Genomic DNA, 64924 nt, shown 5'->3' on the forward strand with positions numbered 1-64924 from the left:
CAGCTCAGCACTGCATGTGGGCTAATGAGCACTAAGGCAGAGGGAATAGCATCTTCCTTATATTTGGGTAATAAATCCTTTCTCCTTTTTGCAACTACAAACCTGTTCTTTCTCCCCTATGCTCTTTTAGCCCTTCCAATACTTTTGTTATCCATTCTCTGAATTAAATCCCTCTTTGATATAAATCACAAAGTCTTTTGTACTGAATCAGACACTCTCTGATGCAGTTACTTGCTTCCATTCATTCATTCATTCTTTTGTTAATTTAGCAAACACTTATTGACTACCTACTAATAATATGGGTATTTTGGAAACAATGATTAACAAGATAGACAAAGTCCCTACTCTCATGAAGACTGTAGACTACTGGGAAGACAGATAATAAATAAGTAGTTACACAGGATGATTTCAGATTGTGATAAGTCTATAAAAATAGAAGTGGGTTAAACAATAAATGTCTCTCTTGTATAAATGAACTCAAGAGGTAAAGACAGGTAGCTCAAGAACGTATGATTGCTCCAAGTAATTGTCTCCTTTTATCTCAGTAATTGATTTTGTCTAGAGTGTGACCCTCTTCCTGTGGTTCAATATGGCAGGAAACACAACCAAGTTCCATACAGCTGGATGGAGGAAGGGATTAAGAAGGGGCAAAGAAAGTGTACTAGCTCTCTTTTAAGGGTCATTTTTAGGAAGCTATCATGCAATACTTTGATGATATTTTATTGGCCTGAACTCCACCACCTGGCTCCCCTTAGTTGCAAGAGAGCCTGGGAAATGTAGCCACATGCCCAGTTATAAATGGGGGCTAGGAGCTCTACTACAAAAAAGAAGGGGAGCATAGTTACTGGCATAGACAACTACTAGTCTTTACCAAAGGAACTAAACAAGGTGATCTGATCGCAAATAACCAGAGGTGTGTTTATGGATACTTATTTTAAATAGTTCTTTATAATCTTTCTCCACCACCAGATAGGTTTCTTCGTGGCAGAGACTTGATCTACCTTTGAATTTCCAGTCCTGCAATACCTCAGATTTGATTGATATTAAATATTTTTGGAAGTGAATATGATGTAATCTTAAAACAACCCAGGAAACCATGTTTAGCAGACACTGCAGAGCAATACATGTGATCACAATTTCTCTCACTAGGCTGAGTTTCTTTAGAGTCAGTAAATCACTGAATCTGTCTTTCTAGAGTACTGAATGTGGTATGTAATTGAGTATTAAAAGGTGTTAGCAATATGCCTCCAGGGAGCTCACTGGGGCCTAATGCAATCAGAGAAGGATTCATTAAGTGGGACTTAGGTTGGTGAAAAGCCTTTTTTAACTCACTGGCAGGAAATTAATGACAACCAATATTTGTACAGCATTTTATTACATATTCACAACATCCTAGGATGCCATCTTCATTTTTATCCTAATTTTATAGATGAAAAAACGGAGGCTCAGGGAGGGTCAAGATATTCCACTTAGCAAGTTGGCAGAGTTGGAACTAGAAAGCAGATTTTATGAAACCAAATGCAGCTACAGGGAAAGAGATTTTTTCATTTCAGTAAAATTAGTACTTTTGTGGACACGACCACAACATGCTTTGATTTCTCTTTAAGGCGGTCGATAAAGTAAGACAGGTAGAAATGAAGGCAAATCATCTTGCCAGGTCTTCCTAATTACAGAATTCTGATCAATCAACACTGAGTAATAGAGGCTTTATAAAAGACTACGATTCCCAGCATGCCACAAGGAGCGTCCGGGAAGACTTCGATTCCCAGCATGCTGTACACTGTAACTCCGAGTCCCAGAATGCAACGCTTCTCCTTTCTTCCAGAGGGTCGTCGAGACTTCAATTCCCAGCATGCAGCGCCGCCCCCAATTTCTGGCGCCTGGGTGGACCCTGCTTCGGAGAGACCTTTTGGACTCCAGAGGGAGGACCCTGGAGTCTCAGCACCCTTTGGGGGTCGGGTCTGCGGGGCAATTCCGGCCCTTTGGGCCTGTCCAGACGAAACCCCGAAGGAATGTGTTGGGGCCTAGGCCGGGCTTCGCTCAGGCAGCGTTTGAGGCAGCCCCAATGGGGGCCTTCGGGGGCCTTCCTCCCTTTGAACTGCGGTGGCGGGCGGGCTCACTGTATCCTGCACCCCTCAGAGTAGGGGCCGCCATCAGCATGGCCACGGCTGCGAGTCGGCCCTGCGCCAGCGGGTCGCGGGACATCTTGTGGCGCGTGAGTGCTGTGTGCACTATTGAAGGCGCTCGGCTGCTGCGGGGGTCAGGCTGGGCTGGCGGGCGTTGGTCGCGCGTGCGCGCCGGGCGGGGGAGGGGCGGGCTCGAATGTAGCGTGGGGAACTCGTGGAGTGAGACTGGTTTCAGGGTTGTGGGGGGCACCCTGAATGGAAGCTGGTTACAGGGTGTGGATGTGCCAAAAGTCTCAAGTACAGATTTGTTACGGCGTGAGAGAGGGGTCCTGAGTGGAAGCTGGTCCAAGCGGGAGGGATGACCTGCACGGGAATTGGGGCAGGGAATGGGGAAGAGTTGTATGCAAAGATGGTGTACCTCCTAGTTGCAAAGTTTATAATAACTTGTTGATTACTTGGGCTAAGAAGCGGGAAAGAGTGTCCAGAGTCGGAAAGAATGGCATGGCCTTAGCAGAGACTGGACTCGGGGACTAGGTAAGCAGGACAGGTACTTTGTCAAGTTAGAGAATTGTATGCACTGTGGGACTGAGATGAGGTACTTCCTTGTTGAAGTTCAGTCAGCAGTTCTGCATCCATTCGTTGGACGGCAGAGAGAAATAGGAGTAAGATCTTTCTTAAGACAGTGCTTCTACCGCAGCGGCACTGCCATCTACCTGTATCCCAAGTTACTTAAGTCTTACCTGTGCTTTACCACCTGTATTATCAGTCATCGATGTCCTGTAGATTGTATCTCAGAAATGTGGCTGCATTTTTTTTTAACTTTCTCATTGCCACTGCCTTCATTTAAACACTGACTATAATGTTTGGCTTGAGCAGTCGAGATGGACTGCTTCCTGTTTGTCTCCTTTCTGGGTCTTGTCCCTTCTGATCCATCTTCATCATAGCCACCTTACAACCACAAGGGTGTTTTATCTCCCAAAATATAAATCTAATTGTCACTTTCGTGCTCTAATCCCCTCAGAATCTCTTCTTGAATCACTTATTCAACAGTAAATCTTGTGCCTCTTATATAGTAGGCACTGGTGATTCTGGCATGAATACAACGCAGTAGTGGCCCAATAAACAGTGCATATCTAATAATTGTAAACACAATTAGAGTATACAGATGTTTCCCATAGAATGTATAGCGCTTTCAGATTTTGACATATCAATCAAACCTAGAGAGACAAGTGTAAGTGCTGTGAAATACAGTTGTAAAACTAAGTAGACCTCCCTCACCCCCCTAAAGTGTGATACTTAGTGTGACATCTGACTGAACTAATACAAGCATCAGTTCACTAATGTGACTAGATTCTGTACTGGTATGTAATGTTATTAATAGTAACCAGTGGAGTCTATATATAGCTTCATGGACTGTGTGATCTGGGTGTAAATATTAGTGATTAACATTCTGTATGAAAAGATAGGATTTGCATAACTGAAATAACTGAAATAGTTTAACTGACTTCATGATTGAGTGGTTTTGTTTAATTATAGGTTTTGGGCTGGAGGATAGTTACAAGTATTGTCTGGTCTGTGCTGCTTCTGCCCATCTGTACCACGGTATTTGTAATCTTCAGCAGCATTGATTTATTTCATCCTATACAGTGGCTGTCTGGTAAGTGGTATTCAGTTTGGGGAAAACAAATTTACAGGACACATTTCTCAACATAAAAATTGTGTTATGGTTTAAACAATTTATTTTAATTACTGTATTGACAACAGCAGGACATTCACTTTGAGGTGCTCTTAAGGCATTCCCTTCCTAACATAGAACTTTTCACTACACAATAAGATTAGTAAACTTGTCAGAGACTATATACAATCACATGAACAGAAAGATCATTAGGAGACCACATAAATGAGAACTTAATTTTGTTTATTTGTTTGTCTTTTCTTTTTAGCAGCTTCAGAAGACTGTCCTTTTAAGGAAGAGAAGTTCCTTTTTATCTCTTTAAAAATTGTAGATGGGTAGTGAGGGATAGCTCAGTGGTAGAGCACGTGCTTAGCATACATGAGGTCCTGGGTTCAGGCTTTTTAGAAAACCTGTCTACAATTAAGAATACTTCATTTTTATATTGTGGCTAATGAGAAAAAAATGAGAACAGAGAAAAGGAGGAGTGACTAAGGAACATGGAGTTAAGTTCAAAGATTGAAGAGGAGGAAAAGATTGGAGCAGGCTAACGTTTCTCAAAATCCTCGGAGACAAAATAAAATTAATAAATTCATTAAACTATAACTACCAATTATTGCTACTAGTTATTGCTACTACTGTGTGCCAGGCACCATGCTAAGCACTTAAGTATATTACTTCCTATCCTTCCTTCAACCTTGTGTAATAATGGGGAATTATCCCTACTTAAATGAGGAAACTGAGTCTTAGGTTGTAAGTCTGGGCAGAGACACAGCTAGTGACCAGGATTTGAACATTGGTCTCTGACATCAGAGCCTATGTTTTTCCACTCTGCCATACTAGACTTAAAAAAATAAAAAGAAATGTTCCCAGAGTAGGTTTTGAAGTCTTTAAAAGTCTTGCCTGAGGCTAAGAAGCACAAATACTCTTGAAAATTCTTTTTCTTCCCCCCTCTCAACAACAGTAACAGTAAATTTCTTTTGCTTTGGAAAGTGGAAAGTATGTTGTTAATTTAATTTTTCTGAAGAAAATGCCAGTTTTCAAGGAGTTAGATCTTAGGTCTTTGGAGAGAGGTTGCTGCTAGAGAATTAAAGTGATTTAAGTTTTTTGTTGAGACTTTGCAATCACTTCTTGGGTGTGTCCCACAGGTCAGGTGAAATTAAGCCATAAGCCAGCACCAGGATGGCAAGTATTTCTGTAACCACTTTGCTTATGCCTGCTTCACTCATATGATCTTTGCTGTCTAGTTGGAACCTCAGAATATTCAATCTAGAGCCATTACTAATTGTTCAGAATTGGCACTTGAGATAAAAACTGTATGCCATTTCATGGCCAAGGTTTCTTTAATCCTAGTAACACTTTCTCTCCAGGTTGAGCTTGATTTATGCCATTTTCTCATCAGATGTTACTTGTCCTCTTCAACTTTTGCTTCACTAGTCTTTACAGGGACATTGTAGTCTTTCCTTACTTATTTCGTCACATGAAAACAATTCTTTCACTCTTTTAGCTCAATATAATGCTTGAGTTTAACTGTGGATGCTCAATAAATATTTTTCAATAATTTTGGTCAGTGAATTAAAATTTTCAAAATACTTGGTTTTGTTATGTCAGTCTATTCAACAAGCATGTGTTATTATTTTTCTCTTGTTCATGTTTTTAGGCACATGTTTTAAACTTTGTCATATTTTTTAAATGGAATATTAATTGTTGAACCACTCTAAAATGTGAATATATTAATATTTCAGAAGGATATCATGATTTTTTTTGTTTTTTATTCAGCTTATTTGGATAATTTATGGATTATGCTATTTCTAGAAGTGTTAAGTTTTTTAGCTATAGGGACTAATTGCATTTATTAAGAAGAGATATGAAAAATATTTACATTTTAAAAAGAAACTTTGTTGGTATATTACTAAATGTGGTACTTCTCTGTTTCACATGATGAAGTATGTTTGCATATGGTGTTATTTTGTCTGATGTTAACATCTGGGTCATCTGAAAGAAATTCTAGTATAATTTTAAAGGACCTGGAGCTTAGAATAACTCACACTAGTTCTTGAGTTGATGCCCTATAGGACCTGTCAGCAGTCTAGAAGTAAATTCTTAAAGAAAAGATAACTTTTAAAATTAAAATAATAGTTGTAGTTCAAGCCCCTTTTCTATTGTGGCGTACTAAATTCGACTATATGACTGAATGAACTTACTAATTCATCTCTCTTGTGTTTTAGATTCCCTCAGTGATCTATATAGTTCCTATATAATCTTTTACCTTCTGCTGCTGTCAGTGGTAATAGTAATAATAAGTATTTTCAATGTGGAGTTCTATACAGGTGAGTTTTCAAATATTAACCATCTTCAAAATATCTGAATTTATTTTACTAAGGGCAGACTCAATGCATTTTGTATATGAGTATGTATATACTTTCTCTGTTTTTAAAAAATAATTGGAATTCTTAGGACAAATATTGTATGATTCCACTTATATTATGAGGTATCTAGAGTAGTCAAATTCATAGAGACACTAAGTAGAATGGTGTTTGCCGGGGGTGGAGGGAAGAGGGAACAGAGAATTGTTTAACGGGTCCAGGGGAAAATGGTAAAGTCTGGAGAAAGATGGTAGTGATGATTGCACAGCAGTGTGAGTGTACCTATGCCACAGAGCTATATACTTAAAATGGTTAAAATGGTAAACATTTTTAATGTGTATTTTATCATACACAAAAAATTGAGACATTTTAACAGTTCACGGCTGGTGTTAACTTTGTGATTCAGCAGATATAGTATAAAAATAACTACTTTATAGGATAGGAGACCAGGACCAGGTGGTTTCTAAGGTCCTTTTCAAATAGTACAGCCTGTAATCCTGTGATTTTCCAACAAAATTAAAATGATATGTTTTGCCTTGGGAGAATCACTTGTTAGATTTTAGAGCTTTTTATTTTTTTTTTCAGTTTCTCTCCTTACTCTTCCTGCCTTTTTGGATTCCTTGAGTCTGTCCTTAAGGTATAATAAGAAGCACTTTCTGTACTTCTTATTTTTACTATAACATCATTCCTCTTTTAAAGCTCTTTAGTAGTTCCTTATTAGGTATGGTATAAAATTTCAAATCATTCTCTGTTTTTTTTTAATACATCTTTTTTCTTTGCTTTCTTACTCCTGGGTGATGGGTCTCTTTTTCTGTTCAAGCTGTATACAGATCTCTTTGGTTTACAGCATGTCTTTTTTTCACACTGTCCAGTGTACCTGGGTCATCTGGATATAGATGCCAGACTAGGACTCTCCAGCTAGTCATTATTAACACCTGACTAGTCACTTTGGCTCATTCCTTCAACAAGCATTCTTTATAGATTACTATAATAATACACTGGATAGTATGGGAGTATATAGGAGCACCATTTACCCCAGCATGGGGAGCTTCCTGGAGATGATGCTTGAACCATGCCTTGAAGGATGAGTTGTATTAAATAGACGAAAAAGGAAAATGGTGTTCTAGGGAGAAGGTACAGCATATAAAAAGGCTTAACGACATGAGAAGGTTTGTTTGGTATGTTCAGAGTATAAGTCAGTTGTGCCATCAGTAGGCCTCGTGGGGATTTCTGGTGGGGAGAGAAAGGTGATAGCAGCCTCTTCCCCAAATTGTAAAGCTCCTGACCTCTTTCCCTTCATGCTTAATTTTCCACCTCCCCGCAGTCTCTTTACTTGGAGTGTATTAAAAGAATACATACATAGATAGGCCAGGGAACCCTGTGCCACCTGTTTCCAAAGGTCAACATGCCACACTTGCCACCCCAGCTCACTTCCAGAAAACTTTTTTGGGGTATCAGAGAGGTATTAGAAATTCCCACGCAAGCATTTATTTTACTCTTCAGTGTTGTCATTACTTACCTAGTTTGTGGTTTATTTTTCACAGATGAATTATATGTTGACAATTTAAAATGTTGAAATAAAGATAACTTACTGGAGGGCAAGCAATATCTTAAAATTATTATTATTTATTCTTCTATGGCACTGGGAGAAGTGCCAGGATAGGCACTATTTGAGCTATCAGGAAATTTTAATTAAAAAAAATTGAAAAATGTTAATCATACTATCCTTAGGTTTCATCTCTCTAGATTCTTTGGTTTTTCTTTTTCTGTGTGCATCTGTATTCAGTCTTTTCAAATTATCTTAACTAAGAATTTTTAACAGAATTTTTTTTGTGGCGTGTTTTATATTGACTGTGGGTTTCTTCCTGCGGCAAAGGGTATCTGTGCAAGGATGAGAGGGAATAGTTTAGGTCCTCTAACTTCAGAAGCTACAGGTAGGTTATGAAGCCACAGTCGTGTGTTTTGTTTGCAGTCGTGCCTTCCATTCCCTGCTCCAGACTGGCACTGATCGGGAAGATCATTCATCCTCAGCAGCTCATGCACTCCTTTATTCACGCTGCAATGGGAATGATGATGGCTTGGTGTGCTGCAGTGATAACCAAGGGTCAATACAGTTTTCTTGTGGTTCCCTGCGCTGGTACTGAGAGGTAATAGTGAATATATTTTTCTAAGGGTCTTTGTTTAGTTATTAAGCCAAAAGTGACCTGTATACATTAATAATTTATTGACATTCTTTACTTTCCAGACTTCTATAAAAAGTGCTTATTTATTTATGTCATATGTTTTTGATGTTTTATGTTTGTTGAATTCAGCAGTTTTTAAAAACCGTTTATTCTGTGCAGGTGCTATGCTGGATGCTGTTGGATTGTTTTTTCTATAGTTTAAAAAAATATTTTTTTCTTTTTTTTTAAAGACCTTTTTGGGGGGTGGTAATTAGGTTTGTTTGTTTGTTTGTTTATAAACAAAAGTACTGGGGATTGAACCCAGGACCTCGTGCATGCTAAGCACACACTCTACCACTGAGCATTCTTTATACCCTCCCCCCACTGTTGCATTTACTAGAATAATTCACACATAGACTATAAGCTCCTTGAGAGCTGAGAACAGAAGAGGGAATTAAGACATGGACACAAATGGATGTAATAGGAGAAATAGAATGTAATAGGAAGAAAGTAAGATGTACAGATAAAACCTGTGGGAGTTCAGAGAGCAGGCAGGGATCCATACATGGCTTCTCAGAGGAGGTGGCATTTAGGTTGGGATTTGAAGGAAGGGTAGTATGAGAGAATAGAGAAAAAATTTTAAATAATTAAAACTACCTTCAGTAGAGTACCTTTATAATTTTGAAATATACGGTTCTTGAGCAGATGGCATTGATACAAATTTCAGGTTGATATTCTGACTTTAAAAATTAAAAAAAGATTACTGGAGTAATCTTAATTTCCTTATTATCCAGTGACTTTAAGACATTGTTCATAAGTACTACTGAATATTTGATTTCCTTTTGTCCCTCAGTTACTATTATATAAGGCAGGTTTTTTTCCTAATGTGTTAAATTTTTAGTGAAAGCATCCCCATGGGGGATCGCCTAGTTACAAGGGATGACACAAAGAGAAGCCCAAAGTTATGGCAGCTCTGTCAAGTCTATAGCCTTTATTTAGAGTTCTTCTCAGACCAGATGCAGTTTACCAACTTGTAAACACCATTGCTTACTGTCACAGGGGACATCCTTACCCTTTTCCAGAGGGACAGAACTAGAGAATTAAACTAAAGATCAAATTCTCATGCATCAGGGAAAAGGATTTTGTTAATCTTTTGCCGGTACTTAACCTAAAACAAACCATTTTGTTAGAATTTGAAGCATTTTTTAAGTAATTAAGTCAAAGCTTTGCCTTCAGTAGGTATTGTGCCTAAAATAGTGGTATATGTCCCTGACTTGAATTAATAACCTGAGTTTTTCCCTTCAGCTTAGGTAGCCCTGCTGCACAAACCTGCTTAAATGAGTATCACCTTTTTTTCCTGCTGGCTGGAGCATTTATGGGCTATAGCTATAGCCTCCTGTATTTTATTAACAACATGAACTATCTTCCATTTCCCATCATACAGGTAAGCCATCATTTGAGCATTACCTATGTCAGAATTTGGCAGAGTTAAAATTGCTTTGATATGTGGGTGTATAACTGGCCTCGTCTGATTAATTCAAGATTTGATCAGCAAAACTTAGGACTGAGACCCTCAGAATGCCATTTGGAGAGGACAGCTTTGTCTTCATGAGACTGCAGTGTATGTTTGAGAGCTGTGGTTGCCCTTCCTGCTGCCACTCTCAGAATACCACTTTGCTCCACTCTTTCCCTCCCTGCTAGGTAGTGGCAGTTGCTGTGACCTAGCAGGGCTGGGGGAGGATGATGATGACATTCATGCAGAGTACCTCTGTGCAGCTGCCAGCTTCTTTTTGAACCTAAGACCCTCATGAACTTGAGGATGTACAAGTAAGTATAGAATATGTCAGTTACTGTCTCAAATCCTTTTCAGAACAAGGCATTCTTTGAAATTATTAAATGAGATAAGATTTATAGAGCCTGGCACATAGTAAATATTTGAATAAGTAAATGTGTATAAATAGAACAGTTTTGACTGGTTTGAGTGGGATAGTTTAAACTATCTTTCACTTAGGTTTTTTTAAAATCTACTAATTTGGTAGGAACTCCAGACTCTCTGGAACTCAGAACCACCTCCTCTGGCAGGAGAGAGAAAGACGGGTTGAGATTTCTCCAGTGGCATCAAGGCTCTCCCTAGCCTGTTGCCACTATTCTTAACTGTGCTATTATTGGTTTCATCCCCACCCTATGCCACACTGAGGACTGAGATTTGGAGCAAAACTGTTAGAACGAGCCCCTTCTCACTAGCACCCAGTCCAGTAGGGAAAGAGGGATGTGTAAATAAGTGATGTCTCGTGAGACTGTAAGTATGAGAGTGACAGGTTAAAGTTCCCCTGGTTTAACTAAAGTTTTCACATGCCTTTTGCATCCTTGAGAACAATCTGATGAAAATTCACCCACTCTAAGGAGATAGTGCTCACGGAAAAGAATCTGGCCCTTACCTCCCTGTAGGCTGTGAGTGTATGAAAAGAGAGTCCTGTTTAGAAGTTCTTCATATCATATGAAGATGAATTAAAAGCAGAGTGTTAGCTTTGCCACCTCAAAATCTCACAAGGAGAAAAATCCCATACAGAAATATCCATGGGGAAACATCTTTGATCCACACAAAATTAAGAACATAGAGAATATAGAAGAAAAGAAAATACTGGAGAAAAATGAGATACTCCCAGTACCTTGTTCCTCCATGAACCTCAGTGGAAAGTAACCACCCATTTAACATCACAGATGTGTAAGAGAGTGAACATGAAGAGTCCAAGAATTGACAGTGCTGATAAATTATTGTTTCTGCTGTGTAATGTTGCATTTGTAAAATTTGACTACTAAATTTTTTGTAATTTCTTTTGATAAAATCTTAGATTCATTCTTGTGTATTCTTCTAGACCCTTTACTGTACATTTACTGTACATTTGTATATATAGTAGCTGTAACCTTATGTATTTTGTGGGGTGGGATTTTTGTAAATAGTTTTATATTGTACATATTATTCAGTAACTACTTTTTTCATTTAACAATATGAAAAATTAGATCTTCTTAAGAATCCAGTAATTTGAACAAATTTGCCATTAGTACATTAGGTTTTTTCTTTAAACTTGCCTGTGCTACAAAAACCAGTTCTATTTCCCTTATCAAATTCTTAATGACAGACTGACAGGGAAAAGCAGAACGCTGGCATGGAGTAGGGGACAAAGAAATGGATGAATGCCAAGATAGACTTGGCAAATTTTGGCCAACAAGACTATTTGAAAGTATTAAATGAAATGAGATTTATAGAGCCTGGCACATAGTAAATATTTGAATAAGTAAAGGATAACTTATAGCCAGATCACAGAAGAACCCAGCAGGGAATTGAAAAACACTTCAACTTGGGAGCAAAAAGAGGGTGTATTAGCAATTCTCTGCATAGCTGCTGAAATGCCTGCCTGCTTCGCTAGCCTCTTGGACCCTTGTGAGTAATGGTTGAGGTGAGAGCTGCAGTAGGAATAGTATAGGAACCACTCCCTTTTTATTGGGGGGTTGAGGTGAGGTGGTGGAGCACCCAGTGACTGCAGGAACAGTGCAGCTTCACATGTGGACTTTGAAGATACCTGAATAAACCAGACTACTTCAAGCTGTATGGTTAGTGATTAAGTATTCACACGGGCTGCTTTTTGTAAGATACCGCAGGAATATGCAGACATGGTATGAAGATGTAACCTCTGCTTGAGTACTTGGCTGTTCTTTGGCTTCTGAAATCCTGAAAGAAGGATCAGCCCTAATATAAACACAAAAGACGACCAGAATTTGGGAAGTTCATATTTGGTTCCTTAGGTTTTTTTAGATTCTTTCCAATAATTTAAAAATATATTTTCCACTAATATATTTTTGGGGCAGGCGACCCTTGTTTCACAAGAAGTGTAGTTTTTTCAGGAAAACATTTCATATTTTTTCTCATTTGATTCTCTTCTGTTAGATTGTTAGCATTGGAAGGTACGCATTAAGGAACTACTTAGCTGGGTCAGTCTTCTTATTTCACAGATAATTAGATAGGAGACAAGAATTACTGTTGTACGGAAGGAGGAAGCACTAGAACTCAGGTCTCCTGATTCTTAGGCTAATGTCTTCTTCACTGCCAACAGCATGTGAAAAATTTTTGTATAGAGGCAGTATATGTCATCTTGAAGATTGTAGGCTCTGAAGCTAGCCTGCCTGCATTAAAATCACAGATTTTTGTTTCCTAGCTGGTAACACTGATTAAGTTACTTAACCTTTCTGTGCCTTGGTTTTCTCATCTGTAAGATGGGATAATAATAGAACCTCCTTCATGGGGTTGTTGTGAGGTTTAAACAGATTAATGCATATTAAGTGTTTAGAACAGTACCTGGTATGTGGGGAGCATCCAAAGAATGTGAGCTGCTATTGTAATTATTGTTTTTTTGTACTTACTCCATATCCATAGTCCCTACTATAAGTATAGATTGATATTGTTAATTTTCTTATTTCTGATCTATCAGTGAGATGTTGTATAATGTAAATAGTAAATACTTTAACATCAGAAATAGTTAATTTTTTACCTCTGGAATAAACTTTATCTTTTTATGATGGCACTGTTGTGTTTTACATGTGGACCAGTAGAGCTACATGCTTGCCTTGGAGTAAAGCAGAGGCTCTGTCGGAACGTGCCGTTTGATTCTGGTGTTTTCTCTCCACAGCAGTACAAGTTTTTGCGCTTCAGGAGGTCTCTGCTTCTGCTGGTTAAGCACAGTTGTGTGGAGTCTCTGTTCCTGCTTAGAAATTTCTGCATTGTCTATTATTTTCTTGGTAAGAATTTCTGTTTTTGGTACAGGGTATGTATTAGCTCACAGCTCTGAAAATATCAGTTACAAAGTCATTCTGGATTGTATTTGAATGTTTCCTACAGTTGTAGGTGTGTGATTAGCCCAGCTGAATCATTGTTTAGATTAAATGTTTAGATTTAGATTCAAATGTTCAAGCATATTTAGTTAAGGGAGCGTATTGTTAAATAAAGTGTAGTATATTCATACAGTGGAATAATATTCGACCTTAAAAAAGACAGAAATCCTGTCACATGCTACAACATGGATGAACCTTAAGGACATTATACTAAGTGAAATAAGCCAGTCACAAAAAGGTAAATGCTAATACTACATGATTCTACTTATATGAGTAATCACAAGTAGTCAGACTCTTAGAAACAGAAAGTAGAATAGTGGTTGCCCGGGTCTTGGGGGAGGGGAGAAAAGGGAGTTCAGTGCATATAGAGTTTCAGCTTTGCAAGATGGAGAAGTTCTGAAGATCTCTTGTACAACAGGGTGCCATAGAGTGTATGTACACTTGAAAATGGTTAAGATGGTAAATTTTGTAATGTCTTTTTCACAATGTTAAAAAAATGTGTCCTTTAAAAAAAAAAGAATATATTGTTTGTCATTTGGTAATTTCTCTCTAAATAACATATTTCTTTTTATAACTTTTTGTGACTTGTTACTAATACAGTAGAAATTTGTTGCTGAGGAAACTTTGTAGAATTTGTTAACATGAATTTTAAGCACAAAAATATAGCTTATTTAATATAATGAACAGTACATGTTGAATGGAAAACACTAATCTAAATAGCAACACATATTAATATAAACAGAATCCAACATCCTAAAATACTGTTTTCAGACTAACATTTTCTGATTCTACCTTTCTCTATGGAGTAACTTTAGAAAATTGTTCTATTTGTGTATAGATCATTTTGTTGTCCACTTTTTTACTTTTAGTTTGTGTAATCCATTTTTCTGCATAGCTTTTATAATTGTCATTCCAACGTTAACACTTTGTTGCTTTTATTAACCTACTATAGTTAGCCTGGCTGTTTTCCCTGTTGTACTTTTGGGTTGACATAGCAGCTGTGTCAGTATATCCATGCTTAGCTATTTCTTCTGTAATTCCAGCTATGTTTCATTCAGATTTCATTTCCAGTGTTACTGCTTTTCATTTCTTTGTTGCACTTTGGTCCTTTTGGCCAGTTTCCTCTTTTGGTTGTTCATTTTTGTAAAACGTCATGTGAATTTATCATGGGAGACAAGGAGCAACACAACTACCTGCTTTGCGCTCTGTGCCAGAACTAAATAACAGATGTGAGTGACCAGTCACCAACAGACTTTGAAAGAAAGGATGTCCGTCTCTTATCTACACACTGATTGTATACTGAAAAGCTAGAAGTACTATATTCAGTTGCATACAGCTGAAATTTGAATTGTGTCGTTCGGGGATTGGTGTTTTAACTAAACCATGGTAACTGAAATATGTACGTTTTAGATCTGTGCAAAGCAAAGACTGCCTGTATTTAGAAATTAATTCTCTTTTTTTTCCTGCTCACACCTAATCAAACAGTCTAGCATTTTGACTGAGGTCTTGGTGTCAACTTGGCCATCTCATCAACCTCATATTCCAAAGCACGATTAAGATTTGTTTTGTTAACGTTTTGTAATCATAGCATAGTATTTTTTTCTTTCAGGCCATATTCCCAAAGCTTGGATTAGCACTGCTATGGACCTTCAGTTAGATGAGTAAGTGATACATGAAAGGTCTAATTTTAACTCTTTAAATTGTCTCCATTCTTTTAGATGTTTGCTACTTTCCAGATGTTTTATTTAGATTTAGCATTTAAGTTTTTTAAGAAGTATTCATTTTTGAATACACATAATTCACATAATTTAAAATTCCAGTGGTATATAAAAGGGTATACAATAAATCTGTTGGCCCCGGTCTCTAGTCAGCCAATTCCTTTCCCCAGAAATAAGAATGATAATTCATTTTTTGTTAGATACAGCTGTAATATAAGTGGACTTCTTGAGTTGCATGGCTATACCTGTCTTCAGTTTTTCTCCTCAATAATCATTTTATGCTATGTTGTGGTATATAAGCACAATACTGTGGTGTCACTCTAATTTTCCCTGTGAAGAAACCAGATTTGAGTAGAGTCACGTGACCCGTTGACAGCCATAGTAGCAATGGGGTGGACGTGACCTGCTGACAGTCATAAATAGCAATGGAGTGGCAGAAGTGGGATGTGTTGTTCTAGTTAGTCCCCATGCACTTTGTTCATAGGTAAAGCTTTAATCTTTATTTGGTATATAAGTATAAACTTCTCTATTAGTATTTGTTCTTCTAATTATTGCTTATTCCACTGTAATTTGTGTAATTTGTGTCATATTTGAACTTAACTACTACCACTTCTGGGGAGTGGGAATATTGACACTACTGGTGTTTGAGATATTATGGTTGCTACAGTGTAGATTTCAGTTCCTGACTTTTAAAATTTTCTAGGTAAAATTTAGTTTTGTTTTCTGCTTAATGTCTTAGATATGAAACCAAATTCGTGGGTCACTTACTATGTTATATTAGTCCAGGTTTTAAACCGGGTCAAATAGAAAAATAATAATGATATTTAATAGAAAGTTAACATAATGTTTAATTTTTTTCCTCCTTTCATTTAAAAATGTTTTGTTTGTATGGAAGTGCCTGGTATTCTGGCCTTAATATATGCCAGGCCCTCAGTAATATTTATTTAAAAACTGAAAAAAAGCTTTATTTATTGCACACTCACCTCCCCCCACCCAGCCCCAGGGAATGTCAAGTACTATGCTGGGCACTCCTAACAAACTGTTTTAAATGTCATAAAAACCCTGAGAGATAGAATGAAGAGAATATGCCACCATTATATTGATGAGGAAACTAAGGGTAGATTGGATCAAGTTGTTAACAAATTCACAACATTTACAAATAATAGAGTCAGAGGTTCTAATCCTGTTTTCACAATTGCAAAGTGTATGATTATAGGATTATGATGACTTTGCAAATTGATCTATTCAAGGTTTTGGTAAGATCACATGAGTTCACTTTATTTAGCATTCTAACAGTTTTTTAAATTATTTTAAAAGTTTGTTATGTGTAGATAGTACTTTGTACTCTTATCTACTATGAAACGGTTTATAAGGTATACAGATAGAGTTGAAATCCTGTCCAGGAGAGGTGCTAGTCATGTCAAATGGTTTTTAAGCAACAAACTACAAAACAACAATAATAAAATTTTACCCAGCCTCTGGGGGAGGCTTTTTCCTCTGTAGAAAATGACGTGAAGATTTGGAATGCAACAAACTGAGAGCTAGTTTAGGTCTACGCTTCCTTTAAGACTCCCTTGTGCACTTTATAAGACGGTATTAGTGAAAGAACTCTATAGGGTACAAAAGGAGAGGAATCTATCACCATTATTATCTAGAAATAGGATTTGTTTCTGTGTGGGGTCCCAGGTCTGTTAAATGCTTAGATTGTATTTTTCCCACAGGATTAAATAGTAATTTCTGCTTTCATAGGCAGTTTCATAGGCCTCTTGACACTGTGAGCGGCCTCCTGAATCTCTCATTACTCTACCATGTCTGGCTATGTGGTGTCTTTCTCCTGATGACTTGGTACATCTCATGGATACTCTTCAAAATTTATGCCACAGAGGTTAGTATTGAGTTTTGGATCAATACTTTTCTGTTTTGGAGTACACAGACTTATTTTTAGTAGAGCACTGATTAGCATGCTGTTGTGCCCAAAGCCATTTTGAGAAGTTGGGTTTTGGTCTTTCTTCTCAGACCTCTTAAGAGATGTATCATTTATAACCATCATTTATTTGTACTTTTTTCTGAGGAACAGTGTTAGTATTCTTAATGGTTGGAAGCTAAACTAAATGAATTGTTAGTGGTACTGACTGTGCTTTGTCTATAGTGTAATTCTCTTCTGAAGGTTTCCGTTTCTCCACTGAGCATATCAATTTGAATTTTAAATTAATTTTACGTGCTATTGATAGAGACTATTAAAATATTTAAATATAAGGCAATAAAATACTTGTTCTTTGAAGGAAAGTTAAAAAATTCATATTGAAGAAATGATTTTTATAATAAATTTTTTTAATTTTTAAAATTCTAATTTTTTTTTTAATGGAGGTACTGGGGATTGAACATAGGACCTTGCACATGCCAAGCATGAACTTTACCACTGAGCTATACCTGTACGTCTCCAAGAAATGATTTGAAATGAATGGGAATTGCATTGTTTTTATCACCCAGATGTTTGTAACTTAGAAAATGAAGTGTTTCTGTTTTATTTTACCATCTCTGTATGTTTATATCCTTCAGCGGCTTCAGACAATCTTTGTTTCTTAAATTTGTTTCTATTGTTGGAAGCCAGAGATCTAGTAAAATCGGAAAAGTAATATCTTAAAAAGTAGTGTATTTGGATGTTTATAATTTTAATGCAGCATATTTTTGCAGGGAACGCTAATGATGTTAATTTGGTTGTATTGTCTTCCTTGTAATAAATTTCAAGTGCTAATTTACTGAATGTAATTAAGTCATGAAAATAATAATTTTCATAGTCTTTATTTTTTATTTTATTTGATAGGCTCATTTGTTCCCTGTTCAGCCACCATTTTCAGAAGAGTCAGATGAATGCCTCCCGAAAGTTTTAAACAGTAGTCCTCCCCTCATCATAAAGGTATCAAAACTATGCATTTTGTGTCTCTACACAGTCATCTCTAAACTATTTTGTGGAATAGACTTAATGTTTAGCATATTTAAGTATTTAGATACATTTTTGAGGGCCTAAAATATTCTAATAATGTAAAAAGTATTGTTAAAAACACCTACATGCTACAGTGAATGCTGTTTACTCTTTCAGTTTTCGTTCATTCCAAATGACTAAAATGCAAGTATGTATTGCAATATATTTGTATAAGCTGGGCTTTATTCAGAACAGGTATAAAAATATTTCAAGCATGAAATATAATGATCATATGCATTAGCTTTTCACAAACTCCTCATGGTAGCAAAACCAAGCACTACTGATTGTTGGTTTTTTTTTTTTTTCCTGAGACAAGGAATCTCATCAGTGAATCCCCCCAAACCATGTTTTTCTGCAGCAGGTTTGTCAACCTCAGCCCTGCCAGCATGGGGACCCCTCCCTCCTGCCCACTGCCACATGCCCTGGGAGGGGCACCCTGGTTGAGATCCAGTCACCTACAACTTTTGTTTGACCCTCAACAGCAAACTGAGCCCTCCACCTGACAGGGGCCACAGCCCCCTCTGCCCCCTAGGGCCCTGGTCTGGATGATCATATATAGGGTTATGGTTGGCCCATCGAGGGGCTCCACACAGGGGCCTGACCTCTGCCTCACCCACAGGGCAAATGCCAGGAGTGACCCTTTGGCACTCCTTCCAGAATGACCAAACTGTCTCCTGCTCCTTGTCAAGGGTCCTCACAGCATAAGTGCTCATGGACCAGGTGGCTCCAGACCCCGCACAGGGAGTAACAGGTCTGGACAGGACACAGGCCGCTGATACTGGCTCAGCGGCTCTCAGGCAGGGAAGCAGGTCACACCTGCCCAATGCTTTCTTCTACAAAGTCTCCCCCAGACAGACTACTGAATGAAGGAGACCCTCTCTGAGTCAGTCCCACTGTGCCCGAAGCTTGCCACGTGCTCATACATCTCATTTAATCCTCACAACGAGCCTTACTCTATGAAAGAAGAAAATCGTACTGTCCAGCTACAAACCATTCTTAGTGCCCACTGTTCTGAGCACTGAGTGTAGAAATAGCCGCTTCCTCTGTGCTCTGACGTCACGGTGATTCTTTTTTTAATCATTGGATTAAGACACATTTTCACTCATGTAGTATTTTTGGCTGTCATGATCAAAGGGAGTGCTTGATAGTGTGCACATATTCAGTGAACTCTCTTAAAATATGAACAATGACAATGATCCTAAAACAAATTTTAATCAAAAGAGTCTAAAGAAGTTGCAGTAAGTATAAATCAACCTAAGTAGGAATAAATTGTTTTGATTTAAATTGCATTTTGAATTTTTAAAGTAGAACTACGATATATGTGATCTGTTAAGAAGTCATAGTACTTAAAAAAGAATTAAAGGAAAATAGAACCCAGAGTTTGGATTACATTCTAGAAAAGTTATAAACTAAAAAGAAAATGACCCACTGATGTTCTGAATAGCTTTAAATATCAATCATGACTGATTTATTAGATAAACAAAAATATCAGTTACTCATTTGGTTATTCAAGAAATCTTTATTTACTGGGCAGGTGTCAGTCACTGCTAGTTGCTTAGGGTATAATGATGAATAAGATGTAGCACAGCCTAGTCGAAAGGGCAGATATACAAAATGAGGAACATTTACTGTGGTAAATGCAGTGGGAACCACTTATTCTGCTTGGGACCAAAACAAACCTTCATGGAAAGGTTGGTGTCTTGAATAATGAGCGAAGCAGTTTGCCAGAGAACAAAATGAGGATTTTCAGTTAAAAAAAAATACAGCATATGCTGTCTATCTACTGTGTGCTAGGTGTTACCTCTAGATGTGGTAATGAGCAAGACATTGTTCCCGCCTCACAGTTTAGTGGGTGGAACCAGATAAGATGAGAAAGCAGGCAATTACAATAAATTATGTTAAATGCCACGATTGAGAGCTGTGTGAGTGTATGTTTTTGTGCGGGAGGGCAGGGAAGTTCCAGGAGGATGTGATGTTTCAAGTTTCCCATCACTAAGTGAGAAGGAACACAGAGAGTTCTGTAGTTCCTAGTAGCTGGAGCCTACGAGGTGAGTGGAGTAGCCTGCAGAGAATAAAGGCAAGAAAGTTCTGAAAGTCTAGAAAGGCAGATTATGGTGGAAAGTATTCCCTTCTTGAAAAATTGCAACTAATTTCCCCTTAGATATATAATGTTGAGCCTAATTCATAAATAAGGTTTTATATAGAGGTTAAAAATTTAAATAATGTGTATTTTTTTCCTTTTAGTATTTGGCCTTGCAGGACCTGATGTTGCTTTCTCAGTATTCTCCTTCACGAAGACAGGAAGTTTTTAGCCTTAGCCAACCAGGTATTGCTAAAAGTAATCGGATGTATATGCAGAAAGTGTTCCACTTAAAGTTTTTAGTGAGAGAGATGTATTTATTAAAATATTACATATTGATTTAAATCTTATGCAAAGTATTTGCATTGCTGTGGTTAAAAATTACATTTCCAGGAAAAGTATTTTTAAACTTTTATAGTATTTCCTTCAGCGCCCTCATTCCCTTCACCTGGAGAAATTATGAGGTAAGTTGACAGTTTTAGAGTGGAAAAATACATTTTAAGAATCCTAGAAGTTTTAATGCTACGAGGGGGCCTTAAAAATCAAGTGGTCTAATCCGTAGATGGAGGGCCTAAGTCTCAGAGAGATTAAGTGGCTTAATAAAATAATGTCAGAGTTGGAATAAAAAATTCTGTCATTTGACTCCAAGGGCAGAGCTCCCTCCTCCTGCCATGCTACTTTGCCTGCCTTTAAAAAAACAAAAAGTGAAAAGGAACTAGATTTAATGGTGACCAAGGATACTGCTGGCAGCTCAAGCACTTGTCAGGCTCAAGACTGCAGATGTGCCAGTGGTGCTCTGCCTTGTTCCCGGAGGGAAAGCCTTCCTGCCCAGCCGTTGGTGGGGACAGAGAACCTGGGTAGCTTTACATCTCTCTAATCAGCTCTTCATTATTTTGTCCTACTTGCCAGTTCCCACTTATAAAATGAAACTGTAGTTACATGGAAATGAAATCCAGTTATATAAAAATATAAATAAGTGGAGCTGCTCTCCTTTTGGTAGCATGAAAAACCCAGGGCCAATGCTGTGGGAAATTATCTGCAGCAATACCTTTCTAGCAGACTTAGGTTCAGTTAGGAATTCTGTGTACACTAAATGTTTTCGCCAGATATTTAAGTAAACTGTAACTGAGTGGCATGTTCTCTGCCAGAGAACATATATTAAAGTGTTAACTGGTCATAGAGAAAGAGACCTGATTTATGGCTACCAGAGGCAAGGGTTGAGGGAGGGGGGGTTAGATGAAAGCAGTCGAAAGTTACAAACTCCCAGTTATGAGATAAAGAAGTACTAAGGATGTAATGTATGACATGATAAATATAATTAACACTGCTGTGTGTTACATATGAAAATTGTTAAGAGAGTAAATCCTGAGAATTCTCATCACAATTCTCATCCGTGTAACTACAAGGAAATACATTTTTTTCTATTTCTTTAATTTTGTATCTATTAGAGATGATGGATGTTCACTGAACTTATTGTGATAACCATTTCATTATGCCATACACCTTAAACTTATACAGTGCTATATGTCAATTATATTTTAAAACTAGAAGGAAAAAAAGGTAACTGGACCATTGCATAGTTCCGTAGTGGTCCTGAGTTACAGCAGTATAAAACATCCTGGGGCCTATTGATGGAGTATTTTGTTTGTTTTCAGGTTGAATGGTATTCCTCTTGAGTTGTAAATGGGGGAAATATTTAAGGAGGAGCCTAAGTGAAGAGAGAATGATTCTCTGGCACCCAGGCTGGAGAAACCAGTTTTCAGTGGACTCCTTTGCTATTCTCAAAACACAGTGAAGCACAGTTGATTTTTATATGACAGCTGTAGGAGATAAATGTCTTAGAAAAATCAAAAGAAAATGAGAATTAAGGGATTTTTTAAAGATTATTTAGTTATTTATTTATTCATTTATTTTGTTTTGGGGGGAGGTAATTAGGCTTTTGTTTATTTATTTTAATGGAGGTACTGAGGATTGAACCCAGTGCATGCTAGGCACACACGCTACCCCTGAACTGTACCCTCCCCCCAAATTAAGGGAATCTGGATCATAGTAGTTTAAGTTAAATAATAAGCTAACAGATAGTAAACTCTCCAAGTATAAAGTATGATCACTATCAAATAACATGTCACTTCTATAGGTATAATAGCAAGTAGGGGCTCTTTTGCAAGTGAAAATATGTGGAAGCACAGTGGGTCAGACACAACAGGTTAGGGGTCACTAGGGACCATGGGATACATCTCATTAGACACGTTCATTGTCTTAGTCTTCAGTCTGCTCAGTACTGCTGGTGGAGTAACCTGGGTCTTTTTCACTCAAACTGTGCTCCAATGTTTGGCTTTATTTTAACAATTTGAGAGTAGTTTTTTAATGGTAAAATAGCAAATTTTTGCTTGTAGACTTTTAGGAAAATTATTTCATCCAAATATTTATTGAATTCCTGCTGTATATTAGATGGCATAAGTATAAATAGTAGCTCAACTGAGAAAAATGGGCCCTGATGCAAGGTATACAATATAACACTATTTAATGAATAAAGCATGTCTTAATTTTTTTCCCCATTTTGAGAAGAGACTATATAAGATTATCTACATTTTAAAAGCTGATATTTGGACCTTGTAGGTGGACATCCCCACAATTGGACAGCCATTTCAAGGGAGTGTTTGAATCTTTTAAATGATATGACTCAGAAACTTGTGCTCTACCAAGAAGCTGCTGCTACAAATGGGAGAGTGATGTCTTCATCATACCCAGTGGAACCTAAGAAACTGAATTCTCCAGGTAACTCCTCGTACTGCTAAGAGAGGGGAAAGCATTTATAGTCATTTTCTAAGAAAGATAATAGTAGTTAATTTAAGAATATATATATGAGTATGAAGTACATATTTTAGGGGAAAATTGATCTAATATATGAGATATTGTACTGAGCCAAGAAAAAGGCTTGGGTATCATTATAGATTGGAAAAATTAAGTCAAGGGTGATTAGTGGTGGTGGTGGTAGTAGTGGTACAAAGACTAACAAAATGTTGGTCATCAAATAGAAGGCTTCAGCTACTGTTACGGTTGCAGTATCCCAGAGACAAAAAGTTGCTGGACAGTGCCCAGAGAGGAGCAACTGAAATGACTCAGTGATTTGGGGGCAGGGCCATCACATTCATTGTTTTAAGATTGCTAAATATAATGTTTGCAAGGTGAAAGCTGAGAGGAAGAAGTACAGGCGGAAGAACCTTTGCTATTTCAGCAAACCCCTTAAGGAGAAGATACATAGGAATGTAATAGTGATAAAAGGACTTAATGTTCTGATGCCTTTTGGAGCCAGGCATTTAATGAAAATGGGCAAAACTGGCTGGGTGAGGACTGTGGTAAACTTGAGAGCGCAGACTTCATCTGAAATGGAAAGTCGTGGATTAGCTTCAGTACGTTGTTCCCAGGGGGGAAATTTGGACCCAGTATCTGAACTTCTGATCTTGGTTTTCTTTTAAAGAGAAGCCTGAAGAAATTTTTGGGAAAATCTGCTTTTTAAACATTGACAACTAATCTTGGTATTTTAAAAAAATCACTATATGGGCCAAAGCAAACACATCTCTGTCTTTGACTTCATTACTCTGGTGGGGTCATAGACCAAAAACAAAGAGATTAGTAAAGAAAAACAATTTAGATAAGTTCAATGATTTTAAAAGATTCTAGAGTGTTTCATATGTTATCAACATTCAGATTAGCATGTATTTATTCAACAGGTATTTATTGAATGCCTAGTATATACCAAGTACTATGCTAGAAGCCAAAGGATCAAAGATGAAAAAGCACTCTTGGAACTGATCCTTTCATGGGAGGCACACAGATAGCCAGTATAACTGCTAAAAGGAAACCTGTCAAAAAGGAGTCTGAATTGGTAGGATGATGTTTGATAATAAAAGGAGATCTTGTATGTTAAGAAGAGGAGTTGAATTTTATTCTGTGGAGCCCTTAGAGAATTTTGAATAGCTATAGTTATATCAAATTAGCATGTTAGATCATTATAATCCTGAGCTGGGGGAGCGCCTTGGTCTGACCAAAAATGGATTATTCATTATTTTAAATTGTTGTCATATCCCATCACTCAGTCAAAATTTGCCTCTAATTTTGAAGGATAATTGCGAAACTTAAGAACCCCAGTCTTAAATTTTAAATTGATTCTTCAAATATTTCCTATTGCCATTAACCCTTAATGTCATATAATGAAAATATTGTACTTTAATTGGTTGATATCTTTTGCCAGTTTTTTTTTAATACCAGTTTCATTAAGAAGATAGAGTACTCGTATAATTTATTTGTCTTTGTGTCTTGTACTGGAGTGGCAGGAAAAATGTTCTTTTGTTTTTGTATAAGAGGCTCTATAATTTGGTAGAATTGTAAGATTATTTTTGAAGAAGCTGTTTATAGATCAGATTTGTAGATATCCTGAGCAAATTTGTCTCTGATGTGACTTTTGTTGACTTGAAGGAACTCTGGGGAAAATGGGATAAGGTTCATGCTCTCTTTCTGTACATTTTCACACTATAGATTTGATTTAGCCAAGTAATAGTTCCAGTAAGAACATTCAGTTAACACTGGGCATATTCTAATGCAATAAAGTTGTTGCCATTTAAAAATAAAATATGAATTGGTAGGTTCACTTAAAATAGCTTAAAGTTAGAGAAACTGACCTTGAAGATGAAGATAACCTGTTTAGGGGAAAAAACAAGAGAGGCTGTACCAGTCCAACAGAAAAAGATGTATAAAGCTCATTGATTGAGAGGTCACCGGGTTGCAGTAGTGAAACCTGGATGTTGAGAATGTAAACCTACATGAGAACAGTCTGCTGAGCCTTGTTTAAATGAGTTAAACAAACAATTGAGGCGTGTAGAATTTGAGAACCCCCACGCTGGCCTGCTTGAATCAGGTTACCTCTTCAGCACTGGATCTGTTCTTTTACAGAAGAAACTACTTTTCAGACCCCTAAATCTAGCCAGGTGCCTCGGCTTTCAGTGCCATCGTTAATTAAGACATCGCTGCTTTCCTCAAAATTATCAACACCTGATGTTCCAAGTCCCCTGGCAACCCCATTTGGCTCTGGTGTAGTGAATCGGATGGCTGGAATTTTTGATGTAAACACTTGCTATGGGTCACCTCAGAGTCCTCATCTAATAAGAAGAGGGCCAAGATTATGGACTTCAGCTTCCGGTGAGGACTGTTTATTTTCCAAAATTTGAAATGTCATACTACAGAGAATCAGATCGTATAAGTTTTTACTTCTTGGTTTTTTTTTTGTAGATCAGCAAATGACTGAATTTTCTAATCCTTCTCCATCTACCTCTGTTAGTGCTGAGGGTAAGACAGTGAGACAGCCCAATGTGATATATTCATGGATTCAGAATAAACGTGAACAGGTAGGATGTTATGGGTGTAGGATTCATATTTACAAATAACATTGAGAGCATCAAGGATTGCACATGAGTGAGCCATCAAGAATAAATAGGACTTTTGGGGTTGCTTTGTGTTAAGTTGACCCACGTGAAATTGCCCGTATTTGACCAGGTTTTAGTTTTACAATTTGCAATTTCATATGGCTTAACCTAATTCAGTGCCTTTGAACTGTGAATTCTTTCACTTGAGATGTTTATTGAGTTCTTTATATATACAGGGTGTGGTTTTAGGTAGTGGGAAAACAGCAAATAAAAGTCCCTGACCATATATTTAACATTCTAGTGAAGGGAAAGAGATGAGCAAGCATGTGTATTGTACTATATTTCTTTGAATATAAAAAATGCAGTTGGTCCTTGAACTACATGGGTTTGAACTGTGTGTCCACTTGTATGCAGATTTTTTTTTAATAGTAAATACTGTTGCATTTCACAGTCACAGCTGGTTGAATCCACTGATGTGGAACTATGGGTATAGAGGACCAACTATAAGTGATATGTGGATTTTCAAATGTGGGAGAGTCAGTGTCCCTAATTCTGGAGTTTTTCCAAGGGGTATACTATTAATTGTAAGACTTATTTTATATACTATTTTTTTTAGAAAATCTTGCCAGTTAAACCATGACATGCTGTTGACTATATGCATCCTGATATGTCATGTTCAAACTATGAAAAATACATGTCTTAAAGGGGAAGAAATTTGATGTCTTTGGTGCTAAATAGAAAAATAGAGCAGGAAAATGAAAGAGCAGCTGGAGGAAACGAGTACCATTTTATGTGGGGTGATCAGGGGAAGTTTCATTGATAGGGTGACTCTTGATTGGAGACCTGAAGGGAGGGCAGGGAGCAGCAAAATGCAAAGGCCCTCAGGTGGTATCTGCTTGGCTTGCGTGAGGAACAGCAGGGACACTCGTGTGGCCAGAGCCGAGTGAGGGGAGAGTGGTAGGTGGGTGGTGAGATCAAAAGAGGTAGCCGGCACCCAGAGCTCATAGGCCCACTAGCCAATGTAAAGATTGACATTTTCTCTTTAAGAGATGGGTAGCCACTGTGTAGTGTTACCCACAAGAATAACATGATGTAACCTTAATTTTGAAACTGCTGCTGTTTGAGACTAGATCCTCGGAGGGCAGTAGTGAAAGCAGAGACAGTAGTAAAGCTATTGAAGTAATCTAGTGGGAGATGATTGTATCTGTGACCAGAATGGTTGTGGAGACTATAAAATGTGATCAGGGTCTGAATATTTTCAAGGTAGTTATAATAGGATTTGTTTATGGTTTGATTGTGGTGTGAAAGAGTCAATGTTGATTCTGAAGTTTTTGGCCCGAGGGCCTGAAATAATATAGTTGCAATTTATAGAGTTGCAATATACTGATGATTCTGGAAGAGGAGATTTGATAGAGATGAGGTGGGGAAATCACGAGTTTGATTTTAGGCATGTCAATTTTGAGATACTTACTAGACAATAAAGTGAAAATACTGAATAAGAAATTAGACATGTATCTGGAGTCCAGGGGGAAGATCTAGGCTAGAAATGAAAATTTGGAAGTCATCAGAGTATAGACAGTATTTAAAGCCATGAGATTCCTTGAAAACTCTTGGGGATTGTAGATATAGAAGAAAAGAAATGCAGATCCTCTAATGACTAAGGGTCTGGGAGATGAGGAGGAGGCCAAGCACCATTGAGGTGAGAAAGAACCAAGAAAAGGGCGTTTCAAAGAGAAGCGAGTGTCCGATGTTGCTGATAGGTAGCGTGGAATTCAAACTAAGAATGAACTGTGGCGGTCATTGAGTCCTTGACAAGAGCTATTGGATGGAGTAGTGGGGATGAACACCTGATTGGCATGGGTTCAGGAGAGATTGGGAGAGGAACTGGAAGCCAGAAGAAAAGCTGGATCTTTCAAGAAGTTTTGCTATAAGGGGAGTAGAGAAATGTGATAGCTGGGGGGAGTTGAGGGATCAAGGGAGGATTTTATTATTTAAGATGGGAGAAATAACATGTTTGTGGATTGAATGATTAATAGAGAAGAACTGAAGGCATTTTACAAAACTTCAGGCTCTATGTGCTGTAAGTACTGCTGTGTCATGAATTTACTTTGAAGTCAGTTGGGTTATGTAGCTTTTAGCTTAATATTAGGAAAATTGTTTTCCTTGTAAATGTCAACCAGTAGAAAACCACTTCATGTCTTAAAGATCTTTTTTTTTAGTAGGGGAAACACTCTTTTTTGGCATTAAGAGGTTAAAGGGTAAGACAGTTGTAGAGAATTGAGAAAGAATTTGGTCTTAGAGAGTATCGCCAGAACCACTTAGAGTTCCTTTTATTCTGACAGGGCTCTACTTTGAGGGTTAGACATGTGTACGTGGGAATGCAGCTTAGGTTAGATGGCTCATCTTGCCTATCCAATTTATAGTACAAAAGTATTTACTTATGTGGTTTACTGTAAATACTGTTCTTTCCCTGTAAGTTGTAAAGTGTTTCATTTAAGTTAGTGTCAGGAAGAACCTGGAAATGCATAATAATCATATTTGGGTAGAATTGAAGACTATGCATGTGTTAATTCTTTTTTTTTTCCTACTCAGATTAAGAATTTCTTATCAAAACGGGTGCTGATAATGTATTTTTTCAGTAAGGTAAGAATGTGTAGCATTCTTTGGAATTGGGAATAGGGGGAGAGGAAACAAAATAAAAAATAAAGTAGCAGATGGGACTTCTAAATATTTAGCTTGATCATAGCAAGCCAAACAGCTTTGCATCATGCTTCACTAAACCTCTGTTTTAACGATAGCTGTTCTAGACACACATCTCACCTCTGGCTTCCTGAGGCTTGGCTCTAGTTGGCCTCCTGAGTCTCTTGGCTGCAGGCAGCTTTGTGCTGATATGCAGTTCCTTTCTGCAAAATCTTAGTGGCCAGTTTAGTGTTCAGAAGAGAGATAACTAGGTTAGACTGCAGGTGTTAAACTTGTATTGGATAAAAGTTGTAATTCAGGCCACAAACTAAATGACTTTCCAACTTGTCTGTCAGCTGCTCCAGCTGCTATAGGAGAGTCAGTTTCAATGGTAGCTGAAGATTTATTCCTATTTTCACTGCTACAGCTGTTGTGTACTAATTAATCTTTTGATGAGCAAAACCTTTGCCCACATGTAGGAGGGAGAATTTTTGTTTTAATTATTTTAATCTAGCTTCTCTCTTTCTGCAAATATTGCAGTATTAACTGTAATACACTCAGTTAATGCCTGCAAGTGAAAGTCTGCATTGGCATACATTTCTCATTTTTTCTCATTTTTATCCTGTGGGAGTCATACTCTGATGGATGGAGAGAGAGATCTGAGTAACTCGATAGAATACAGATACACATAACAGAGAATCCTTTCAATTTCTTGGAACTTTTTTCACTGTGATGGCAGGGAAGATCCACCCAACTAGCAACTATGTTTACCAAAAATAATCTACCGTAGGCCATCCATTAGAGTTCTGGGAAAACTATCAGACCCCCGAGGAAGGTGTCTTGTCTTCCACCAAGAGGAAGAGGGGTTATCTGAAGTTTTACTTCAGAGCTTTGTTTGGGAAGAATGGGGGAAAAACTCACTCTTTTGTCTTATGTATGCCATGCTCTTTTCACTCAAGTTCCCTCATTTAATTTGAACAGCATCCCTGTGAGATGTCTTTGTCCTCATTTTACACATAAGGAAACCTGAGGCTCAGAGGGCTCAGGTAGATAGCCTAAGGACACGTAGCCAGTAAGTGGCAGAGCAGACGCTGAGCAAGATCTTTTCCCTTGGAAGCGAACGGCTACTTTTGATTTCTTATTTTGCAGATGGACCTATTGTATGATAAGGAGTTGTAGACACTGCTGTTTAATGTTGGGAAATGTAACATGCTGTTGTACTTAACAGGCTTCATTGGGTGCATTATGAAATCCAGCACTTACACGGGCCAGTTATTGCTCCACACTACTTGACCTTGCTGTATTAAGGAAGGTTGGGAGGTTTTTCTTTGGAGTGGGGCTGAGGGTAGACAATTTGAGAGAGGTAATACGTATTTAGAAGTTCTTTTGTTTTTAAAAAAAAAAGCGTTCATAACAATTTAAGTGTTCATAATCCTCTGAGGGGGTTTGAGTGTATGTAACTCTTTAAATGAGAAACTGAGGCACACAGAGTTTTGGAAAGTTGGCAAGTCATGTAGTAAGTTGGTAGCAGAATGCTTTATTGCAGTTAAATCATTGTGTAAGAATTTCAAGTTTTAATTCTTGAGAGGCAACTGTGTATTTTTTATTGCTATAGTATAAATACAATTGATTAGATGAAATTATCATTTCAGGGGAACTTACTTAAATGTTTTTGTTGTATTTGTAGCACCCAGAGGCCTCCATTCAGGCTGTTTTTTCAGATGCCCAAATGCATATTTGGGCATTAGAAGGTAAGCAATCTCAGTGAACTGCAACTATGATTTTATTTATCAGTTAAATATTGAAGTATAATCCATGAAAGATCAGTTCTGGACTTTGATCTCAATCTTTGAATTTTCAGATACATTTTTATTTCTTTGTTTTGTATAGATCATTTTTCTTAGGTATCTTTTAGGAGGATACCAAAAGTATCCTCACAACTGTCCCTCCGTTTCCTTATCAGACTTTGTTTTCTTAGTGCTACCAAGCACACTATTATTTAAAAAATTCTTTTCCTACTAGAACTTAAGGCAGAGAATGTCATCTTATTCAAGACTGCTGCAGCTGTGCACCTTTTCAATTCCTCTTCTAATCTTTGCCTATTTTTCTATTGTATTACTCCCTCTTTTTTATGTAGAAGGTTTTTTTTTTAATATATTCAGAATGGTAACCCTTTCTCAAATAGATGTACTGCAAGTAGATTTGCCTAATTTTGATTCACTTTTAACTTTTTTCTTCTTTCCCCTTGAGGTCTGTCTCACTTAGTAGCAGCATCATTTACGGAAGATAGATTTGGAGTTGTCCAGACTACACTACCAGCTATTCTTAATACTTTGTTGACGCTGCAAGAGGTAGGTAGTATGAAGGTTGGGTGGAGGCAGAGGTCTTGTCCCCTCTCTCTGCCCAGCCTTTTCAGTTTGTTTCTTGTATATCACATTGAGTAACAAAACATATGTTGGAAGTCAAAATAATGGTACTATTCTCATCTTTAGGACATTATAATCTAGGAGAGACTTAGAAGATAAACTTTAATTCATTTATAAATAATAATTTTATTACAACAGGAGAAGTATACCAAACCTGTAGGATATACATCTGGTATTAATCAGATTATTTAGGATATTGGAATTCTGTTCAGTGATAAAAATTTGCAACCTTACACAATTTGTAGCTACTGAAAGTGGCCTGTAGTTATTACCCATGCAGATAAGAAGTTGCCTATCGGCCAGAGGCATAAGATGGATCTGAGGCCAGTGGATTCCTGCCACCAGTCTGGGTGCATAGGTTTAAACCTAAACTGAAAGTTTAGGTCTCTTTAGTCCTAGACTTAAAGGAAGAAAAATAAAGCATGCTTCTTATTTTCCACTAGACTGCCTTTCTTAACTTCATGTTGGGTGACATGTTTTACACTGCCTTGTAATATTAGTTGTCTGGCAGATGAGCAATATAAACACTGAGGTCTAGAGGCATTTAGAGGTAGGACTTGGGTATGTGTAGTAGGTTTTCTGGAGGAGGGGTTACTGAACTAGGCTTGAAAGCTAACAATTGATACATCTTTTGGTCTTGGGAAGCAGTTTAAGATATGAAGAGAAAACAGGCTTCACTGTTCCTTTCTTCAAATCTCAATTCATTTTACCTCTTAGAAAGTCTCATCAAAACCAATGACCTTTTTTTTGTTTTTGCTTTGAGTCCTCTTTGTGCCCACTTTCTCATATATGTTACTTGAGACTTGTATGCACAAGTGGATATTTTTATTGTGTTCTTTCCCAGCTACTTTTCTCTAAAGAAATAATTTCCTACTATTTCCCCACAACTTCTAATATTTGTCTTATCTAACCACACAATAGGATAATCATGATTTGAGATATTCATAGCATAGTTTGCTTTTTTAAAATTCTGACTGTGTAGTTTAAAATAAAACAACAGTACACTGCTTTATAGTCTACAGAGTGATTTAATATCTTTTTATCTTTTTGATCCTCAAAACTATCTTGTGAAGTAAGATGGAGGTATTTTGGCCCTATCTTACACACGAGAGAGGTTTGGTAACGCAGTAACTCAACAAGTCAAGGTGGCAGAGTTGAGACTTGAAACTGAGCTGATTGCAGGGCATTAGCAGGGTGGTAGACCCCAGGGAAAGCAGAAGATCCACATCCTTTATTCCTTCTGAACTTATCTACCATTTTATCCTGGCCTTTTTATTGTCATATAAGGTTCTCTTCAGAGAGGATGGCTCTGCCCTTAGAACTGTGGCTTTCAAACTTTGAACCAAGACCTGTATTACGTTTACATTTGACTCAGAATATAAGGGTGTGTGTGTGTATGTGTGTGTGTGACAGAAACGAAGGGTTCTTAGAACAGTGCTTACCTTTTACTATGTGCTATGAATTCTGATGTTTTTCCATTCTATTTCATTTTCTAAAAATGCCGGTTGAAACTGAATTGATTTCACAAGGATCACACTGCCCTAGCGATATCCTTCACCCAAATTACTTTCTTCTCACCTCTCCACCATCAAAAGTTTTAATTCTTCTTTATAGAAGGTTTAAAACTTCTTTAATAGTTGGTTATGTGTAGGTATGACAAGGAAAGCAATCTGTTTATTTGGTTGTGGTCATTCCTACCTTTGATTAGAAAGGTAAGAATTACAGATTTGTTGAAAGGTCAGTCCCTATTTACTTTGAAACAGAGGAGTTGGATGGAGAATACTTTTGAGGGGCAGAGTAGAAAGAGGCAGAGGCATATTTTTGAGAGCTGGGAAGAGATAAAAGGAAAAAAGAACAGCACCAATGACTTGGTACTTGGTTTCTAGGTGTAAAAATTCCTTCTCCTGTGAGGCTTGTGGCATCTGTTCTCTCCTAGGCCACATCACAGTTGGCCTTTTGGTCATGCTCTGCAGTCATCAGATTTTGCAAACTGCCTTTCAGTTTTTCCCACCCCATATCCTGAGGCTGATTATGAGTGATTCAGTGTCCACATGATTATTTGTCCCGCTTGGCTGCACAGTTCTTTGGCTTCCTCCTCTTCGCCACTCTTTTATATACCCATCAGTCTCAGCCTGCGACTGTCATCCGGACCTCCTCATTCCCTGAATTCTCCACTTCCAGAGCTTAAAATTCCAGGATTCTACCCTCTAAGCCAGAATCTTTTAAATGTTTTTGTGCCAAAGATCCCTTTGGCAGTCTTATGAAGTCCATGGACTTTTTCTCAGAATAATGTTTTTAAATATATAAAATAAAGTCTTTAGGATTAGAAAGGAAATAAATCAGTTATATTAGAATATAGCTATGAAAGTGTTAAATTTGTGATACAGTAATGTGTGCTTTTTTTTCTTTCTTTTTTTTGGTCAATAACTAGGAATTGAATACAGGACCTCATGCATGCTAAGCATGCGCTCTACCACTGAGCTATACCCCCAACCCCTCAAAAATGTGTGCTTTCTAATTAATGCACTAAATAAGACCTGTCAGTGAGTCTAGTGACTCATCATTTTGTAGTGTTATGATGAATGGTAATTCATGATAGGTGTAATAGTAATGTGATATGAAGATATTGGTGACAAAGTCACAGGAACTGCTAATGCTGTTGTGACTTGCAACATACATTCATAATTGAAATAAATGCTTAGTTTTAGTAAAGATAGACATGGAATTTTTATCCCGAAGTTTATACCCCCTGAATTCTAATAGGTCTGTGGGACCACGTAAAAGCCCTTGCTCCAAACACTGCCTCCATGCTCTCACTTCTTCCGTGCACTTTCTTTGTTTTTGCCAATATTTTCACTTCCTTTGTCTTTCAGCCCCCTCCTAGCTACATATATGTCTTTCTGTGTCCAGCTTAGACCTCACAGGCTGTCACTTCAACCATTTTATTACTAATTCCTTCAACTCCTTGTTGCCATGTCCATGGGGCAAAACTCTGAGGGATGAGTCCTGTATCAACCACCCATCCTTCCTGCCTCCGCCTTACTTCAGGCCCTTGACATTCCTGACCTGAATTATTACTAAAGCCTTTTGCCCCTGTTAACTCTTAACAGAGATCCTTATTTCTGACTTCAGCCACTATCCTATTCTTCCCATGAGCAATCTTCTCTGATAACCACCATGTACTATTCAGTTTTTTCCCCCAAGTATATTTTATTTTCTTAACCTAACTTTAACTCTATACATGATGCTTTTCTTTCCTTCTTTGCCTGGAACACATTTTTCTGCGACTCTGCCCTGTAATCCCAATTTCATCACCCTATGATGCTGCATTTTAATTGTTTACTTTTATCATCTCTACTAGTCGGAATAGAGGCAGGGATCTTGTCTTGTCTCTGTATTCCTAGCATCTGACATGGTGCCTGGCAAATGACAGGTACTTACTAAATGCTTGTTGGATGATTACTGGATTGCTTCAGTGGGTGAAGACTTCTGTTCTGGAGCCTGAATTGAGTGATGATTCTGATATAATGCTTTAATTAAAGTGGTCTAAAGCCCTTTCATTTTGAGAGGCAGGGATGTGATGTGATGTGATGCATAGGAACCCTGCTGTATGTTTTTGATTTTATGTTCTTTGATGTAGGAGGGATATTTGCTCTTAACAAAGTATCTGTAATTCTAAGTATCTCTAATTTAAGACAAGTTATAAAATACAGGCTTCTGAATGTTACTAAGGAACATTTGTATGGAACTGTTTGGTTTCTTTATTTCACTTTTCACTATCAATAACATCAGCCATTTCCCTGTGTATCATTAAAGACAAAATATGAAAGGAAAGGGGGAGCCTTCTCTTTTCGAACCATTCAGAGGGCAAGGAGTGGAGGGCTGGATATTCTAGGACAGTTGTTCCTGATAGTGGGCCAGGCTATCCGGGGATGTTACAAGTATTATAATGGAGTCATGAATCCACACATACATTGCTGTTTGAATAATTAATGTTTGTCTAACATATTTACAGCTATTTTTCAGAGGTTTCTACGTACTGTTTTAGTTAATTAAAATATAAATTCATTTGAAAGCATTATTTGAGTTCATGGTAATTATTTATTCCCTCCATAAGTGGATGGAGAATAACTACTATCTTGTGGAATTCCACTGTGTGTGTGTGTATGTATGGTGTTTAAAAAGCGTTCCTATATTGCAGAAGGTTGGGGATCAAAATGGAAGTTTTTTTTAATTAAAAAAATTTTTTAATTGTGGTAAAATATAGATAAAATTTATTATTTTAAATCTTCTAGTGTGTAGTTCTGTGTCATTAAGTACAGTCACATTCTTATATAACCATCAACTACCATCCAGCTCCAAAATCTTTTTGTTTTCAAGAGTATGTTTCAGATTTTTCAGAAAGCCTTCTATTCTTTGAAAAGTCAGTCTCACCTTGATGTAGGATATCAGCTCTATTATATTTTTTGCCTCATCATCTGAAGGTCAAATTTTGATACACTTGAAATGTTGAAGTTGACCTTCATGCCACTCACAGATCCATTCATCCAGTGAATATTAATTATCAAATGGTTACCATGTGCTGACATATAGAATGAGAAAAGGCAAAATGGTTCCTGCCCTCCAGGAACTTACAGACTATAAAACAAAATTGTACAAATAACTACAATTGTAATAAGTGCTGCAGTGTGCAAAAATACAGGATTATCAGAGAACATAGGCAAATCTAAGTTAATGTTGTGAATGGGGGACTGAAAATAGGGGTTTGATGTCATGAAAGGCTTCCCTGAGGAAGTGATGCAGAAGTTAGCAGGAAGAATGGGGAAAAGGAAAGGAATATTCTTGGGTGCCAGAACTGTGGATTTGAAGGCCCAGAGACTCTTGATCAATACTCATCTACAAGTCACAGTCAGTTCTTTGTTTCTTTAGAATCCTATGCTACTTTACCAAATATTTATGTAGTACTCCAAAAGAAGTACTTTTCTTATAATCTTTGTAACAATCCCATAAGGTTAGAATAAGGCTAGTTTTGAGTGATTGAGTCTCTCAAAAAGACTATCTATTGGTATGACTTATTCAAGATCATGCCTGATAAATGGTTGAGTAAATTTGAAAACAAGGCTTTGAGACCCCAAGTTCTTTGCTGTCCACTGTATCAGATTACGTCTGTGAGGGCTTGGCAGGGGCATGCATTTCCTAACCTCCTTTCTTAAGACAGAATGGCAGCATGTCGGAGGGCCAAAGTGTGAGATCTAGAGCCAGATCTACCTGTGTCTGAATCCCAGCTCTTACTACTCTTAGCTGTGTGAACTTGGAAAAGACATTTACCATATTTCATTGACTGTAAGATGCTGTTAATTAGAAGATACATCTCCACTTCAGAAATTATAAAATGAGGGAGGGAGTGCACCATGGTAATATGGTAATAATGATATTATGGTAATCTCTAAACATCTGTTTCTGTATCTGGAAAATGGGGATGATGATAACACTACTTTATAGGGTTGTGAAGAATGAATGAGATCACCTCCATAAAGCACTCAGGGCACCTGGCGCATATTAAGTGCTGAGCAGATGTTAGCTCTTATTACTTCGATGTCATATTACTACATTGTATGACAGAACTCTTACATTGTACAGCAGAAAAGATCTTTAAAGATTTTTTTAGAGTATTGTTGTCAACACTGTAAGCAAGTAGTCTAGATGACAGTGTCAGACAGATGCCCAGGCTCCATTACTTTCTGGGTGACTGAGGGCAATTTATTAAAGTTTTCTGAGATCAGTGTCTTCATCTGTAAAATGGAAATAATATCTTACAGGGTCATTATGAAGGTTAGAGATGGTATCTGTAAAGAGTCTAGAATAGTTCTTGGCAAGTGTTAGATATGCAATAAATAGGTACTATTATAAAAACATTTAATTAAACAGAATAAAACGAGTGGTTATCATGTATGGCTTTGTTGGCAAATTGTTTTATTATTTAAATGAAATAATATCTATATGACAGTTAACTCAGTTCCTGGCACATGATAACTGCAGTCTGTCATTTAGCTATCATTATCATCATCTAATATTGTTATTATTCTATAGCAGTGGTTCTCAACCAGGGGTGAATTTGCTCCCTAGTTGACATTTGACAATGTCAGGAGACATTTTGATTCTCACAACTAGGGGAGTGATACTGGCATCTACTGTGTGGAGGCCAGGGATGCTGCTAAACAGCCTGTAAAGCACAGGTCAGTCCCCACAAGAAAGAGTTATCCAGTCCAGAATGTCAGTAGTACTCAGGTTGAGAAACTCTGCCCAAAGTCCTGATTTCCAATAACAAAGTCTGATCTTGTCTTTAGCATTTGTTTGGGACTCTGGCTTTGGTGGAGTAAACTTTTGTTTTAACTAGGTTGTAAGTAGAATCCTTGAGACTAACGACTTTCAAGGATCTGCACAGTGGACATTTATTAATGACACTGATAGGTAAATATTCAGGGGAGAACAGCCGGGGTTTTCTCCTTATATAGTCTTTGTGCATATATGATGGCATATAAGTATAAATGGGTATATACTTATATAAGTATAAGCATAAAAGTGCCTGTTTCCATAGTACAGCCCCTTTTAAGGCTTCTGTTAGGGCCAGATAATTCTTAACTACATATTTGAGATCCCAGTTGTGTGATCTGAGTCTTTGGGGCAAGAACCATGAGTGGTGATTTGCTCAATAAATACTTGTTTAATCTCTCATCTGATTAAGTACATCAGTTTTCCTAACCATGGGGCACATCATTAAATACTGTAAATCAGTGTTTCCTAGATTTAAGTTATTCACACACTGCCTTCATAGTTTTTGCCATAGCTGTTTATTACCACATACTATTGTCATAATTTTAGTCATATTTATATACTACCTGAATGAATTATTATTTACTTAGTATTTTAAGTCATTCATATTTAACTTAAACTTATTTAAAAGGAAACTTTATATCAGTATTATAAAAGGAAAACTAATTTGACTTGCAGCAAATAGAATATAGGTCTATAGCACAGAAAAAAAATGTGACAATGAATATATGTTCATGTATAACTGAAAAATTGTGCTCTACACTGGAATTTGACACAACATTGTAAAATTATAAGTCAATAAAAAACATTAAAAAAAAAAAGAATATAGGTCTAGAGTACCTTATCTCAGACCCTAGGATATATTTCAAAATTGTGGAGTCTTTTGGAATTTTCAGAATGTAACGTGGTATACGTATCATCCACTACATAACAGTCTTATTACTATCTGAGGTGGGATCCCTTAATCAGATACTGTAATACTTTTCTCCAGTGAAATAATCTGAATATTTGTGTAAGTTGGGTAAAGAACATAAATAGCCTATGTCAGCCTAGGTCAGGTTTTACTGCCAGATCAGGGCTTTTTGGATTTCGGTATTGAGGATAAGACAGTTAAAGAGAGAAAAGACAATAATTTTAGGTTCTAACTTGATACTGTTTGCTGAAGTCCGTAAACCTGAAGCCTGCTTATCCTTTGCTACAAAAGGAGATTAGAGAGAATTAGAGATGTGCTAAGGACAGTTTAGCTCCAAAGTGAGGCTTTTCTCCCCAATGTAAGTTTTATACCATTAGGGGCTGTTAGACCCCATTTATTTTTTGCCTTTGTTTTTGGAGCTGTTCCAGTTATTTGTAAGGATTGATATTTTATGAATTTTATTCTTTTTTAGAAATCTTTGCAAGAACAACGGAAAAACAAAATTCATTCTTTTGCAGTTACCCTTTGGATCCTTTTAAAATTTAAGATGTATTATGGAATTCTAGTGATTTTACATTCCCAGTATCTTGAAACAGTTTGCTAGTTGATCATCCTAGGGATTATTTCATCATTACTCATCCATTACTCCAGTTGTGGTAAAAAAAAAAAAAAAAAAAAGACCAATGAGAAAACAAGAATGATGAAATCATATAGTATTGCATCATCTTTTAACAGAAGATATGTAAGTAGTATGAACACACATCTTTTATAGTTTTTTTTAAGCTTTCATTGAATGCAGTTGCTAATTCAGTTTTTTTTTTAATATTAGAAAGTATAATTTATTGGGAAAGGAAATACCAAAATGCCCAAATAGGTTTTGATGAAATTCCAAATCCATTATTGATTAAAAGAAGAAAAAAATTCCTAATATTATAGGAATAGACATGTTCTTAGCTTGTTGAGGATGAATGATTGAAAGCTCTCAGTGATCATCACAGTTAACAGTGAAGCACTAATGACTTACCATTACAGTTGGGAATCAGCCGGGAGGACTGCTACTGAGGGACAAGGAAGAGAAATGAGAATAAATAATGAAGAGGAAAGATCAAATTATCTGCACACCTAGAACATTTCAAGAGTCATTCAGATTTTTAAAAGTTTCTACCGATGATGGTAAATGAAAGAAAATTGCCAATATGTTAAATAATTATTCAGGTAAATCAGAAGATGAATGTAAAGAGATAGCACTCTAGACAAGCTCTGTCTTATAGGAATATAATGCAATCTACATATGTAACTTCACATTTTCTAGTAGTTATATTAAAAAAATACAGGTGAGGTTAACTAATAATATACTTTGTCCAACTCTGTTTAAAGAAGTACGATTTTATCATATAATTGATACAAAATTACTAACGAGATATTTTATATTTTTTATGCTATGTCTTCAAAATCTGATGTGTATTTTTCATTATTATAGCATATCTCAATTAGACCTGCCACATTTCAAGTGCTCAATAGCTACATATGTCTTATACCACATTGCATACTGCAGCTCTAGACTTTAATGATGATGGTGAAATTGATCATGTAAGAGGGATTTCAAATGATAGTATTCTAAATATATTTCCTCAAACTCAGGAACTGACGACAGAACAATTCTTTTAAACTATTTTTTTAATTGAAGTATAGTCAGTTTACAATGTTATGTCAATATATGGTGTACAGCATGTTTCAGTCATACATATATATATTCCTTTTCATATTCTTTTTCAGTATAGGTTACTATAAGATATTGAATATAGTTCCCTGTGCTATACAGTAGAAACTTGTTGTTTATCTTATATATAGTAGTTAGCATCTGCAAATCTCGAACTCCCAATTTATCACTTCCCACCCCCTTTACTCCCCGGTAACTATAGGTGTGTTTTTTATGTCTGTGAGTCTGCAGAACAATGTATTTTTTAAGGAGAAAAAGGAAGTACGTGTGATATTCTCAACTAGTAAGTCATTCAAGAGGAACCACTTTGTCCCACAATATTTTATAATAAGAACCTAAATCATCCCATTTTGCTAAAAGTAGACATGACAGTATTCCTTCATCTTCTGTGATATTTGCGCACCAAAATTTTCTTTATTCAGATCATAAGTGGATACATGTTGAAGGTATACAAAAGTGTATTCAGAGGTGATTGGAAGGAAACAGATGATGTTAAGATGAAAAAAAGTCACATACAGTAAAATATTTTATATTTGATTGATCGTTTCAATTTGTCTTTATAAAACTAACAATGAAAATGTTTTGCACAATTATGGTTCAAAGAAAATGGCTGAACTCTTCAACAAAATTATGAGCTGTCAAAAGTTTTAAAAAATACTATATTTTAATGGTGCAAATGCAAGAAAAAGAGCCAGAAGTAATGCTAAGCTAGAACCTTTTGGAGGTATATTTTCATAATGTGAAATCGATAATACAGAATGGGTATATTCCAGGTTTATTCATGAAAGCTATTAAGCAGCTTGTTGCATTCAAAAGATACGGCCTGTTTCAGATGTATGTGTCTTAAAAACCTGGAAATATGTTTTATAATCTTACTTAAATTTCCATGAAGTTATACATTATCCTGTCATTCTTATTTCTGTAAATTTTTTGTAAAAAGACTTTAAACTATCAGAAAGGTCCATTGGACCCAGGTATAAATGATGATGACTATTTTTCCTGGTGTACTAAGGGTTAATCAGAAGGTTTGCAAGAAAATTGCAAAGGAAGTAACTTTCCCATTATGATTCAGTGTTATTTCATGTTGTTTAAGTATGTCACTGAATACCACTTCTATACTGACTAAAATTATCTCAAGTATATATCCCAGTCTTGGAAAACACTCTTATAAGTTACTGTTGAAAGAATAAATGATTGGACTTGAAGTTATCCTGGCAGACTGAACACACGCATCATATCTTGTTCCTGCCCCAAACTCTGCTAAACTATAGTAAAAGAACTTTTAAAAAGACATAAATCCATAAATAGGAGAGGAGACAACAGCAACAAAGTTTTCAAAGCTGGAGAGCAGATGGCTGTTGATAACTAACTTAGCAGATTCCAGGGGCAGATGTGAAGTTGGTAGTGAGGCAAGCACCAAGTACCCCTGGAACCAAGAGTGTAGGGACGTCTGGCCAAAGAGCTGTCTGAAAATCAGGTAGAGGCCTAGATTCTCCTCGGTGGTGTTTCTCCCTCATTCCAGTGAAAGTCACAATTTATCCTCTAGAGAGGGTAAAACACCTGGCCTCTGGACTGGGAGAGTCCACAGCTGTGGGTACTCTGCTAAAAGCAAAGGGAGCTGCTCGATTAGCTTTGTTCCCCACTTGGCTCCCCTGAGCACTGGGGACCAGGCCCTCCAGACAGGGTACTGGAAGACTGCTGTCTGGGAACCCTCACCAAACCAAATTGCTGAGGTGAGCACTCGCCCCAAAATATCCACATAGAACACCTATTGTGAAGCCTGTTGTCAGTAACCTCCACCTGTGTACTCAGAGCAGTTGTCGGTAATCTCCAGTTATGTACTCAGAGGTTTTGGTCAACTCTTTAGGAGGTCTCACTCTCAGTCATGAGCTAAGGATCACTAGATTTGGGGGGAAAGTCTCTAATACAGAAGATAGAGACCAAAAGAAGCTAAGAGGGAAAAAGTAGCTTGGAAGAAACTATAAAACAAAAACCCCAAAACATAGTAAAAATTATTGAAATCCTCAGAAATAAGAGAGGGTATTACATCCTTGAAACAAAAATAGGATGCTGAAATGAAAAGGATCCCTCAAATTATGTAAGAGAGTACCTGAAATTAAAAATATGGTAGAAATCATTATAACTACAGTCTTAAGTACTTTTGGTGGTTACATCCATAACTAAATAGTAGACTTATACTTATTTCTTGTCACTTTAGACATTATCTTGCTGTAGATTAACACACTTACACTTCTCAGTCTTCTCCCTTCTCTTAATATAGTTCTATCATTTAAAAATTATTTTATCTTTGGCCTTTAAAAGTTATGCTTAAATCTCTTATACTATCAAGTATAAATAAAATCAGTTCCACTTGTGAATTCCCTCTCCCCACCTATTCTTGCTCATAGATACTTTATCATCTAGAATTGTAAAGGCAGGTAAGTTAGTTTGGTAAATTATTTATGTTAAGTATAAACTTTTGGTCTTTTTTGGAGCTGAGATTTACAACATAGGTATTCTTACCTGTCATACATCATAAGCAGGGTAGAATATCTGTGTTTCACTCCCCAACTTTGCATATTCGGGGCTGTTGAAGTGCGACTCTTTTAGAGGACAGACCTGGACTTTTCCCTGGAAACTGCTGAAGTGGCAGCACCTCTTCTGCACTGGTTTTCAAACCGTTTTGACTATGATCCAAAACAAATATTTTATTGTGTGTCTGTGTATGTATATATCTCTGTCTGTCTGTCCATCCATCTGAAATTAAATCTCCTTAATTCTTTGGACTAAGTTGGCTTTCTTGATAGTCTGAACTAACATCTTTTCTTTCTTTCTTGATGTAGGCAGTTGACAAGTACTTCAAACTTCCTCATGCTTCCAGTAAACCACCTCGGATTTCAGGAAGCCTAGTGGACACTTCTTATAAAACGTTGAGATTTGCCTTTAGAGCATCACTAAAAACTGCCATCTATAGAATAACTACTACGTTTGGTGAACATCTGAAGTAAGTTTACTTGTTTTTGTTTCATGGTAATCCACTCTCAGGAGTTCCCCTGAGAGATAGGTTTGAGAATTGTAAAGGCTTACATGTTGAAAGTATTCTTTGGGGACTTTCGTGATTTCTACTGGGAATTAACAGCTTGGATTTAGATTTAATATTCACATTTTAAAATTAAGCCTATCATAAAAGTTTGAGGCCTTCTTTTAAATGGATTTTAAAAAGGGTAGAAAATTATAAAGGCAGCAAATGTAATTATATATATATTTTTAAAATACTAAAACATCCTTCAGACAGAAAAAAGGCAAAATGAATACCTCCCCAGAAAAGCATATTAAAAATAATTCTGTTATTACATCTTGGCCAGTAAACTAAGACAGGGTGAGTAGAGTATTCCGTAAATGAATCCTTGGTGCTTTGTGAATCATGCTGGAAAAACAGTGACAGATCACAACACCTTCAGAAATGGAACCAGAAAGAAAACCACAAATGCCAAACCTGTTTATATTTAGTATCATTGATGTTTACTGCTTTCTTCTTATGAAATTATCTAGCAAGGCATGGTAAGGGAGACTAGTTTTACTAACTAAATAATGTTTATCATAATTATGAATGAACTTTAAAAGATATAAGAGATTGCTCTGCTTTTTCTGTATGCTATCAATAAATAGTTTAGAATTTAGTCATGCCACCTGCTTTTAGAAACAGTAGTGTATTTCCTTTTACTTACATAAGGCAAATACTTAAGGCATTCATACATATATATATACATACATACATGCATACGGCAGCAGCAGTAGAAGCAAGTTTCTGTGGAACACTTTGGTTCTGTGTGGAATACAAAAGAGTTGTGGATAATCCTCTGTCCTTAGGAAGTTTATTCACATGTTTAAAAACAAACAAAAAAATCTATTGAGTGCCTTCTAAATCTGCACCCTCCAATATGATAATTACGTAAGGCTGTTTAAATTTAAAGTTAAATGAAGTTAAAAATCCAGCTTGTCAGTTACACTGGCCACATTTCAAGTCATCAGTAACTGCATATGACTAGTGACTGCCATATTGGACAGCTTAGGTAAAAACATTTCCATCGTTGTAGAAAGTTCTGTTGGGCAGTGCTGTTCTGGACAATACACTCAGCACTGTATATATAGTTTTTTCATTTACCTCTCTCAAAGAGCTTATGAGTTGTGGAAATTATCATAATTGTACAGACATGGAAAAAGAGGTTAAGAACTTGCCTAATAGCGCAGTCTAGTCAGTGTTAGAACATGGACCTAAAATCAGGTCTTTCTTGCTCTTAGAATCCCACCACCTTCTCTCAGCACCACTGAGCACGAGCACAGGCAGGCGTAGAGCACCAAAGGGAAAAAAAAAATCTACCTTCTTACCCTGTACAGCACTAGACTGCTTCTAAGATGTAAACTACCATGTAGGGTACTCTCAGAAAACACTCAATAAATTTAAATACTGAGATAGATATGATGTATGTTAATTGTACAGCAAAAATAGGGAGAAAGGGGAAAAACTAATTTTTGTTTTAGATAAGAAAGATAAATAATTTAAAAAATTATGAGAATGAAACTCTGCCTTAGTTTCTTTTGTCTAAGAGCCATGTTTTATATATGTACCAAAGCTGATCAGGTCATTAGAGACTATTTTGTACAAATGTAGGAGAGAATGGTAGCATAGAAATGTTGGATTTGGAATAACAACATTTGGATTTATGTCTGGTCACACCATTGACTATCTGTAGTTGTGGGCAATTTATGTAATGATTTAAGTAACTTGCCCTAAATTATGCAGGTAGTAAGTTGCAGAACCAGAATTTAGACTTAGCTCCACCTCTGAAAACCAGGTATAAATGAAGTAAAACTCTTGAGGCATGAAAATTAACACAGCCCAGTTGCTCATTGGAAACACTCATTTAATACCTGTTTACTCTTAATTCAGGCAACTTTGATATACTGGTTTTTCCAGCCTATAATGGATTAAAATTTGAGGGGAAGACTGCTATTAGAGCCAGGAGGACTAACAATAGTAAGAGATGGTACAGGGCCTGCTAGCAGAGGGCAGAGTCACTAGAAATGCTGCAGACTTGGCATTTGAGAGAGTTCAGAGCTATTTAGTTACAGGTGACAGCCTCCCTGGTACCTAAAGTGAATCAGAACAGTGAAGTACACTTGAGGTGGTTCAGTTAGAGACAGCTACCTGGTTTAAGAAAGCAGAGATACCCTTTCCGGCGGTGACGACCTCCCCACGAGAACATGCCTCTCGCAAAGGATCTACTTCATCGCTCTCCAGAAGAGGAGAAGAGGAAACACAAGAAGAAGCGCCTGGTGCAGAGCCCCAACTCCTATTTCATGGATGTGAAATGCCCAGGATGCTATAAAATCACCACCATCTTTAGCCATGCACAAACAGTAGTTTTGTGTGTTGGTTGCTCTACTGTCCTCTGCCAGCCTACAGGAGGAAAAGCAAGGCTTACAGAAGGATGCTCCTTCAGACAGAAGCAGCACTAAAAGAACCCTGAATCAAGATGAATGGGAAACCGTCCCAATAAACACATTTTGGATAAAAAAAAAAAAAAAAAAAAGAAAGAAAGCAGAGATAGGTTTGCATAAGGCATTTGAGGATGATTTGTAGCAAAATTATTATAGTAAGACTCTTGACACTTTTCAAAGTGATGACCTTCAGTCACCTGGAATTTTATGATTCAGTAAGTTGATATATTGCTTTCAACAACTGAAAAACGAGAATCTTTCATTGTATTGAATTTTTGCTGAAAAGTTTAAAAGGGAATTTTATACTAGTTTCAGTACACATTTGCCCTAGTTTTATTGAGGTGCTGTGTTTTTGTGGGGGCAAGGGTGGGAGAGAACTGTTTCCCCATCCAAGATGTAGCTTACGTTCAAAGGGAAAGTAAGCCTACTCCAGCAAGCGGCTACCTTTGAAAATGGTTAGTGGGGTCTATTGTGTTTTAACCAAACATTTTAGTTTAAAGGGTTTTATATAAAAGGCAATTCAAATACTCCACAACTCAAAGATAATGTTGGATCTGGTTTAAATAAAGTAATAAAATCCAGAAAATCTACTGCAAGGCCGGGAACTCTGCACAGCAGGTTCCGTAGCAGAGCAGGTTAAAATCAATGCCTTCACTTGTCAGTCTTAATTTGCTTTGGTCTTTTAGAAGGTAGAGGCATGCTATTACTGAAGGCAAGCCGCCCTCCTCGTTAGATTAAGGAGGGTTTTCATCCAGCTTTTTTTCAGAAGTACTAAATAAGTGAAGATTTCTATTCGTTTTTAATTGTTTTGAAAAATATTGACTCTGTGTTCTGTGGTTCACTTAATATGCTTAATGTAAAATAAAGCTTATGCTTTGAATTTATGTTTCATTTAGTGCTGTGCAAGCATCTGCAGAACATCAGAAAAGACTTCAACAGTTCTTGGAGTTCAAAGAATAGTTAAGTAATATAAACTGTGTTCATTACACTGCTGATACAACTACAGATGGGACAGTAAATGTTCAGCATTCTTGGATCAGAAGAAAATGGATTAATTAGATGCTTCCTTTGTCGTGGTGGTTGCTTTGAAAATTATACTTTAATGGGAGAAATCATGGAAAGAAATTCTCAACAGAATAACTGGAAACTGCTTTTTCTGTACCGATTGCTTTTTGTGTGTGTGGTATAATAAAATATTCGATTTTACAGAAGTATCTATGGCACTAGAAATGTTTGTAGCTTATATAGCTTAATAATAATAACTAGAAAATGTATAAAATTTACTTTTGGGAGGAGTAGAGCCAGTTCAGAAGGTAAAATAGTTTAACTTGATCCAGTCTTCCTTCCTAATTGTTCTGAGAGTTTAGCTCTCTGTAAACTCAAAATACATAAACTTTTTTGGAGTAGGTTCTGTTTACTGAAGGATAAAAAGGGTAACAGTGGGGGAAAAGTCACAAAAAATATTGTATAAAGGACATATTTTGTTAATCTGTTAGGTTGTGTTTTTGTTTCCAGGAACAAATTAAATTTGCATGATTGTCCAAAAAAAAAACTCAATTTACAGATGCTAACTCTGTATAAAAGAATGTGGAAAAATTCAGTTCTTAAGTTACAAATTAAACATTCACATTTGGTTTTTGAAAGACAATTGACTTACCTCTATGAATTTATTTTGTATCATGCTAGTAAACAATAAGTGTATGGGTATTTCCCCAACTAGTTTTGCTTTCTTTTTCTGGAACAAAACTAAATGTTTCAAATGAGAGAAGTTTTCCGAGAGAAACCAGGAAACTTTCCCTTTGTTCCCCACCCTCATCTTCATTAGATCAGGTTGTTTTGTAAAGCTGATTTGGCCTCACAGAGGGTGCAACCCATGCCATGTTAACTGGCTAGTTGAAACATATTAGGAAGATCTTTACAGCCAGAAGCGACTTAGTCATCAACTAGCAAGTGAAACCGAAACGTCAGAGGGATTACTGTCCTTAGAAGTAGGTTGTATGTCCCCAAAGTAAGTGAGGTAATTTTATAATTTATTAGATCAACTTCTTTGGAGATGAAAGATTGGAAATCTTAATGGTAGATATTCACTGGACTAGCTTTGGACTGAAATGCTCCCTAGTAATTCTTTTTCTATTGCATTTTCCCTCCAGTGTCCCCCAAGTTTTTCTTTAAAGTCAGCGCAGTAGTTATTGTCTGTGATTCTTTAATGTGGTATATATGTCTACCATTTGTCTGATTACTTGATGTATTATATCTTGATTTATTTGTTGCCCCTTCAACCAGTACATGCCAAATCATAAATGAATCCTGCTGGCCTTCAAAGTGTCTTTATGAGGCATTTCCCTGGTCAAGTGCTTAGAGTATCTAGGCTGTTGCCTTTTTTTGTTGGGTATTTTTTTTTCCCCTTTGGTCTGAAGTGGAGTTGATCTCTCTTTTGAATGTAAACATTGAAATTCGAATGTGGAAGTTACTTACAGATAACAAGAAAATTATGCTAGGTTGACTGAGAACTGTTGAGTTTCATGTTTTAAAGCCATTGAGCTTTTTATAATTCCATGCTCTGTGCTGCCCATGGCTGAGGCATTTGGGGGGAAAAGGACTCTTAACCTTATGCTTCCATTAAAGAATTGTGGTATTTAACCCATTGGATTCCTGAGGCTGACAGTGGGATGAATCCTTTAAACTGTGACTTACTTGGATAAAACATCTGGCTAAGTTTAGGTTTTTGTCATTTCCCATATACTTTGGTCAAACACATTTGAGGAGCAATGTGAAAATTTCTAAGGTGTTCATCCCTATTTTTTCTCAAGAGACTGTGCTGGATACACACTTCACACAATGTCTGCCTGGTGCAAATTTGGAAACTGCCTCCCCAAATCTGGATTGTATTTAGTAGATAAGGAAGTCAGTTGTGTGTTGTTAATCTCCACACCATCTGTTGGGAGTAGGGCATGGCTCAATCACCTGCTATTAAAGAGAGCCCTTTCGCCTTTGTACAAGGAGGAGGCTCTTAGGAAGGCCAGCAGGAGGAGACAAGCATTTCCTTTAATGAGGTCACACCCTGCCTGTGAACCCATTGGCCTGAAAACTAGAGAATGTTCTTTAAAAGCTGTTTTCTGACTGTCAGTACAAAACACGATTGTATCAGCTCTTGTAAAATGTTTTCTTGACCCTCACAGAAGGTATAAATCCACATAACTTCATTCCTGGAGAACTGGCTGAGGTGGGAAGCCCCATAAAAAGACTGGCAGGACCCCCAAGCAGGGCCACTACTCTCATGCTGGCACCATCCGGTTCCCTGGCCCAGAGGCTCTATCTCACTTTTTGCCTCTGAAATGGCTTACTTACCCCTAAAATTCTATTGGTTCCCTGAGCTCACTTCTGATTGGTTATTTCCTTCACTCCTGACTGGTCCACTTTCCTAACTTCTGATTGGTCTGTTTGTAGTACTTCATTTGCATGGAGCTCACTCCTGATAGGTTATTTCTCTCACTCCTGATTGGTCCATTCCCCTTACTCCTGATTGGTTATTTCTCTCACTCCTGATTGGTCTAGTTCTACAAAGCTTGTTCCTGGTTGGTCAATTTCTGTTATACTTTATTTGCATATGACGTTGCAAAGTGTAAAACTGGCAGCCTATAAAGGCCTGTGTAAACCTACAGACAGGGTCCAGAGCTTAGAGTGTTAACTCCTCTGGGCCTGCTGGCGTAATAAACCTGAGTTCTCCAACTCTCCCCGTGCTGCTTGATCTCTCGCCCGGATCCAGGCTGCTGTCACCACTGAGCTGTAACACATTTTTCTGCAACATTTCAAACTGTTCTAGAGTACAAACAAACAAACAAACAAACTTGTGTAGTTGAATAGACATGGATAAGCAACAATTTGTTATTTTGCTGGATTTATTCCTTGGTAATTGTATGTCTTCCTGTAAATATGGTAATCTGTGTATATTCTTTTGTGTATCACTGACACTGAATTGGGTAGAAAAATAAATTGACAGGTTTTTCAAATGAAACTACTGAAATACGTATATCTGTGGGGTCAGTTACTTAGTATCTGGTATGTGTGTGTGTGTTTCCTTAGTCACTTCGATTATCTCAGAGTTGTTGCTTATAGAACCTGAAAAGGTTTAATTTTTTGAGAAATCAGCTTTTGCCCCTAACTGGACTAATCTAGTGGGTGATCTGTGTTTAATGGTAACTCTAAGGAGTCTGAATTCTAAAAGTCTCTTTGTTGTCCTGCCTATCTTTCTTCCAAAATTAAGCAAAGGATGCAGGTGGTAAGAGCTTTTTTTCTTGCCAGAATAGCATTTCTAATGAATCATATTCCCCCAAACTAACAGTTATGTCTGTCAGCTTTACTTAAATTAGTCTAAACTTCACCTCAAGATAATTGAGGTACTATACTAAGTAAGGCCCTCAGCTTCCTCTTTTGCTCTCCCAATTCAGTCATCTTTCTTTACAACCAAATAGTTTTAAAGCCAAGATGACTTTAATTTGTCAGTTAATAATCCAGCTATTTCTTAACAAGCTGCTGACCACCATTTAAAAATAAGTAAAATTGTTATTTTTTGGAGGGGGTAGGAAGAGGGCTAGGTAAGCACATACCCCTTTAAGAATTCTCAGTCATGGCCCTGAGCAGCCTTGGCAGTTGCTGTGGTGCTGTGCATGTTGATGGAGAGCTAGCTAATCATTCAGAAATATTCACTGAATATCTGTTATGGCCAGCTGTTAGAGACAAATTGACCATGAACAAGACAGCCCTTGCCCTCCAGGAGTCTATCATCTAACGCAGTGGCGTTTGAAACTTGGACTCAGAAACACCAGACTCACAGAGAGTGCTTGTTAGAGGTGCGGAGTCTGGGTTCCCCTTTGGTGCAGATTCCGCTTCAGGCGGTCTGGACTGGTTCCCAAGAGATGTAGTTTGTAACAAATTCCAAGCAGTGTTCTGAGAAATCACACTGTGAGAATGGCTTATCCTACATCAGGAGTTACCAAATTTAACACGCATCAGAATCACTTAGAAAACTTGTTGAAGCACAGATTACTGGGCCTCACATCCAGAGTTTCGGATTCCGTAAGTCTGGGATGGGGCCCACGAGTCTGTATTTCTAACAAATGTCCAGACAGTATGAGTGCTGCTCATCAGGAGACCACACTTTGGGAACCACGGGTCTAGTGGATTTTCTCATAAGTGGTGTTCTCTCAGATGAGTGCCTGAAGCATATGAACTACGACTTGCTGTGAGGTAGAGTTCTTCCATCTGATTCATCTGTTGGGAAGCTTGAAGAGTACGGCTAGATCCCATAGGTAGTGTTGGAATGCTGAGAAATATTCAGGTGTTCGTACGCTTACCTTGAAATTGCAGCAGGGGTTTGACATGTGTTGCTCTCTCACACCATTATGTGCTCGTGTCCATTTTGTTCCCCTTTGCCTGAATTTCTGTCTTGGTAAACTTCCTATTTTTCGCGATGAGCTTTAGCTTTCCCACATACCCCCAGATGGATTTCATTGTGTTTTTTCAGTGCTCTGTCATTCTTTTTTGGACTGTATCACGTTGAAGTGTAACTTAACTGATTACAAATCTGTCCCCTTGTAGATTATGCTCCCTCTCCTTCCAGGATTCCAGTTACACTTTCTCCATGTATCACCTGTGTCTTAATCTGTCTTACCTAATTTAGTATTTTTGACTTTCCATGCTTTATTCTGGATAGTTTCTTCTGACCTATCTTACAAGTCATTTTCTTCAATACTTTCTGTGTTGAATCAGTTAAACTTATCTCTTACACTAACAATAGCTTCCCAATATATAAGTGAAAATTAGCAGTCCTTTTTAAGGTTACTTTAGTTTTCATCTTTAGTGGAACTTCTATAATTCTGAAATCCAAAGGTTTTTTTAATTGGAAAGTTTGGTAACAAAATATGTTTGGCAGCTAAACCTGACCTTATCTGATATTAGCTATTTGTAGACCTAATGTATTCCACATAGTATGACTGTGTTTACATTCAGTGTAGTATGTTTGATTATGAGGTGCTGTCCCAGACCCTAGGGGAGCGTTATGTAACATACATCATTATTACCTTTCTAAAAATCTGAAAAATTCTTTATTCTGAAATATCTAGCCTCAGGAGTTTAAGACAAGGTGTGGTAGACCGTTGTAGACCTGTTTTTGTAAAATTCTGATTCATCCATTTACTCATTCAGCATTTACTCACTACCTGCTGTATACCAGGCCCGTGATAGGCACTGGTGGTACAAAATCATAGACCTTGCCCTCAGAAGAGCTCACTGCCTTGTGTGAGAGAAGTAAGTGGAGGTAACCCTTGCTTGCAAAGACCTTTTCTCTACTAATGTACGAAACTGGTGTGTCTTGCTGTTTGGCTGTTGATGAGCATCTTTTCCATTCCTAGCCTGCCTGACGTGCAGCATCTCCTTAGGCGTCCTGATTCCAGCCCCTTTTGTCACTTGCATTATTTTGCAGGAGCCGTGTAGCCCAACCTTGTCTTCAGTTCCTCATGTTCTCTCTGCACACAAGTCTTACCAGATGCTGTTGAGTGTGCCTTGCAAGTGATCCTGATGGTAAGAAAGTTCTGGAAGAACCGGGGGATGTCTGTGGCAGAGAAACATTGGAAGATGACCTCTAAATCACAGGCTTTTATTTGACAGTCTTTTGAAGATAGTTGACTTGTGATTGACTTACCCTTTTTAATCTCTCAATTTATTAGTAACAATGGTCTTCAAAGAATCTGAAACACTAGTTCCTCCTAACTGTATTATGTTTCTTAGTGGCAAAGACACAGTTTTCACTTCTACTTAGCTTAAGCATAAGGAGAGGAGTTGACTCCTAAGAGCATAGGAATCTCAATGAGCACAAGTATAGATTTGCTTCTGGGCCCCATGAAGAACCTGGAAAGCTCTCAGGGTTTCTAAATGGTTCTTCTCTGCTTTGTGCCTCAAAGCTTTATTCTCTCCCACCTAGTGGCTTTCTACCACTCTCTCTGTCTGCCCTCTAGCTCCTGAATTTACACATAATATAGACTGACCAGTTATGTTTTTTTTATTTGTTTTTTGTTTTGTTTTGTTTTTGTTTCTGTTTTTGAGTAGAGGTACTGGGGATTGAACCCAGGGCCTTGTGCATGCTAAGCATGCACTCTGCCACTGAGCTATCACCCTCCCCCAACCAGCTGTTCCTGAATGCCAACCAAATTCCCATTAGAAAGAAATTAGCCTAAGTGGATCAAGTGTTCAAAGGTCTAATTAGGCTTCAAGGACAGGGTCATGCAATGCCAGCCTGGTTTCTGAGAACTCACCTTTGTTGGTCAGGATAGAGTGGCAGGTAGGGGCAGGCTCCAGAGCCTCCCAACACAGGGGACAGAATTCAGGGTTCAGGGCCTGGAAAGAGGGGCTGGTAAGTACCCTTGCTTTGGGTTGGAACCCCAAAGAGACCCTTAGAAGAAGGGTGAAGAGGAAGTAGATTGCACTCTAATTGAGTTAGAATCCTCATTAAATTTAGTTGCAGTAATCTGTGTTTGCTAGTGTTTCTAGGTCCTTGGAGAAGCTATCATAAATCCTCCCTAGGAAAACAACAACCTGGCCCTCAGTTATTTCTACAAACAAGTTTGTAAATACAATGTCTGCACACAATTAAAAATAACCAGTCACAGGAAGAGACAAGACAACATGAATGAGAATAACAAAAGAAACAGAATAACTAAAATTAAGAGGTCACTGGATGGGTTTACCTGCAGATTAGATGTAACTGAAAAAAATGACTTACAAGGTAGATTAGAAGAAATTATCCACGATAAAGCATGGAAAATAAAAAAAAAATTAAAATATAGAAGACAGATTAAGACAGAGGTGGTATAATGAGAAAGTTTGTCAATGTAATTGGAATCCTGGAATGGAGAGGTGATGGAACAGAAACAATTCTGAAGATTTAACTGCAAAGAACTTTCTAAAATTGATAAATAGCAAACCACATATGGAGAAAGCTCTATGAACCCTGAACAGGTAAATAAAAAGAATGTACACTGAGGTACATCATAGTAAAAGTACTAAAGACCGAAGACAAATTGTTCAAAGTAACCAGGAGAGAAAAATAGACCACATTCAAATGAGTTAGACATTAGCTAATATTTCAACAAAAACAATGGAAGGAATGGAATGGAAGTTTTAAAGTGCTTTAAGAAATTTACTAACCTGGGGGGAGGGGCATATAGCCCAGTGGTAGAGCACATATTAGCATGCATGAGGCCCTGGGTTCAATCCCCAGTACCTCCATTAACAAAAAAAGAAAAAAGAAAGAAAGAAATTCACTAACCTAGAATTCCATATCCAGCATTAATCTAAAAAAATGGTGGGAAAATTCAAAACATTTTCAGACAAAAGCTGAGAAATTTCATGAACAAGTTACACTACAAGGAACTTAGTTTATAAAAGTAGTGTTTTCTAGGAGAAGAAAGAAGGATAGTCAGAGAAGCAGAAAGAAATTAAGAACAACGAAAAAGGTAAATATGACTATTGACTTACGATACAATGTCTGATGGGGTTTTAAATATATAGAAAATTAAAGTACACACAAAATGGCAAAGAAATCAGCATCTGAGACTTTAAGGTCTTTACATTGGGAATAGAGTAAAAGTGCCAACGGTAAACTCTGATATATTAAAAATGTGCATTGTAACACAAGGATAACCTCTAAAAGAATGTGAAAGTTTCAAGCTAAGACAGGGAAAGAATGGAATAACAAAAAATAACAGAAAATAGGTAAGAGGGAAAAAGAAATCTGGAATAAGCAGGACGAAGAAGATGCACACAGTAAGGTGTAGATTTAAACCCAAAGTATCTGCAGTTACATATACATGAACTAAATGTTCCAATCAAAAACCAAAGATCATTAAACAAAAAGACAAAGTTGAACTATTTGCTGTCAACAAGAGCCACTTCTAAAACAAGGACAGAAATGTTGAAAGTAAAAGAAAAGGAAAGACAAATATGCAAACACTAAAAGAAAGCGGGTATACTTGTATTAATTTCTGACAACGTATAAGGCAAAAAGCCTTACTAAGATGAAGAGGGGCCCTTCAAAATAATAAAAGATTCAATGCATGAGAAAGGTAACAGTTCTAAATGTTAATGCAGCTAATAACATGATCTCAAAGCATGTTAAAACAATATGGGCAAAAGATTAACAGGCACTTCAAAAAGGAGGATATTCAAATGGCTTATAAGAGAAAGTAGGTATTCAGTGCCATTAGTTATTAGGGAAATACAAATTTAAACTGTACTGAGATACCAATACACACCCATCGGAAAGGTTAAAAAGACTAACAACGACAGGTGTTGATGGGGATGTGGAGCAACTAAAACTCCTAGTTGCTGGAAGGAGTGAACAAACGGGCACTGTCTAAACTCTAAACATGCCAAACTTGGGCCCTGTCAGTTCCATGAATTGTTACATGCCCAAGAGAAATGAGTGCATGTGCTCACCGAAGTCATGTTTACAAGGATATTTATAGCAGAATTTTTCACAATAGCTCCAAGTTGGAGACAATTCAAATGTCTGTTGATAGTAGAATGGATAAATTGTGCTATACTTTTGCAGTGCAGTTTTACATGGAAATCAAAAGAATGGACTACTGCTATGTGTAACAGCATGAATGAAGCTCAAAGACATCATATTAAGAAAAATGAGCCAGACACAAAGGAATATGTACTGTATGATTGCATTTTTATGCCTTTCAAGAACAGGTAAAACTGTGTTATCACCCTCGGTCAGAATAATAATGGAGAGAGGAGTAGCATATTGACTTAGGGCAGAGGAAAGCCTGAGGTGCTGGGAGTGTTCTGTGTCTTGACTTTGATTATGTGGGCACATACATGTTAAAACTTCATTGAACTGTGTATGTAAGATGTATGTACTTTATGTATGTTATACCTTAATAAAAAATACACAAAACAGGAACTGACAACCTCTTATAAGGAGAAACAGATAAATCCACAATTATCGCAAGAGTCTTTACACACCTCTCTCAGTAATCGATAGAATGAGTAGATTTTAGTAATCAGTAAGGATGTAGAATATTTGAATGACACAATCAGCAAACGACCTGATGGGCACAAGGAACACTGCACCTGACAAGTGAACAGGCATTCTCTTCAAGGTCACAGTGAACATTTACAAATCTGGCCATATGTTGATCCATAAAGCAAGTTTCAACAAATATCAAGGGATTCAAATGATTCAGAGTATATTTGTAAGGCAATTAAGATAGAGATCAATTAAAAATGATAATGAGACTATTCCATATGTTTGGAAATTAAGAAATATACTTCAAAATTGCCCCCAGAAAATTATGGGTGATTAGAAAATTAGAAAAATGATTTAAAGGAGTGAAAGCGCTTGTTGAAACTTGTGAGACATAGCTAATGCCATGAGTAGAGGGAAATTTATACCCTTAAATGTATATATTAGGAAAGAAGAAAGGCAGGACATCAGCGGGCTGAGCAGCATCTCAAAAAGCTAGAAAGTGAATTTAATCACTTTTGTCTTTACTACTTCTATACCTTTCAAAGCACATGTCATAATATATTATAATTAACCAACTTACTTGGTCTCACTGGAAATGGTGATCTGTGAGTTCTTTAGGTTCAAGGATCAGGTCTTACTATTTATATTCCCCAATGCCTGTTAAAGGAACTTGCACATGGTTGATAATTGTTTTAACTGAATTCAGTTCATCATCAGTGCTTTAGGGTGTTTAGAAACCTAGGGTCTCAGACTCAAGAGCTTACCAAAGCCAGACAAGGCATGTGATGAGTAAGGCTACCAGGATGGGGAACACAGCAAGCCGGAGAGCATGTGCCCCATCTAAAGGAATGGCTGCTGCTTGGCCCTGGTTGATTGTTGCTATGGGAGAATGCTTGCCTGGTATGTCTAGATTTCCCCATTTGTTTTCAAGAAGGCAGAGATTCAGATTTTGCTGTGAAATCTCCATTTAGAAAAAGTGTTCGAAACTCATTCATTAAAAAAAGATAGAGTAAGTGCCAAATCAAACCACATAGCCCTATGGCTGCCAGTTTGCAACCTCTGTTTTATTTCATACCTTAAGAGTTGGGAATGTGTTTCATGTCTAAATATCCCAGCCAGTCTCGGGCAGCCTCTTCCATCAGGCATGTTTCTGCCTGCAGAAAAGGGTCGTGACTGCTTCCTAATTGGATTTCTGGGTCATATCTGTAAGAGGTTTGCAGGATTTTTTAAAGCTTTCTTTGTAGCTGGCTGTTCACCCCAGCTGAATCAGACATGTGTTCCCAAAGATTTTTTTTTTCCTTTTGTTGTAATATTCTTAATGATGCATTCTGACTTTTTCACTCTGTTTTCTACACATTTGTCACCACTTCTGCTTTTGGATCTTCATGCTGGAAAATCTGAGGCTTACATGGAAGATTGATTTTTAATGCCCCTTGCGTTGTTTTTCGGCTGTAACATTTGCATGCAATTATGACATTTTAAAAATAGGAGACCACGAGGTTTGAAAAAAAAAAAGAATCTTCTGGGTGGATGAGCAAGTGGAAAGGCCAGCCTTTAATTTTGTTAACATCCCAATTACATCGTGGTAACCCTTGTGACGATTTCTGTCCCTTGTAATGCAACACCTGGTTTTTGTTGCAGGGACAGGGAGAGACCAAGCCTGGCTGACTCAACTCTTGCTCAATCGTGAGAGTTGGTTGGAAAGCTCATGTTTTCCAATGGCCAGCAGAGGTCACTATTTCAAAGTTGTTAGAGGAAAAATTGTCTATGGTCCACACCACTTATCTCTTGTTTGAGGAAAATTTTATTCTTACAGTGCTGGTGGGAGATTTCTGTTCATACTTTTCTATATTTTCCAAATGTTCTAAAAAAATTATATGTTTTATTTAAAAGTGCTGATGGCTTGAGTGGGCTTCTGGAGATAGTTGCTTATGGAGGATGACATTTATTGAACACTTACTAGGAGCTGGACCCTGTGCTCCACACTCTGTACTCTATTATCTTTAATAGCCAAAGATCTTCCAGGTGGTTGTGAAGTTTTCCTCGGTTTTCCAGAAGAGAAGCCTGAGGCCAGGAGAAGTGCGAGGGTTAGCCCAGGGACAGATAGGATTCAGATGCAGAGAGAGCTGCTTTCAAAGCCAGGGTCTTAATTTTCTTGGGACCTGTCTTTTTTTTTTTTTTTTTTCTTTTTTTTAACAAAAAGGAATATTTTAGCAGGTTGAAGTACCAGTCATCAAGAATGTATGCGAGGAATTTGTATTTTTGAGGCCAAACCTTAGAAAGAGCTTGCTGTTTTTCCTTTGCAAATTTCAGCCCATTATTTTCTTGAAGAAGCTAGACTTGCCTTTTTGGTCTTCTTTGAAGATTGAACTATGATGTTCTGTCAGGCTTTGTTCCTTCTTCACATGAAAACAAATAATAGTAATACAATGTCTCCAAAAATGTCTCAGTGTTAAGACCTATTTAGTGCATAGTTTACTAAAAAGATTTCTTATTTCAGTTTATAAGTCCAATGGAAAGCTTCCTAACTTTGACAAGAAATGAGCTGTTTGTGAATGAAAAGATAAATCTGTTTTTGTGGGCTTTTATTTATTCATGTTTTAAGACATTAATACACCATCAGGATTTTCCATAAAGCTAGAGAGTTATGAGAGGACAGCTGTGTTCATCAGCAGATAATGAGGGGTCAGTTTGACCCCCCCCCCCCCCCCCCCCCCGTTCTCACTGAAGAGGTCATATGAGAACAGTGAGAAAAGACTTTGTATCTTCTGGGCTGCTATAAAAGGACATTTGGTTCTGGAGTCAGTCTTACAAATTGGCCTGGCGTACTGCTGTCCATCATTCTTATTTCAATTTTTTAAATGTTTTGTGGATGCTGTTAACTATAATAATAGTTATTATTAGAACAGAAAACCATATTACCCTTATAGATAGTCTTAATAAACTAGTAAGATGGAACTGGCTTATTTTTGTTGCCAGCAAGGATTTAACAAGTTTTCCCAGGGATAGCAAGTTGCTCAGAGTAGCAAAACTCAAGGGTGGGAGGTGGGGGGAGGGGGGAGATAGACAGTGAACATAAACAAACGTCATGTGGTGGGAGTTCGCTGGAGAACAAGTAGATAGGAGATAGTGGGGTGGGATTCTGTTTTAGATAGGGTGACCAGGGAAAGCCTTCCTGATAAAGTGATGTTTGGCCAGAAGCCTGAATGAGGTAAGAGAGATAATACGTGGATATCTGGGGGAAGAGTTCCAAAAAGCAGTGGACCTGCAGACCAGAGCACGCCTGATAAGTTCAAGGGATAGTGACGGGGACAGGGTGGTGGGGTTCAGCGGGTGAGGGGAAGAGTGGTAGGTGAGGTCCAAGATGTGGGAGGGGACCAGATCCTGTCAGGCCTGGTCGGCTACAACAAGGACTTTGCTCTGACTCTGAGTCAGGAGCAGCCGCTGGGAAGTTCTGAGCAAAGGAGTTACATGGGCCCAATGACGTTAAAAAAATTAAATCTGGCTCTTCTTTGGAAGCTGACTGGGGAGAAGGGGTGGCAAATAAGAATGAAAGCAAGGAGACTAGTTAGGAAGCTGATGCTGTAAACCAGGTGAAAAAGGATACAGTTGACTCTTGAGCAATGCAGGTTCAAACTTGTACAGGTCCACTAACGTGCAGGCTTTTTTCACTGACTGTGCGACAGTGCTATACAGTCAGTGGTCGGTTGAATCTGTGGCTGACTGTTAAGTACTATGCGGATTTCCCTACAGAGGGTCAGCCCCTCTGAGCCCTGTGTTGTTCAAGGGTCAATTGTAGTAACTGTGGCCAGATGACAGCAGTGAGAGCAATGAGAAAAAGACAGGTCTGGGTTTATTACAAAGAAAGAGTTGATGAGAATTGCTGGTGGAATGGTTGTGGGGTACGAAACAAAATAAGTCACTCATATTGTCCCCAAGGTTTTTGGCCTGAGCAGTTGGTAGACCGAAATTGCCATTTACTGAGATGGGAGAGGAATGGGTTTTCTAGTGGGGCAAGTAAGATGGGTTAGTTAAGTTTGGCTGCATATAACTGAAAAACTCAAAGTAGTGGTAGCTTAAGTAACATAGAAATGTATTCTTTTATTTTTTCACATAAAAGAAGATCCAGAAAGAGGCTGTCTCAGAGTGAATTCCTGAGGTTATCAGGGCTTTAGGCTCATTCTAGTTCTCTACTTAGGTGTCCCCAAGGTGTTCTCCTCATCCTCATGGTCCCACATGGCTGCTAGAACTACAGCCATTATATCTGCATTCCAGGCAACAGGAGGGAAAAAGAGGAGGGAGAATGGTATATCCCCTCCCTTTTAAGGAGACTTCCTAAAAGTCCACACAGTTACCCTTGCATCTCATTGGCTGAAGCATAGTCACATGACCACATCTGGCTACGAGGGAGTCTGGGAAAGGTCCTTTAGAGGTTGTGTGTAACCCCTAAATAAAATTGGGGTTCTGTTACTGGGGCTCTGAATTAATAGTAAAGTAGGCTGCCAGCAGTCTCTTCTCTAGAGTTGCAAGTTTGATTTTGGAAGAAATGAAGTCTAGTCTTATCTCTGGGACTATCTAACTGTGTGCCTTTGAGCCAAGATTTCATCACCAAACCTCTCTTTCAACTGCAAAATAGAAGAATTGGACTGAATGTTTTTTGAGTTCCCTTCTAACTGTAACATTGCATGAGTGAGTTCATCACATAGTAAGGTAAGTATAGTTTTCATAAAAGAGATAAAAAGCCTTAGAAGAAAAGATTATACAAGATGTCTATCAAATGTCTCAAAATTGATTTTTGTATTTGAAAGATTCACTTAAAACCTATTCATGAATATAGTTCCATTCTTCTATTTCTCAGAATGCTTTCTGTTTATAGATATAGATGATTTTAATACTGACTCAAAAATAAGCATGTGAGTTACATAATACTAGTGTGTACTGGATGAACTTGATACTTATTTGAATAAATGAAAGAATTTAATTAATAAAAATGTGAATAATCAACTATCTCATTCCTTACTCCATATATACATTGCTGTAGCCTCATTTGCCAACTTTTTGACCTATTCAAACAATTTAGTACATGTGTTCAAATCCACACACTACTGATTATCTCTCATACACATGGAAAGTGTGTGCCTGCTAGGGCCTGCAATTTATTGTTGGGAATACAGTAAGTACACAGACAGGTATGTCATAAGACAGAAAGCAAGTACTCTAAGAGGGGCTTTGTGTGTTGGTGTTTGGTTGGGAGAAGCAGGTTATGTGGAGAAGGGACTATTTGAGGTGAGCCTTCTAGATCTGGATGGGTCCAAGTGAAAGTGGTCAGGCACAAAGGCATTCTGGATGAACAGAAAAGAAAGGTCAGGTGACAGAGAACGTTCCGGTTCAGCTGGAGATGAGGTAACAGTGGCACGGTGGAAAGATCATGGTATTTAGGATCAAGCAGACCTAGGGCTGAACCATGAATCTGCCACTTGCTAGCTGAGACCTCGGGCAAGTCACTTAATTTATTTAGGTCTCAACTTCCTCATCTGTGATAAGAGCCAATACTGCTCTCTTCGTAGGTCGTCATCTGAGTTGAAAACATGTTTGTAGTGTCATCTGCAGTAATTTATTTAAAAAAAGCTGCCACAGGGCATTCTACACTGTGCTTCCATAAATAACAGGCCCCTTCTCCTAAATGGATAACCCATATTGTCCCTCATAAGTTTTCAAACTGTCGATTCTTATTGTCCTCATTAGCAGCGTTTGATGTGCATTTTAAGTCTGACTCTGTTTTCCCTGCAAATACAGTGATGTGCTAAAAACCAACTAAAGTTTTTATGGAAATGTATTTGCATAGTAATGAGAGTGAAGAAGACGTATAACTTAGCAGTCTGTTAATTGTGACATCTTTGCTTCCAGAAACCACCATTAAGGATGAAGAATGCCTTGGGCCACCCAGCGGAAAGTTCCAAACTCTAAAACTGCTATTTTTCCAGACACGCAGCCTCTCCTTTCTCTTCACTCCCTTCACTCGATCACCATGCTTGTCAAGTTTACTTTCTCAATGAAGCTGCATTCCAGCCACCTCTCCCCATCTCTGCCAACTCCTGGCACCAGAGCCAGGGCTCCTCAGCATCTCTCTTTGGGGTTTATCCTGACTATTTTTCCAGCATCCACACTCGCTCCTTTCTTAATGCATTTTCCGCACAACAGCTAGAATGATATTTTCAGAACAGGTCTGATCATGTCAGTCTCCAACCCAAAGTTCTTCATTGATTTTGGATCCAGCCCTTTCCCTTTCCCAGTCTCATCTGGTGCCTTCCCTTCCCTCACTCTGGGCTCCAACCACGCTGCCCTTCTTTTGCTGCCTGGAAGGAATCTTGGTTCTCAACTCTATGACCAGTAACTTCTTATCCTCTTAGATTCTAGTTTAATCATCACCTCCTTAGGGAAGACTTCCTTGATCCTGCAGATTCTGTCAAGCCCCCTTCCCTCCTCCCCACTTCACATCCTCTCCTAGCATTTCTATGAGCATTTATTTCTCCTTTCAGGCCTTATCCTTGTTTGTAAGCATGCATTTGTTTGTACAGTTAGTTGAGTACTTGTTGTCCTTCACCAGCAGGAAGCTCCCTGAACCTCTGGCACTAGGACACTGCCTGAGACATGGTAGGTACTCAATCAATATTGTTGGACGAGGACAGAGATTGGGATACAAACCTTGGTGCTTCCTCTTTGCACTCTTAGCCATTGTCTTCTGACCTCTCTGAATGAGTTTCTGGAGCACCTGCACATCTTTAATAACTCCTTCATTAACTTATGCATTTATTCAACCATCATTCACTGAGTGTGCAGGGACAGCAGGTGCTGGGCTTGGTACTAGGGCTACAGAGGCAAATAAAACAATTCTTACCTCCAAAGAGCCAGGGGCACTCAGAAGGCTTTAAACTGGGAGAACAACTTGGTTGGGTCAGTGATTTAGAAAGACCACTCTGGTTGCAGGGAGGAGGATGGACTGGAGGGACTAGGATGGAGGCAGGGAGACCCAGGTGAGAAGCTGGTCCATGGTTCACGCTAGAGATGATGAGGCTGGCAAGGGCCACAGCTTTGGAGATGGAGAGAAAGTACACTTACAGAAGGTGCATGGTGGGTAGGAGTCACGGGCCTCGGAGTCTGTGGATGGAGAGAGAGAAGGGACTCTAGGTTAACCCGTAGGGTCCCCTCTTGGTGGTGCCATCATTCATGTAAGAGAAAACATAGGATAAGGAGTAGAGAAAGGAGAGGGAGACGGGGAGGAAACGAGTTTAGTAGAACTTGGCTTCCCAAGCCGTTTAACAGTTTCTATTTCTAAAGAGTGTCTGATGAAACTGAAGCTTCATTCAGAAGAGACTACTTTTAGGAGTAATCAACTTGACTCTTTGTTTTAAATTTACATGCAGTAAATTCACAGTGTACAGATCTACAAATTTTGACAAAAGCACAGAGTTGTGTAAACATCTCCACAATAAGATACAGAACAGTTTTCTCACTGACCCTTCCTCTCCCAAATTTCCTCATTCCTTTGCAGTCAGATTTTTCAGGAGCTCTCCATCCTTAACTCCTGGCAACCACTGATCTGTTCTCTATAGTTTTGCCATTTCCAGAATGTCACATAAATAGAATCATACAGTCTGTAGTATTTTGAGTCTGGCTTCTTTTACTTAGTGTAACGCATTTGAGATTCATCCATGTTGTTACGTACATCAATACCTGTCCATGAAGATTTTAACAGCTTTATTTGTAATCCTCAAAAATGGGAAACCAAATGTCTCCCAGTTGCAGAAATGATAAACTGTGGGAAATCCCCGGAATGGAATAATATGACAATAATACTACCCGCAATGTATGAGTGTTCCAGTTGCTCCATACCCTTGCCAGCATTTGATATTGTTAGCTTTTTGTCTTGTTTTTAAATTTTAACCATTCTAAAGGTGTGTAGTGGTATCTCAACATGCTTATACTTTGCATTCCATAACGATGAGCATTTTTTCATGTGCTTACTTTCTATCTGCGTATTTTCTTTGGTGAAATATTTGTTCAAATCTTTTCCCCATTTAGAATGTTTGATTGTTTTCTTTCTATTAAGTTGTAAGAGGTCTTTACATATTCAGAATACAAGTCATTTGTTGGCTAAATGATTTGCAAGTATTTTCTCCCAGTCTCTGGCTTGTCTTTTCATTCTCTTCATAGCCAGAATCTTTTGCAGAGCAAAAATTTTTTATGTTTGATAAAGTCCCACTTAAAAATTTTTATTTTATGGATTGTGCTTTTGACATCATTGTCTAATTACTTTTTTTACCTAACCTAGATCACAAAGATTTTCTGTGTGTTTTCTTTTAGAAGTTGTAGCTTTGCATTTTGGTCCATTTGGAGCATAGGGTGTGAAGTACAGGTGATTCATTTTTTACAAATGTATGTGTAGCTGTTCCAGCACTGTTTGTTAAAAGACTATCTTCTCCCACTGAATTGCTTTTGTACCTCTGACAAAAGCATATGGCCATACGTGGGTTCCATAGAATAGAAACCCATATGTGGGTTCCATTGATTGACATGTATAATACCATACTGTCATGATTCCTGTAGCTTTATAGTGAGTTTTAGAATCAAGAAGTGAGTCCTTCAATTTTGTTCTCCTTTTTCAAAATTGTTTTGGCTATTCTAGTTCCTTTCCAAATAAATTATAGAATCAGATTGCTGATTTCTATTTTAAAATCCTACTGGGATCTTGATTGAAGTTATACTGAATCTAAGATTAATTTAGGGAGAGGTGACATCTTAACAAAACTGAATCTTCCAAACCATGAACACGATATACCTCTTCTTTTATTTACATCTTCTTTAATTTCTTTTGTCAGAATTTTGTGGTTTTCAGCATATAGATTCTGCACATGTTTTGTTAGATTAATATCTAAGTATATAATTTTTCAGTGCTATTTTAAATGACATTTAAAAACTTCATTTCTAATTGTTTATTGCTAGTATATATAAATACAATGGATTTTTTTAAATTAAAGTATATCTTGCAATCTCAATAAACTCATTTATTAGTTCTAGGAGCTTTTTTATTTTGGTAGATTCCATGAAATTTTCTGCATAGATGATCATGTTGCCTGTCAACAGTTTTATTTTTTCCTTTCCAGCTTGTACACCTTTCTATTTATTTTTTCTTGCCTTACTGCATTTGCTGGGACTTCTAGTACAGTGTTGAATAGGAATACTGAAGTTAGATACCCTTACCATGTTCTTGATCTTAGAGGGAAAGCATTCAGGCTCTGTATATGTGTGATGTTAGCTGTAGGTTTTGTTCTGTTGTTTTTGTTGATGCCCTTACCTAGTTAAGGAAGTTTTTTTTTCCTATTCCTAGTTTAAGTGGTTTTTATTCTCTAATCATATGTGAGTTTTTATGTAAAACATCCTCACTGGCCCTTTGTGACTGTGTTTCACATTGGGATTCTCCAGGGTTTGTTTTATTTGGTTTTTAAAAGAGCATCTTCAAGTTATAAGACAAATTCTAGAAATGGTAGGAGAAGTAAGTTGGGTATTTCATTAATCATCATCATCATCACTTTTCATTTTCTGGTTGATTTTATCTTTTTCCACCTTCTCATTGAGTCTCCACGGAAGCTCTGGTGGGCCAGGTGTTTTCACCTTTATTTGACAGGTGTAGTATCAAGAACCTGGGATGGTGACCTCTCATGTCCCTCAGCTTGATCGTGCTAGAGCTACAACCATTGTAGAAGCCCTTGTGGACTGCCCCTAACGAAAGTCCTGAAATGCATGAAGAAAGCCCAGGCTTTAAATTCCGGTGGGCAATTTTTTAATTTCAATTCAATTAAAATTTTTTATTTCAGTGAAATTCATATAACATAAATTAGCC

At 37.6% G+C, this 64924-nt stretch overlaps 2 protein-coding genes and 1 non-coding gene across 6 annotated transcripts; 2 read left to right on the plus strand and 1 right to left on the minus strand.

Moving 5' to 3' along the window:
* The first annotated feature begins 1944 nt into the window (after window positions 1-1944).
* Window positions 1945-46638, plus strand: NDC1 (NDC1 transmembrane nucleoporin). Of its 4 annotated transcripts, none has more exons than XM_010951770.3 (18): window positions 1948-2215; window positions 3663-3783; window positions 6027-6128; window positions 8137-8311; window positions 9632-9770; window positions 13012-13120; window positions 14823-14874; window positions 16681-16816; window positions 17756-17848; window positions 20159-20240; window positions 22614-22772; window positions 24948-25193; window positions 25284-25399; window positions 28010-28060; window positions 29784-29847; window positions 30347-30447; window positions 42332-42492; window positions 45887-46638. In XM_010951770.3, exons 1-18 carry the CDS (start codon window positions 2066-2068, stop codon window positions 45948-45950), a joined length of 2121 nt encoding a protein of 706 aa, XP_010950072.1. In that variant the 5' UTR covers window positions 1948-2065; the 3' UTR covers window positions 45951-46638. The 4 variants fall into 4 exon arrangements, with proteins under 4 accessions (XP_074232551.1, XP_010950072.1, XP_074232552.1 ...); XM_074376452.1 differs by lacking the exon at window positions 6027-6128 and adding an exon at window positions 2592-2660 and having other exon boundaries at window positions 2155-2215; XM_074376450.1 differs by lacking the exon at window positions 6027-6128 and having other exon boundaries at window positions 1945-2215.
* On the minus strand, window positions 18888-19009 carry LOC123615908 (small nucleolar RNA SNORA43). The gene has a single exon (XR_006723723.1). It is a non-coding gene; the product is annotated as a small nucleolar RNA SNORA43 (small nucleolar RNA).
* Window positions 44705-45090, plus strand: LOC105066434 (small ribosomal subunit protein eS27-like). Its single transcript, XM_010951768.3, has one exon. It carries the CDS (start codon window positions 44754-44756, stop codon window positions 45006-45008), a length of 255 nt encoding a protein of 84 aa, XP_010950070.2. The 5' UTR covers window positions 44705-44753; the 3' UTR covers window positions 45009-45090.
* Window positions 46639-64924: the final 18286 nt, after the last annotated feature.

Source organism: Camelus bactrianus, chromosome 13, assembly GCF_048773025.1.
Source record: "Camelus bactrianus isolate YW-2024 breed Bactrian camel chromosome 13, ASM4877302v1, whole genome shotgun sequence".
In the NCBI taxonomy this organism is placed as follows: Eukaryota; Metazoa; Chordata; class Mammalia; order Artiodactyla; family Camelidae; genus Camelus; species Camelus bactrianus.

Coding starts and splice junctions, on each gene's coding strand:
- NDC1 (XM_010951770.3), top strand. CDS start 2,066: ATGGGGGCCTTCGGGGGCCTTCCTCCCTTTGAACTGCGGTGGCGGGCG. Junction 13,121..14,822: donor CATTGTCTATTATTTTCTTG/GTAAGAATTTCT, acceptor TTTTTCTTTCAG/GCCATATTCCCAAAGCTTGG. Junction 22,773..24,947: donor TAAGAAACTGAATTCTCCAG/GTAACTCCTCGT, acceptor GTTCTTTTACAG/AAGAAACTACTTTTCAGACC.
- LOC105066434 (XM_010951768.3), top strand. CDS start 44,754: ATGCCTCTCGCAAAGGATCTACTTCATCGCTCTCCAGAAGAGGAGAAG.